This window comes from Ursus arctos, unplaced genomic scaffold (assembly GCF_023065955.2).
Source record: "Ursus arctos isolate Adak ecotype North America unplaced genomic scaffold, UrsArc2.0 scaffold_24, whole genome shotgun sequence".
NCBI classification, from domain to species: Eukaryota; Metazoa; Chordata; class Mammalia; order Carnivora; family Ursidae; genus Ursus; species Ursus arctos.
Window position 1 is genome coordinate 39,012,873 of NW_026622919.1, and position 70,519 is coordinate 39,083,391.

The 70,519-nt window shown below is 44.5% G+C and overlaps 2 protein-coding genes across 3 annotated transcripts; both read left to right on the forward strand.

The window, feature by feature from the left end:
* Window positions 1-1,782: 1,782 nt before the first annotated feature.
* UTP6 (UTP6 small subunit processome component) lies at window positions 1,783-25,362 on the forward strand. The gene is made up of 19 exons (XM_026517659.4): window positions 1,783-1,998; window positions 3,247-3,331; window positions 5,748-5,789; window positions 6,016-6,108; window positions 7,030-7,077; window positions 7,499-7,562; window positions 9,337-9,455; window positions 12,140-12,217; window positions 12,992-13,073; window positions 13,588-13,669; window positions 14,549-14,733; window positions 15,308-15,387; window positions 15,768-15,845; window positions 18,218-18,397; window positions 19,785-19,865; window positions 20,067-20,176; window positions 20,961-21,027; window positions 23,749-23,821; window positions 24,737-25,362. The coding sequence occupies exons 1-19, from the start codon at window positions 1,907-1,909 to the stop codon at window positions 24,895-24,897; spliced, it is 1,800 nt and encodes a 599-aa protein (XP_026373444.2). The 5' UTR covers window positions 1,783-1,906; the 3' UTR covers window positions 24,898-25,362.
* Window positions 25,363-29,478: 4,116 nt separating this feature from the next.
* Window positions 29,479-35,096, forward strand: COPRS (coordinator of PRMT5 and differentiation stimulator). Of its 2 annotated transcripts, none has more exons than XM_057318161.1 (4): window positions 29,479-29,629; window positions 31,786-31,856; window positions 33,978-34,195; window positions 34,641-35,096. In XM_057318161.1, the coding sequence occupies exons 1-4, from the start codon at window positions 29,531-29,533 to the stop codon at window positions 34,808-34,810; spliced, it is 558 nt and encodes a 185-aa protein (XP_057174144.1). In that variant the 5' UTR covers window positions 29,479-29,530; the 3' UTR covers window positions 34,811-35,096. The 2 variants fall into 2 exon arrangements, with proteins under 2 accessions (XP_057174144.1, XP_057174145.1); XM_057318162.1 differs by lacking the exon at window positions 29,479-29,629 and adding an exon at window positions 29,833-29,914.
* Window positions 35,097-70,519: the final 35,423 nt, after the last annotated feature.

The window sequence follows — 70,519 nt, forward strand, 5'->3', positions numbered from 1 at the left end:
AGAGTAGGTGAGTTAATATGTAAGGAACTTAGAACAGTGCACATAGTAGCTGCGTATCTAGAAGCCTAGATAAGAGATAAGTATTATACTAAGATGCAGAGGAAACAAAAGAAGCCTTTGCCATTATTGTATTTATTTATTTAAAGATTTTATTTCTTTGAGAGAGAGTGCACATGTGTGTGCTCACACACATGGCGGGGGGTGGTGGTGGTGTAGGGGGGTGCACAAGAGAGAGGGGGAGAGAGAGAAGCACACTCCCCACTGAACAGGAAGCCTAATGCCAGGCTCCATCTCAGGATCTAGAAATCATGACCTGAGATGAAGGCACAGGCATAACTGACTGAGCCACCCAGGCACCCCTGCCATTAATATTATAATAATTCTTAGAGCAAGATAAACATAGATGCAAAATTTGAAAATAAGTGAGGAGAGTATTTATAGTTGGGTTGATTTAAAAATCATAGTTATCTATCAGATTTGCCTTGAAATGAAAATATTAAAATCTCTCAGCTTGCTGAGCCCCTTGGATCTAAAGAAATTTAGCAAGTGCCTTTTGTTATTCTGTCATGCATTTATTTACTGAGTGCTTATTATTTTCTACGCATTGTTCTAAGCTCCCAGATATCTAGTGAACAAAAATATTCCCTACATATTTGGACTTACTATCTAGTGGCATCCCTACTTTTACTGTTAACACAGGCTGGGAATTTTCTTTACAAAGAAATTTCATCTTTGCTTTACATCCATGAGTTTCTTCCCCTCTCTCCTCTCTTACAGCTGAGGGATCAAGAAATGAAGCTGAAGCCAACCTGTGTCTCAATTCTGAGACCAGTGGGATAAAATGTGAAAGGGGGAAAAAAAAAGGAAAGGCACAGAGGTGGAACATGGTTAATTGCTAAACCTATTCCTCTTTCATAAATCATAAGGTGCTAATGCCAATGTTGAAATAAACAGGTCTAGCAAGAACTCCTGCTTTGGTTTTTTATCATCTTCCAGAACTTAAAAAGAATTCAGCCATGTAGTTATTATTTTAGGTTTAGTAATTATACCAACAATGTAGCTTCCAAGCTGAATTGTCTGATGGTTTCCTTAGAAATGCTAACTGGCTCGGGAATTGTTTTATGGAGAGTCTATACCTTATTGATTTATTTCGGTAACTCCCAAACTTTTCAATACCAAGCTCCCCTCTTCTTAAAAAAATATACTTTCTGATACCTACCCAGGGCCACATGTTTTAAAAGACCTTGTCTACAAAGGCAGAATAATTATTTAAATAATGAAAAGGCCTTCCCATTTAAAAATTAATCGGCCAATTACAGATTCTAAATGGCACGTGAAAAACCACAGTGTTGTCACACTGCTTTACTAAGTCTAGTCGAAAGCAAAGCCATAGTATTATGGACAGTCTGGCCAGTTTCAGCGTCCTTTACGATTTCCATTACTGACATTTTCAAATGTTTGCTATTGGAAAGCGAGGATATAGGACGGCAGCACAAAAAAAGGAGACAATATTCCGCAGAAAACGCATAGCACGTCTCTCTCAGGTAACCCCTCTAGACCCCAAGAGGTGCTTTCTCGGATCCCCGCCCACGGTTAGCCTAGCGCGCGTTTAGCCCCGCCTCCACGCCGGCCCCGCCCCTCCACTCCCGTCCACGTGAGTCCTCCAGCGTCTGTGGGGTCCTCGCGGCAACCCCACATTCGGCCACAGAGAGGTGACAGCCGCCGCGAGGGCCAGAGGGCCTTCTCCAACGACGAAGGCGGCGGAAGCGGAAAAGGAGGGACCTAGGGCGCACGTTACGTCAGCACGTGCGAGCGCTGGGGCCGAGTCTCCGGAATAGAAGGTGGGCTGTTGATGCGCGTGTTGGCGGTTCAGATGCTCGCCGGTGGGCTGTAGAGTTGTGACCTCATGGCGGAAATAATTCAGGAACGCATAGAAGATCGACTCCCCGAATTGGAACAGCTGGAGCGCATTGGACTTTTCAGTCATGCGGAGATTAAGTGAGAGAGAGCTGAGGAAGTGGAGGGGCTGGGGCGGGCTGAGGGGAGGGGAGGGAGTCTGTGGCGGGGTCAGGGATGCGGGGGGCACTTAATTGGGCTTATTTTTCTGAACCTGGCAGAAGCCCATTTTCATATTTTGTTGATGCCCAGAATTTCTCATTTGATGCAAGGTGGTCTGTGCACTCACCCACCAAACGTCTGGCAGCTCTACGTGGAGCCAATTCTTAGGGTTATCAAGGTGATAAACCTGGATCCCTACCCATCAGGACCTACCTGCCTTGCGTGTGCGGGGGGGAGACGAATTAAACATTTTGCTTACAGTGTGGCGTACTGTAAGTTGATTGTCCTAAAGTGTAGTGCTCCAGACATGCAAAGAGTGCCGTGGGAGCCCAGGAGGAGTGGATAAATCTTTCTAATAAGACTTGAAGATGGGGACCATTTAATTCATTTTCGTGTTCTACCCCAGGGCTTGGCCAGCAACGTCTGGCACATAGTTGGCATTCAGTAATTTGTTAGAATTAAGTTTAACGTTTTTTAATGGTTTTCTGTGATTGTTTCTGCATTTTAAAATGGCTGTGAGTGTAGTAATGTGACTATGGGATCCTTGAACATTTTTTAGTGAAATGGAACATAGCAATAGTTCAATAACTGTTACTGTTAACTAGAGACAGTTATTGGTCTTGCACATCTTGCATTAAATTCTCCTAATATACACATGTTGTGTTGTCTCTAGCTAAATACAGTGAACCTTTTCCTGTGAGTCCTTTGTAGTGTTAGTAAACCTTCCTGGGTAGAAACAGTAGGGACAATCTAGGTGGGGTTTTTTTGTTTGTTTTTGTTTTTCGAAGTCTGCATGTTGAAAACTCAAAAGTAAGAGGAATTTAGAAAAGGTAACTTGATTATTATTAAAACCTAAGTGACCTGAATTTGGAAGAAAATAAATCTTTACTAGTATCACATTAAATAATGTAAAGTACTTAACGTTATTTGCTTTGGTGATGGGAATGTCAGTGGTCCTGGCAGTCTATTAAGATGATTTTCAAGAAAGTTTTAAAATACATCTCAATGCCTCTAAGCACATAGAAGTAATCATGTAGAAGAATACTTGCTTACGAAGGATAATTATTTGGGAATTTCAGGTTTTGGAAAATGTGTTTTAAATATATTAAAAATAAACTTTAAAAATGCCCAAAGTTATTTAACTTATGCTTTTTTCAAGTGTTACATCTTAAATGGCTTTCTCCTCAGGGCTATCATTAAGAAGGCTTCGGATCTGGAATACAGAATACAGCGAAGAGCTCTTTTTAAGGAAGATTTTATCAATTATGTTCAAGTAAGTGAATAATTTTAATCCCCTCACAAATTTTAAATCAGTTCTAGAATGGTGAGCTTGATTCCGTTTTCTATAAAATTCTAGAATTGATGATTAAATGGTAATATTTGAACAGGAATAGAGGTGATTTAGGAGTAGCATTGCTCCACTAAGGGTTTAGTCCTTGGCAAACTGAACTTTTCTTTTTTCCTTCTATAATGTAGATCAGGCAGTGCCAAAGATACTGTGTATCAGGATGTCAACAAGAGAATTGACATCCTATTTCTTGTTGGGGGGTGGAAAGGAGAGTGGGTTTGATGACAGTAGGTGGTTGGAAAGTTAATATTTATGTGTAAGTCTGCTACCTAAGAAAGAGATATACTGCGAATTCTTCAGTATATAAATGGATGGAAGATTTGAGTGAATTTAAAGTAGACATGTTGTACCAATTTTGAGATGGAGGAGAATAGCTAATATGTTGGATAACAAAATCTAGCTTCAGAACCCAGTAGTAAGATGAAATGTTACAAGACTGAAGGTTCTGACCTTAGGTTTAAAAAAACTACAGGTGAACAAGTGAGACCTGACTTTGAATCTTATGTTTGGAAGAGGCTTGAGAGCTCATAGTAGATCGATAACTGAAAATGAGCCAAGAGCATATTACATCAAAAAATGTAATCTCTGTGTCAACTATACTTCAGTAATAAGTTTTAAAAAGGAAAAAGGAAAAAAAAATTGACTCTATTAACACAAGTAGAAAAAAAGTGTTTTGCACTCATCAGACCATGTCTGGAGCATTGTGTTAGGCTTAAAGCTACATTTTTTTTTTTTTTTAAAGATTTATTTATTTGAGAGAGAGAGAGAGCACAAGTCTGGGGAAGGCCAGAGGGAGAGAGAATCTTTTTTTTTTTTTTTTTTAAAGATTTTATTTATTTATTTGACAGAGATAGAGACAGCCAGTGAGAGAGGGAACACAAGCAGGGGGAGCGGGAGAGGAAGAAGCAGGCTCACAGCAGAGGAGCCTGATGTGGGGCTCGATCCTGTAACGCCGGGATCACGCCCTGAGCCGAAGGCAGACGCCCAACTGCTGTGCCACCCAGGCGCCCCGAGAGAGAGAATCTTAAGCAGACTACCCCTGAGTGTGGAGCCCAACACGGGGCACAATCTCATACCCCGAGATCATGACCTGAGCCGAAATCAAGAGTCAGACGCTTAACTGACTGAGCCACCCATGGGTCCTGAGACTACGTTTTAAGAACTTTTTTTTTTTTTTTAAGATTTTATTTATTTATTTGACAGAGAGAGAGCCAGTGAGAGAGCAGACACAAGCAGGGGGCGTGGGAGAGGAAGAAGCAGGCTCCCAGCAGAGGAGCCTGATGCGGGGCTCGATCCCAGAACACCGGGATCATGCCCTGAGCCATAGGCAGATGCTTAACAACTGAGCCACCCAGGCGCCCCAAGAACTTTTTTTTTTTTTAAGATTGATTTATTTATTTGAAAGAGATAGAGAGAGAGTATGGGGGTTATAGGGAGGGGCAGAGGGAGAGGGAGGGAGTCCCAAGGAGACTCTGCTGAGCCCAATGTGGGGCTCGATCCCACAACCCCGGGATCATGACCTGACCTGAAACTAAGAGGTGAATGCTTTAACCCACTGTGCTACCCAGGTGCCCCTCTTCTTTTCTTTTTTTTAAGTTTGTTTATTTAAATAATCTCTACACCCAGCCTGGGGCTGGAACTCATGACCCCGAGATCAAGAGTCGCATGCTCTTCCAACTGAACCAGCCAGGTGCCCCAAATCTTATAAGTGTTGATTTTTGATAACAGCTTTCTTTGTATCTAAAATGTTTATAACTTTGCTAATGCATGGATTTGTGAGTTTTGCTGATGTAATGTCAATTTTCGGTTACTGTTAAGACATTTACTACAAATTAGGCTTGATAGCAAATTATCTTGTTTTATATTCTTTTTTTTTTTTTTTTTTTCTTTTTTAAATTGAGCTCTCTGCCCACTGTAGGGCTTGAACTCATGACCTGGAGATCAAGAATTGAGGGCTCTGCTGACTGAGGCAGCTAGCTGCCCAATCTTGTTTTGTTTGTTTGTTTATTTATTTGTTTTTTAGAGAGAGAACAAGGGAGGGAGAGCATGCTAGTAGGGGGCGGGGGGGTAGGGGGAGAAGGAAACAGAATCTTAAGCAGGCTACATAACCCAGTGCAGAGCCTCATGTGGGGCTCCATCTCACAATCCTGAGATCATGACCAGAGCTGAAATCAAGGGTCAGACGTTTAATTGACTAAGCCACCCCGGCACTGCCACCCCCAATCTTGTTTTATAGCCTTGATTTTTATTTATTTTATGATTTTAACTAAATGTATTTCCTGTATTTAAAAGATTATAAATGTCATTGTTTTCTTTTTTTTTGTATGTTTTTCTTCCATAGTATGAAATTAATCTTTTGGAGTTGATTCAGAGAAGAAGAACTGTAAGTAGATATTCTGGAAGTTAGAAAAATTTAGAATTAAGTAGTGTGGCTCTATAGCTAGAACTTGGGTTTGGGAAGCAGTGGCACTGATAAATTGTGTGGTGATGTGCTCCTAATGGATAGTTGTAATTATTTGTTTTCTTTATCAGTACAGTTTAAGATCAAGTAGGAATGTTGCTGTGGATAAATGTGATTAAATTGAGGCTTCGTGTATGTCCCTGTTTAGCGCATTGGCTATTCATTTAAGAAGGATGAGATTGAGAATTCTATTGTACACCGGGTACAAGGAGTCTTCCGACGAGCTTCAGCAAAATGGAAAGTAAGTGATCAGAACATCCTGAATTATAAGAGATGTGAAGATACGTTTTGTATGTACTGTAATTACAATATTCAAATGTATTGTTTATTCTTGAGTGTGTGTCAATATTTAACCTAATTATGATATCATTATTTGAAACCACTTATCAAACCATTAAGAGAATTGATCTCATTACCTTATAATTATTCTTTGAGGATGGTGCTGAAAATGATAGATTTGATACATAATTAAGGACTAGAAATTTGGGATTTGTTTGGATAAATCTCTAAGTGAAGTACACCAGAGACTTGGAGGTAGAAGATGAATGGTTAGAGTGGGGCAGCACCTCACTCACTTGATAGTCTTCAAGTCGGGCTCTGGGACTGGGATATAGTATATGGGGAGTACTTTGGATCTTGAGAAGGACAAATTTTGGGTTGCTATCCCTGACTGAGACCATTTAAGAGCTGCATTGAACACATTGGGTAGATAAGACATTTTGCCTTGGAGCATGGTAGGTGGGAGTGGTGGCCAGAGGAAGTTACGATGTTTAAGAGATCTAAGGCCTCAGTGAACAAGAGCCTAATATGCTGAGCAATGTGTTACCACATTGACCTCTCTGAAATCTATCTCTGTTTCTTTTTTTTTTTTTAAAGATTTTATTTATTTATTCGACAGAGATAGAGACAGCCAGCGAGAGAGGGAACACAAGCAGGGGGAGTGGGAGAGGAAGAAGCAGGCTCATAGCGGAGGAGCCTGATGTGGGGCTCGATCCCATAACGCCGGGATCACGCCCTGAGCCGAAGGCAGACGCTTAACCGCTGTGCCACCCAGGCGCCCCTCTATCTCTGTTTCTAAAAAAAAGAAAAGAAAAGAAAAGAAAGTGCAAAGTTGTATTGTAAGTTAAAAGTAAGGCAGCTTACTACATTGCTTTTCTTGCAGGATGATGTCCAACTTTGGCTATCCTATATAGTGTTTTGTAAGAAATGGGTGAGTATTGGGCAGCTGTGTCTTGCTTCCTTATTCCTTCTTTCAGTTAGTCTGCCTTTTAAGCCCCGTACTTGGTTACTGAACTCCGTGTTTTCTCCAAAGTTGTAGGGTTAGCAAGTGGGAAAAAAATTCAAGTCTGAACTTCAGTGTAACATTTGTATATATAAATGGCTTCTAAGCCAGAAAGTGATTTTTATGTGTGTATTTGGTCAGTAAAGTTGAACATTTTTAGATACTTAGAATGTTTACATGTAGTTAGAAGAAAACCATGAATGTATCTATATTTGTTTATATGTCCCTACAACAGCAGATCTTGCCCCACTGGATTTTAAGTCGGTAAGGAAACAGTACCAGATCACTTAGAGATTAGTAACAATGATTTCACTGTATAGGTAGTAGAATTGCTTTTTCTCTTTTACAGGCTACCAAAGCTCAACTTAGCAAGGTATTTTCTGCCATGTTGGCCATTCATTCAAACAAACCAGGTATGATGAGAAACTTGTCAATTTTTCTTCTTCCTTTTATGTAGACTCAAGCTATTTTGGAATTTATTTTGCTTAATAAATCTAAAAAATTATTTTGAGAACCTGAGCATAGGTATTTGGGCTTTAACACTTTTGGTTTTCAAATAGCTGCCTCTTAGTTCATCCCTGCATGTTCTGTACCACTTATTGTGTCAGGTATTATATTTGTGGGTAAGAAGGACTAAGTTTTTTCTTACTTATTTGTTTGTTTTTAGAAGTATTTTATTTATTATTTTTTTAAAGTATCTTTTATTTTATTTTTTGTTATTTTTTAAGGGAAGCTCTATACCCAGGGCACCTGGAAGGCTCAGCCAGTTAGGCATCTGACTCTTGATCTTAGCTCAGGTCTTGATCTCAGGGTTATGAGTTTGAGCCCCGTGTTGAGTTGCACACTGTGTGTGGAACCTACTTAAGAATAAATGAATGAATGAATGAATGAATGAGTGAACCTACTTAAGAATAAATGAATGAATGAATGAATGAATAAATAAATAAATAAATAAAGTAAGCTCTACGCCCAGCGTGTGGCTTGAACTCACAACCCAGAGATCAAGAGTTGCATGCTCTGTTGACTGAGCCAGCCAGGCACCCCACTAAGTTTCTTTTTAGATGATGATAAAGTAAACTCTTTGGTCCTTTGAGGGACATTCTTTTGGATGCAGTCACGATTAAGGAGAATTTAAAGGGGAAAACTTAAAAAAGGGGAATGCGTTAATACAGATTTTGCAGGAGTGACTGGCATAGGGTAGATACTCATGTTTTCTAAGAGAAAGACTTCTTTCTCTTGTGATACTGTGTGAAATGGTTCATACTTTTATAGTGAAGGTGCTCCAATGCCTATTCTCGAGTATTAGGCTCAACCAGGTTCACACAGCACGGGCTAAAATAGGCTACATTTGGCACCAGTTAATTGAGAAGGATACAGCAGGACAGCATTCGGTGTGTATCTTTAGTAGAGTACTGTTAGCAATTGGGAGGCTGGTCTCTGGTCCCCAGGATGACAGCTCAGGGGGTGAGGGAATGAGAGCACATGCATGGGTAGAGGAGCCACTCTGACTTGGAAGACCTATGGATGGGCATAGCTTCCAGGGATCCTAGAAAGCACTGTCAATTTCAGGAGTCACATAGTTAAGAAAGCCCAGAGCAATGGTTCTTTCCCATTCACAACCCTTCTAGTCCAGATGTGGTTACCAACCATGAATCGTTTTTACGAAAAGCAATCTTGTCTGGTGACATAGCTGACTTTTATTAAGTTTATTTCGTTGGGAAATAGTTCTAGAACGTTAAGGCAAAGGTTTTTGTTTTTTAAAGCCTTTATTCCCAACAGGTGTGATAAAAAATTTATTTTTAAAATTGAGCCATTCAAAAAAAATCATGAACTATTTAAATAAAGCAAAAGAGCGAAATATTTTTTTGTCCTTGATTCTAAAATGCATATTTTTTCCCTGCATTTTAGCACTTAAAATTTGTATGTGACTTACAGTGATGTTGACCTCAGATTGGATGAGGCACATAAGTTTATCTACAGATGTTATCACTTATGTCTTTGCCTCAGAATACTCTAAATAAAGCAATAATACTTTACAGGTAACCATTAGAAATACCCTCTCTTCGTTCCCTTTCTCTTTTGGTAAAATTAAAAAAAATTCTTTAAGTATTAAAGTTGGAACATTGATCTTTTTTGGTCTGATTCGGTCAACTTCCTGAAATGAAGTCTCATGTTTTCCATTTATAGCTTTGTGGATCATGGCAGCCAAATGGGAAATGGAAGACCGCTTGTCTTCAGAATGTGCAAGACAGCTATTTCTTCGAGCTCTGCGCTTTCATCCAGAGTGCCCGAAACTTTATCAAGAAGTGAGTTGTGTACCTGTAAGATGAGAGTGTGATGTCTCAGTTTTGGTCTTCTTTGGACATACATTCTTTAATAAGTTAAACAAGACTTCGATTTATGGAGGCTAGGGATAACTAGGGATTGCTGCTGGAGAAAAAGGGTAGCAAAGATATTTTTGGCTAGTAATAGGTGTTGACCATGTGTAACTTCCATCTTGTTAGTGAGAAATGGGAACTCTGACTTGCCCATTATGGTTGGGAGGGGTAGGGAACTAGACCTTACTTAACCTTTTTTAGTTGTGGGGCCAGGGTTCAGCCATATTTATACTTTTTTTTTAATGAAGATTTTATTTATTTATTTGTCAGCAATTGTGAGAGCGCACCTAAGCAGGGAGCAGCAGGCAAAGGAGAAACAGGCTCCCCACTGAGCAGGGAGCCTGATGCAGGACTCAGCACCAGGACTCTGGGATCATGACCTGAGCAACCTAAGGCAGATGCTTAACCAACTGAGCCACCCAGGCATCCCTGCCATCTTTATACTTTTGTCCTTTTTTCCCCTTGCAAATACCTATCTTCCTTCCTTCTTTCCTTCCTTCCTTCCTCCCTCTCTCTCCCTCTCTTTTTTTCTTCCTGTTTGTTTTTGGCTTCTCTTTCTCTTTTTTTCCACTTCTCATTTTTATTGTCTCTTTCTTGAGGTAGATACTTCCTTTCCCTCTTGCTGGACTTAATCTTTCTTGGCGTGAGGCCCTAGAATAGTGATGGCCAGACTTCCAATTAAGGAAAAAACAAGTGCTAGAAATGGTGCATTGTTACTTATTAGAATGGTATGTTATTAGACATAGTGTATTGTGGTGTATTACCTTTTCTGAGGTGTTTGTCAGGATAAGGGAATTTCGTCTTAAGTTGAAAATTAAGCCTCATTTGATGAGGGGAAAAAGATACGGGTCTTTATGCTCATAAGTTTTCTAGCTGTCCCAACTACAGTGACTTTTGGTTTTGTACTGCATTTTTTTTCTTTTTTGGGAGAAGAATGGGGGGAGGGGCAGAGGGAGAGAGAGAATCTTTTTAAAAATTTAAAAAATTTTTGGGGCGCCTGGGTGGCACAGTGGTTAAGCGTCTGCCTTCGGCTCAGGGCGTGATCCCGGCGTTATGGGATCGAGCCCCACGTCAGGCTCCTCCGCTGGGAGCCTTCTTCTTCCTCTCCCACTCCCCCTGCTTGTGTTCCCTCTCTCGCTGGCTGTCTCTATCTCTGTCAAATAAATAAATAAAATCTTTAAAAAAATTTAAAAAAAAATTTAATTAATTTGACAGAAAGAGCACAAGCTGGGGAGAGAGGCAGAGAGGGAGAGAGAAGCAGGTTCCCTGCTGAGCAAGGTGCCCAATGCGGGGCTTGATCCCAGCACCCTGGGATCATGACCTGAGCCAAAGGCAGATGCTTAACTGACTGAGACACCCAGGCACCCCGAATCTTTTTGTTTTGTTTTATTTGTTTTTAAGATTTTATTTATTTTAGAGAGAGCATGCATGCGAGCATGTGAGTGGGAGGAGGGGCAGAGGGAGAGGGGAGAATCTCAAGCTGACTCTGCTGAGGGCAGAGCCATATGCGGGCCTTGATCTCATGACCCTGAGGTCATGATCTGAGCAAAGTTCCTTTCTATGACCTGAGCCGAAACCAATAGTTGGACGCCCAGCAGACTGAGCCACCCAGGTGCCCCAGGGTATAAACATTTTTTAAGAACTTGTCATTTTCATGGGGAACCTGGGTGGCTCAGTCATGACCAATCATCAGGTCATGATCCCCCCACATGGGGCTCCCTGCTCAGTGGGAGGCCTGCTTCTTCCTCTCCCACTCCCGTTGCTTGTGTTCCCTCTCTCGCTGTCTCTCTCTCTGTCAAATAAATAAATAAAATCTTAAAAAAAAAAAAAGAAAAGAAAGAACTTGTCACTTTCATATGTCTTGTAACATCAAATTCAAAGTACTAAAGGGGCGCCTGGGTGGCACAGTCGTTAAGCGTCTGCCTTCGGCTCAGGGCGTGATCCCGGCATTATGGGATCGAGCCCCACATCAGGCTCCTCTGCTGGAAGCCTGATTCTTCCTCTCCCACTCCCCCTGCTTGTGTTCCCTCTCTCGCTGACTGTCTCTATCTCTGTCAAATAAATAAAATCTTTAAAAAAGAAAGAAACAAAAAACAAAGTACTAAAAATTCTGGAGAAGTCTGAGTTTACGTAAAACATTAGTTGTGCATTAGTTTTTCTTCATATAGCTTGACAGTATGTGTTTGCTATTGATTTTTTATTTTGAAATAATTATAGATTCACAGGAAATTACAAAGATATTACAAAGATACTACAAAGAGGTCCTGAATACCACTAATCAATTTCTCGTGATGGTTCCATTTTATAAAGTTACATAATATGAAAATCAGGAAATCAGTGTTGGTATAATGTGTCTATATGGTTCTATGTCATTTTTTTTTTTTTACATGTGCAGATTTGTATAACCACTACCACAATCAATATACAGAGCTGTTCTGCCACCACAAAGATCTCCTTCCTTGTCAGTGTCTGCTAGTTTCATAACAAAATATTACACTACCCCCAGACTTTCCCAGATCTGATATTTACGGGTGAAAAATGGCTTCTTATGTATTTCTAATTAAGAAATAATTATTTCCAAAGATTTTTAGTTTATTATTTCCCTTGTGTAGTACTTTAGGATGGAGTTGATGCATGCTGAGAAACTGAGGAAAGAAAAACAAGAATTTGAAAAAGCCAAAATGGATGTGGTAAGATCCGAATGTGTTGTCACCTGTTAACAATTTATAGTGTTTTCGAGCCTGCTTAGGAGTAAGAGAAAATTTTTGGAATGTATTTTTGTTCCCAATTTAATGTCTTATTTTGAAATTTTAAGATGAGTCTAGAGTTGTAATTAAATGGGCTTAGTAATAAAAATGGAATTTTGTGCTTTAAAAATAGACATTTGGACTAATTGAAGTAGTCCTCAAAATTATTTATTACTGATGGAATGGTAAATGGTTTTCTTTAATACTTTATGGTTTCATTAAATGATATACTAATGGGTTGAAGGAGCTGGAGGAGGGTTGTGAAATGTGTAGTTCCTAGCCTTTTTTGTTTTGTACAGTTTTTTTGGTGACAATATTTTAAAGAAAGAAGTTTTAGAATGTTAGAACTGAAAAAGGAACTTTGCTATATTATCTGTTGTGGTTCCAGCTGTGAACTTTTTTATTCAAATAAAAGTTGACACAGAAGGGTAAACAAGGCGTTTAAAACCTGACCTGTTTGGGTCTAAGTAGAGAGTCAGGCCTTAAGCCGTGTGATCTTGCTATCACTCTAGGAGCCTGAGAGAACACAGTTGCAAGATCAGTGGTCTGGTTCCAGCTGCACATTTTACAGGTGAGGGAACTGGCCCAGAGAGAGACGTGATTTGCCAGAGGTCATACATATGGCACAGGTAGTCTAGGACTGTTAATTTTCATCCTAGTGCTTTTTCTAGTTACTGGCCGTATCTGTTAAGTTATGTTTAATATACTACTCTTCAGGGGAATCTTGATTATCCTGAAGAAATCCTTAAGGGCGAGTTGGCACGGATCATCTACAAAAATTCTGTAAGCATGATTAAAGGTATGCGTGTTATGAAAATTTATTTATGATGGGAGAGTGAAACATTCTGTGTATAAGACTGTTAGCTGATTTGGAAAATTTCTATTAGAAATTCTGTTAGAATGTGCATAAAAATTCTGTATGAATAGTGTCCTGTTTCTTTAAGATAAGGTTGATTGCCCCTTAGGATGTACTTGAACATTTTAGTAAGTTTATTGAGTACTTTATTCGTGTGGGGAGTTGAAAAGAAACAGGTAATTTAGAACATTTCTTTATGCCAGGAAGAAGTTTAGAAGAAAGGAAGTACTTATGAATACTCCAGAATATCAGTAATGGTTTTGCTTGTGTAGCGGATGATTTGTTTTTCTGTTTTGTCCTGTTTCTCAATTAAAAAAAAAAAACCCACAAAAACAAAACCCAAACAAAAGAACTCCAGCACACCAAGAAAGTGGTACTTTCTGTAGAAGAAAGTGATACTTTAGAGTAAAATGATACTTGAGAGTCTTACTCCCCTCCCCCGCTTTTTGAATTTTAGGTGCAGAATTTCATGTGTCACTGCTTTCAATTGCACAGCTATTCGACTTTGCCACAGATCTGCAAAAAGAAATTTATGATGAGTAAGTAAAGTCATGGAAAGGTGAATATGTCTATTTCTAGTCTTGTGGTAAAAGTTTGAGTTTGGGGGTTGAGAAAGAGGAAGAGAAAATGCCACATTAAATCCTTGGAAGAAAGCAAAGTTTTAGGATTGTTGTATCATACTAAGTTATAAAAAAAAAAAAATGGTTTCTGGAGAAGTTGTTTGACTCACTTATGGGCTTCCTTAGGGAAATAGTTTGCCTTTATTCAATAACAAATATCCTACAGCTTATATCAAAGTGTATATTCCTGCTTTGCTGGCATGTCTTTTGTCCATAAAATGAGAGTGGTCCTTGTGAATGTTTACAGTTGATTGCTGCTGGTAATTTTATTCTTTAATGTTCAAGCATATGGTTTGAGAATTATTTGCAGCCTACCTTGTGGGTACCTCACTCTTAGGTGGCACCCCAACTTTCATAGGAGATAATACAGAGCTTGGATCAGTTTGCTCTTTGGATTTTTCAGGGCTTTGGTAGGGGATTAGGTTGTGCTTTTTTCTTTGCCCCTATTACAGAAAATCAAGAGCCTGGGTATAATAAGGTTCTCCAGGGCTCGAAGAGAATTGTCTTGTCACACGTACCTGTTGATTCGACTTTGAGAGATAACTTGAAAATTAACATTTGAGAATGATACCTGAAACATTCTGAAACCTAATAAATGTGCCACAACTCTGATTGATTGACAAAATTTATACAGTGAGTGTGAAGATATCTGGAGAGCCTACTGGGGAATTGTCTCATGGTAATGGAATTGTTAAAGGGGTGTCCTGGGTACGTTTTTAGAGCATAGGGAACTGTCTGTCTTTGATACTCTAAGTTAGTCTCATGTCGCAGGGCTGATGCCAGGAAACTACTTTTCAGCCTTCAGGCTCTGCACACAGATGACCCTCTCACTTGGGATTACGTGGCACGGCGAGAATTAGAGATGGAGTCGAAGCCCGCCGGGGAGCAGCCTGCCACAAAGCAAGCCAGAGCAGTGGAGGCGGGCCGGAAGGAGGAGAGGTGCTGTGCGGTGTATGAAGAGGCAGTGAAGACTCTCCCTACAGGTGAACTTCGCCAGACCGCAGTGTGCTACAGAAGTGGTGGTAGTATTCACAAATGGGAAACTGAAGCTTCTGTGCCCATTAACCGAAATCAATTTTCAGGAATCTCTGTGGTAGTTGACAGTGTGCCTGGCTTTCCAACTTGTTCTTTGGTGGTGAAAGATGGAGATTTTAGGACCTTCCTCGCCAGTGGTGGTGTTTATGTTCATCTCTTTGAGGGAGATGATACTTAGGAAATGGTAATTCAGAAGATTGTCCTGATTATCTTTTGACACAGGTTTACTTTCAAATTTTGTAATATTTGAGTATTAAGGTAGAGGGGATATATGACACGGATGAGGTTTTTACTTTTTATACTTACACGGTTACTCAGTTGTTCTCCCTCCCCCCCCCCCCCGCCCCCCGCCCTGTATTTGATATGTTTGATTGGCCGTAATGGGAATAACTAGTTTTTTTTTTTCCACCAGACTAGTTTAAACCCTTCTTCCGGGGAATTTTCCCCTCATAGAAAAGATGTATGATGACTGTTAAACAGACTGGCGATCTGATCAGTGTGTAATCTCTCTGACTTTTCCAGAGGCCATGTGGAAGTGTTACATCAACTTCTGCTTGGAAAGGTTTGCTAAGAAGACCAGCAGTCAGTTCCTCAGAGAGGGGGTAAGGGACTTAAGTTCCACGCTTACAGTGGCTGACTAGAAAGTGATTGTTTTCTGGAAGAAGAGCAGACATGGCTCCTTTGGGGGCCTGGGAGAGCTTCCAGGAACTTCACGCTTAACCTAAGCTCTTTCTCTTTGTGGGTGACCTAGTCGTTGTGAAGGTCTGAGTCTGCTGCATCCTTATTCAGGCCACCTGGTTAGAAGGAACTCTCTTACTGGGCTGTGCTTGGTGTGGCTTTTTGGCTGGTCTAATCATAAGTGAAACCACCTCAAGTTCCTTCTCTCAGTTTTCAGAAATGTGCAAAACTGCACTTTTCCTGTCAGAGGCCAAAGACCCCTACTGGGATGTTTGTAATAACTGACGGGTTTTTCTGATTTCAGAGGCTGGAAAGAACCATGATGGCATTCAGGAAGGCACATGAACTCAAACTTCTACCAGAATTCCAGTACAAGCAGTGGGTGAGTACACATTCACTGCCAGTAACACATACTTAATTCCAGTTGGTTCGTGCTGGTGTCATGTGTTTTAATATATAGTTATATCACTAAGCCCGTTTGGAAGTTTAGAGTGGAAGATGTAGAGACATTATGTTTGTCTCTCAGTATTTGGTGTATGCCAAAAATGAAATGTGTACCGGTAAAGGGAGGAATGTTATATAGTGGAAAACACTCAAAACAAGGAGTCACAAGTTGGGTTTATTTTGTTTATCTACCCATTTATCTTTTCCTGAACATCCTTTTCCTGAATGTATGCCTAACCCAGATTGACCATTGGTATGGTAACAATAAAGACAAATTAGATGTGTTCCTATGTTTCAGAAGCTGACATTCTAGTAAGAAGCTTATTGACCCATCTGTACTCTCTGGGGTGGGTAAGGATTATTACGGAGACCAGGATAATGTGCTGAGGGACTACGTAGTCTAGATCGAGTTTTGTCACTTAAGAGCTAGGTAACTTGGGCAGGCCACTTAACCTTTCTGAGTTTGTTTGCTTGATTTTAAAATAGTGATAGTGATCTTTGTTTTTGCCAGCTCACAAAGTTCTTGACATGTACAAAAATGTTCATGATTTAACATTAAAAAATACTTTTTTTTTTTTAAAGATTTTATTTATTTATTCGACAGAGATAGAGACAGCCAGCGAGAGAGGGAACACAAGCAGGGGGAGTGGGAGAGGAAGAAGCAGGCTCATAGCAGAAGAGCCTGATGTGGGGCTCGATCCCAGATCACCGGGATCACGCCCTGAGCTGAAGGCAGATGCCTAACCGCTGTGCCACCCAGGCGCCCCTAAAAAATACTTTTTAAAACATGCAGCTAGGTAATGCATATGCTGTATACTAGTCTGCTGTATTATACCACGACTGAGGTACCCTTTTCCCATTATGGCATCTATCTGGGAAGAATCCCAGGCTTGGATGAGTTCAGCTGCTCCCAGTAGCTATTGAATACTGGCAAGACAGTCACACCCTATACATTTAGGTGGACTTTGCTTTGAGTATTGCTTTGGCAGCCCTGCTCTCTTTCTGTCATGACTGTTTGGTCATTCACCACTCTGGCTATTCAGACATCCTCTGCTCCCCAAATCTCTGATGCTGCCCTTCCTGAGCCTACTACCTCATCACTCTGGCACCTTTGCCTTTAATGAGAGCTCATCAGTGTACTGCCTCTAAACTTAAAGCACTTAGCTGATTCCTACATCCGTCATTTTTCCAGATTATTCTCCACAGAATGATCTTTTAAAATTGATGATCAGATTATTCTGTGGCTTCCCACTGTCCTTTGGATAAAGCTGGTCGTTCTCCCTAATATGGTCTTGGCCTCACCTGCCAGTATTCTGGTATACATTCTGTCCCTTCAGCCATGTTGAACTTGGATTTCCTTTTGTATGCAAGCCGTCTCTTATCTTCAGTTCAGCCTCTTGCACATGCTGGTTGGGCGAGCCTTTTCTAACTAATGCCTACTCTTCCTTAAGCCTAGTATACATGGTGCTTCCTGTCTCATCGCTGCCGTAGACCCCATTGGGTGCTCCTGCTTTGTACTCTTACAGCATATGATTCTTTTTCTGTTATGGCAAGTATCAGACTGTCTCTACTTCTAGACTAGAGGCCTTTGGGCAGCGGAGAACGTACCTAATTTCCTCATTATTGAATCTAGCGTATATAGTAGGCAATAAAAGTGCTTGCCAAATGAGCAGATTGCATATTGCCATTTATTCGCTCTTCCACGGTTTTGTAAAATTGAATTTTAGGGTTGTTTTTTTTTTTTTTTCCCTCTTCTGTTACAGTAGTGTGGATATAAGCATTTTAAACAAATACGATTTCCTTCTGTTTATTTACTTGTCAGGTCATATTTGTTAAAATAAAATTTCCAAGTTTAAGGTACGAACACTTGCGTGACTCTTGTTACATAGTGTCAAATACATTTCAGAAAAATTGTACCAGTTTATTGTGTGCCCAACTCCATTTGAATGAATAAACATGGTTCATTATCAACCCACAAATACTGGTTTTGTCTGATTTTTATATTCTGTTCGGTGGGTGTGGGTTTTATTATAGTGAACTATTTTATTAAAAACTTAACTTTCAATCTAAATTATTTAAGTCTTCTACTTTGTATGTCTTCCCTGTTTTTTGGTAGCCTTTAGGAATAAGAGCAGGCAATGGAAGAGAATTTCAGATTGTTCACTTTGTTGCTGTTTGGCAGCCGTTGTCAGACGTTAAGTGGAAGTGCTGTTGAAATGACTGCCTTCAGTGAGGTCTTTTTTGGTTCCCTCAGCGTAGATGATCCAGTCTTCCGTAGTTAATTTTCCAGTGATCCTTTGTCTTATCCAGATTGAGTTGTTGCTGCATCGTGACTTCTTAAAGGAAGCTCTGGAGGTGGCAGTAGCGGGGACTGAATTGTTCAGAGACTCTGTGATGATGTGGCAGATGAAGCTGCGGGTGCTGATTGACTCCAAGAGTCCTGACATAGCCGGGCTTTTTGAAGAAGCTTTTGTGCACCTGAAAGCCCAGGTCTGTGAGTTGAGTCTTTTGTATTTCATTCTGTTTGGGAAATCTTTTGAGACTGAGCCAAAGCTCGTTTGAAGTGTGCTTGTCTGATGAGGGCTGGCCCCAGACTGCATTTGTGCCTATAGGTCAAGGGTCAGGAGTGGAAGAATTTCCTTCCATTTAATAGCCGATTTCTAATTTGTTATTTGAAAAATGACTAAATTTAAGTGAAATTCTCTATTTTATTTTGATATCTTGTAAGTGAGAAATATTAAGAGTATTATTCTCCCTTGCTTCCAAAGCTGTACTTAAGCCTGAGTTATATATTTTATTTTTAAAAGATTTTGTTTGTTTGTTTGAGACAGAGAGCGCGTGCGCAGGGGAAGGAGCAGAGGGGAAGGGACAACCAGACTCCGTGCTGAGCACAGAGCCCAATGCAGGGCTTGATCTCACAACCCTGAGATCATGACCTGAGCTGAAAGCAAGAGTCAGACACTTAACTGACTGAGTCACCCAGGCCCCTCTTAAGCCCGAGTTTTAAACACACATATATTTCTAAATCTTAAAGCTTTGCAGCGAATCTTTTTTTAAAAAAGATACTCATTCGTTCATTCATTCATTTCATTTAGAGAGCGGGGCGGGGCGGAGAGAATCTCCAGCAGACTCCTTCCTCAGTGCAGGCCTGACTTGGGGCTTGGTCCCACTGCCCTCAGCTTATGACCTGAGCCAAAATCAAGAGTGGTCACAAAACTGACTGAGCCATCCAGATGCCTTCCAGAATCTTTTTTTTTGTTTTGTTTAAAGATTTTATTTTTAAATAACCTTTACACACAACGTGGGGCTTCAACTCAACCCCAAGATTAAGTGACATGCTCCACCGACTGAGCCAGCCAGGCACCCCCTTTTATATTAGTAGGAAAAAAGTATTCTGGAAGTTAAAGTGGGAAAAAAAATCTTAATTATTCTCATTTGTATGTACCTCTGGGGCATGAGTGAAGATCAGATAGTTGAGTTTGGATTAGGTAGTACTTGTGTGGTGGGTCCTAGACAGCAGAGATGTGACCTGGGTAGCTGTGGGTCTGACCAGCTATGGACCCTTCATTGCTTAATTCACAGATACCTGATGGTAATAACTGTAGGCAGTACTCCCAACAGAAGGGAGCTAGTTTTGACAGGAGAGTGCTGCTTTGGGGGTCTTGGTCACAAGTCTGTCTGTGCCCTGACATGCCATCCCTACTGGGCACTGAGAATTTGGTCATGGTGAGGACAGACTGGGAGTGAATCCGTATTTTACATATTGAGTATCTTAGTAGGAGCCTGTCTTTATAGTGACTAGTTTTCAGAGCATAGAGCTAAGCTGTTATTTTCTAACTTTTTTTTATTTTATTTTTTTCTTTCTCACCGTGACCAGGTCTGTCTGCCATTGTGGATTTCTTGGGCAGAGTGGAGTGAAGGTGCCAAAAGCCAAGAAGACACGGAAACCATTTTTAAGGTGTAGGCCCCATGTTCCGAGTCTTGTGGTGGGTGGGGAGTGAGCAAATAGGTTCACTAGTTGGCTAGTTTTAGGGTTATTTTTATAGCAAATGTTCCTAAAGCACTGTTAATTGAGCAGCCTGGGATGGTTCTGGAAAAATTTGTTTTGGTATTTATAAATTTCCTCATGTAGCTTGTGTCTTTTTTTTTTAAATTGTAGAAAGCTCTCTTGGCTGTCAAAGGTGCCGACTCAGTCACTCTGAAGGATAAGTACCTGGACTGGGCTTACCGAAGTGGTGGCTACAAAAAGGCCAGAGCTGTGTTTAAAAGGTGCTCGCAGACTTTCATCACTGGTACTCGTCTCCCCGCCTCAGACTCAGCCCCTCATACCCAGGTCATGTGTATGGCAAATGGTATCCGAGGAAGTAATCCAAGAGTAAAAGCAGTTCATACCCATTGGTGGAACATTTTAAAAAAGAGGGTGATAACTATTAACTCACTGTAATCAGGAGAAAAAAACATGCTTAATGTATCATTTAAAAACTTTGTTTTTGAATATTTGAGCTTATACTGTAATCACATTTTGTATACTGCTTATGTGGGTGAATATTGCACTGGCCTTTTCCGTGTCAGTATCCGTTCTTCATGAACTATTAGAAATAGCTATTAGAAATAGCTGTGTGGTACACAGCTCTGGGGATGTGCCATAATTTAGATGCTCATAGTAATACTGCCTTGGTGAACATTTCTGCACAAATAGTAGTTGTCCATATTGGAAATTACTTCCTTAGAATATATTCTTTGAAGTGAAATTATTGGTCTCTTTCAGAAAGACCTTGAGAGGTAGTAGAGGGAACTTTAAACTGTAAAAGGGAGGAAGAAGAGAACAGGGAGAAGACTGGATAGGAAGGAGTTTGGTGGGGGTGAAGAGTAAGTCACTGGACGCTGACAGCATTGAGAGGGACGGGTGGCCAAGTCCAGTGCTTGCACAGCGTTGTGGCCAGGTCTTTAGTAAGCCATGCGTTGTGGAGGCGCTGGCATAGGAGTTTAGATCCATGCAATGTAAGAGGCTTTCTGTCTCTGTGGAAGATAACTGTTTTCTCCTTTTCTCTAGTTTACAGGAAAGCCGTCCGTTTTCAGTTGACTTTTTCAGGAAAATAATCCAGTTTGAAAAGGAGCAAGTAAGTGTTCTGTCTGTGCATTTCTTGTCGGGGAAAATAAATGAGTGGTTATTCTCCTATATGGCAGCACTTTTGTCATTTAAAAAGCTCTTCATATATATAGTATACATTTCCGGTCCCTTCATCTCACCATTTTTTCATAGAGATGGTTAAGAAATGGTAATCAAGCAAAGAAGAGAAAGTCCATGTCTGGAAAATAGAAAGCTCAGATCTCCCCTCATAGTGGAAACCCTGCCTGCCAGGTTGGGCGAGGTGCTGCTTCTCTGCCTCTGGAGCACCCTCTTTGTCTTTTGTCTTTTGTATTGGGTTATGAGGTAGAGAGTAGGCGGTAACTGTTTGTGGTGTTTTGTTTTTTTTTGTAAGATTTATTTATTTATTTTAGGGAGAGAAAGCGAGTGAGCATGTGTGCACGAGTTGAGGGAGGGACAGAGGGAGAGAACCCCCAAGCAGACTCCCCGCTGATCATAGAGCCTGATGCAGGGCTTGATCTCATGACCCATGAGATCATGACCTGAGCCGAAACCAAGAGTCGGACACTCAACCAACTGAGCCACCCAGGTGACCCATGTTTCTGGTGTTTTTAACTGAACTAATGATTGAGGGAAAATACAAGAAGGTCTCTGTTTAAAAAATAATACACAAGGGGCACTTGAGTGGCTCAGTCGTTTTGAGTGTCCGACTGTTGATTTCAGCTCAGGTTATTGTCTCAGAGTTGTGAGATTGAGCTCCGTGCTGGGTGTGGAGCCTGCTTAAGATTCCTTCTCTCCCTCTCTGTGTCTCCCCACCACTCTCTCCCTCTCAAGACAAAAAAGAAAAAGATAGTATAAAATATAATACATGAAAATCCGAAGGTGTCTGTAATCCCATCGCATTAATGCAGCCAACCATATTTATTTCAATTTTCATTGTTTACTTTAAGTTTTTGTTTACATGTATACACGCAAGTTCTATTTCTGGCTTATGTGCCATGTGGAGGTTCTCTCTTACTTTTTTTTACTTAATGTTAATTTGTGAACATACTCTTGTGTTTTTCCACGGTTGGCATCTTGAACGGTTGTGGTGTTATTCTTAAACCCACAGTTTTCTTAACTAGTCCATTACATACAGCTTGTTTCCAGATTTTTGATACCGAAAACAAGAGTGCCATAAGCATTTTGTTTATACAGCATTTTTTTCTTCTTTGGAGTTCTTCCCTCGAGATAAAATTCTGGGACTGGAGAGAACAGTTCTTTCTATGGTTCTTTATATATTGTAAGATGGTCTTCCAGAAGAAGTGTACTTCTTTGTAGCGATAATCAGCAGGTATATTTCCTCGCACCCTCTCTAAATCTGCAGTTTTGCTTTTTCTCCTTTATTTTGGTATTTTGATTGGTGTTTATTATTTTTACTTGAATTTTTGAAAAATTACTAGTGAGGTTAAATTCTTACAGTTTTAATCATTGAGTGGGTCATTTATCTGTTCTTATCCTTGTAGTACAACAGGTAGTTCAGCAAAATAACAACCAGGCTTTGGATTACTGACATAATGTGTCTTGGGCAGTTCTCAGCCTTGACATCCTCCTCCATCCAGGAGGTCATACTACCTGTTTCAGGGGTGTGCAGGTTACAAGGCAGGAGGGGGTACTGTGCATAGTCCTGTGCACGTTATGAGCCCTTAGCAAACCGTGATTCTGTTCCTCATGCATGTGTATGATATGGGGTGAAATTGACTTTCTATAAAATAATACAGTCTTAGGGAAGAGAAATTTGGATGAGGAAATAGTTACTTGACTATACAAGAGTATGTTTAAACCGTAGGTATTACTCTCCTTTGAAAATGAAACAAAGGAGAATACATTTAAATGGAAGTAGAGGTAAAGGGGTGCCTGGGTGGCTCAGTCGGTTTAACGTCTGCCTTTAGCTCAGGTCATGATCTTGGGGTCCTGGGATTGAGTCCCACAGCAGACTGTCTGCTCAGCAGGGAGTCTGCTTTTCCCTCCCACTCTACCTCTGTGCACATGCTCTCTCTCTCTCTCAAATAAATAAATAAATAAACAAATAAATAAATAAATAAAATCTTTAAAAAAAAAAGGAAATAGAGGTAAAGAATGAACATTTATTGATTGTAAAGTTAGTACCAGCCACTCTGCTAGGTGCATAATTAGCATTTTAATTGAATCCTTGTAGTTGCTGTAAGAGGTATCATTATCCTTGTTTTATGGGTGAGGAAACTTTTAAGGTCAGAGGGTTTAAAACACTCGGGGAAGGTTATATAATTAGTATTTATATCTGCTTTGCCTTCATATAAAAAGTTTCAAGATGGACATAGCTAATATGTGCCAGAGCCCAGACACACAAGAGAAAGAAATCCTTAGCCACAGGGAACAAACCTTCCCCATTTATTTATTTAAATCCTAGTTTTCCCTCAGGGCTTTCAAATGTATTTTCCTGTGAAGCTGCCCATGCCCCCCCCCCCCCCCCCAGCTGAGAATCAATTAGGCTTTTTTCCATGCTACCAGAGCAGAGTGCTTTTATCACTGTTTGACTTTGACTTCACTCTGGGGACTGCTGCATTTGACTTTTCTCTGGATAAGGTGAGAGCCAGGCTGTGTTTGTCCTAAACCCTGAGCCTTCTCCCCTTCAGATACCTAATAGGTGGTAGCTGTTTGAACAATATGGTTGAAAGGAATTTGTGACATGGATTAGGCTTTTGAGGCAAGATTGTCTGATTATTTTTATTAGGAATCCTGCAAGATGGCGAACTTAAGAGAATATTATGAGAGGGCTTTGAGAGAGTTTGGATCTGTAGATGCTGGTAAGTAAACTTGAGTTAATAGATACATCTGTTTGCAGGTGTGGTCTATAACCCAGCAGTATGGTTGGAACAGTCCTTAACTCTTCTAGGTCATGGCCCTCTTTGAGAATAAAACTTGCCTCCTTTCCCTGCCTCCTCCCTTACTTTGTGCATAAATACTTGCAGACATGATTTGGCTTATAATTTCAAGTTCACAAGGTCAAGAGTTCATAGGTCTTCTATTAAGAACTCTGGAATAGAGCACAGTTTGCTTAGTTTGGTCTCTAAAAAGTGATACTTGTTAAGGGAAAGGTTAATGTAGGTCAGAGTAAAAGTGGGAGTGATGGGGTAGTAGGATGCTAATTGACACTAGTTGTCATTGTTGCCACACTGTCCTCATTTTTATAGGATTTGTGAAACATATTTCTTGGTATAGGTATCATATAAAATCTGTTTACTTATTAACTCAAAAAAAATGTTTAGTAGTTAAACTTAGATTAAAAAAAATACATTAGCTTTTACAAGGTTTTAGCAGACCTTCTGGTGAAATGAATAAAAATGGCATTTTTAATAACCCAAGCAAGTTTTATTAGGCATGGTAACAAAGTTACGGTGAACTCACTGAAACTCAGCTTCACCTTGAAAGAGACTCCGCAAAATCCTCGCTCTAAAATATTTAGTAGTTTCTGTTTATGAAATATGTACGTAGATTGTCATGATTTAAAGTGAAGTTTTCCACTTAAAAAAAGTTTGCTACGCCTTAGTGTAAAGAAGCTGAGAGAGGTGTTATTTCACACAGGGCTCTAGGGAAATAGCAGCAAGTTAAGTTTCTTAGAAATCTTACACCGAGTCAATATGAAATAGTTAAGTTTACATAATAAAGCCTTGTCAGTGATCTGATTGTATGTCTACAGTAATTTTTCGTTCCCTTTAAAGATCTTTGGATGGATTACATCAAAGAAGAATTGGGCCACCCCCATGGTAGACCTGAGAACTGCGGACAGATCTACTGGCGAGCCATGAAAATGTTACAGGGAGAGTCGGCAGAGGTTTTCGTAGCTAAACATGCCCTGCACCAAGCCAGCAGCCATTCGTGAGAAGAGGAGGAACCCAGCCACCTTTGTGAAATAGTACTGTAAGCGCTCTGGCCAGATAGCTGTTGTGAGCTCATCTGCAGTTTGCTGAGAGATGACAGACAAGGTGGCTGTGTGATTTTTGGGACATGGCTTTAGTTTTGTTAACACGTGACTCTTTCATTCCAGAAGAGAGAATTGCTGTTTAGTGGCCAGAGGCTACTTGTTAAGACTGGACTTAACTGTAGGTCCTAAATGTTTTCCAAAATAAATAGAAATCATAAATTTGAGTTTCTTCTGTTACCCCTGGTCAAGAATGGGTATCTCTCATCTGGACCTAGGGGCCAGTCAGTGAAAGTGGAGGAGAAAGTAAAATTGCATTTTTATTCTCTCCTTACTAAAAAAGTATACATGGTGTGCATCTGCTGTAGGAAATACGGAGGGAACAGAATAATGTGGAGAAGAAAATAAAAGCATCCCATAACCTCATCTGCTGGAGTTAAACTTTATTTCCTTTATGAGAATTGGATATATACTGTTAAAGATCATTTACTCATTCATTCATTCACTGATTTAGTGTTCATTATTAGCCGGAAAGAAGAGAAGGTTTTTGGGCTGGAGGTAGGGTTGGAGGAACAGAGCTGGACATCCTGAGAGAGCTTGTTGACACCACAGAAGAGGATTCTGGGTATTGGGGGCAAAAGCTGACCTTTAAGAGGATAAAGACATTATAAAAGTGTCTTCTATCTCTGGGACTGATCTTTAGAGAAGTGTCTACAGTGGGGAGGTCCAGCAACAAAAGGAGGGCAATGGGTAGGGAGTCAAAGCTGCAGAGAAGGCCTTCAGAGGCAAGGGTGGAGGATGGCTGGGAGCAGAGAGGGCATTCGGGGAGCAGGGGAGGGAACTGTTCGAATTTTACATCCTTTAACATTGATGTCACTGGAAGAAGCATTCAGTGTAGTTTTACTTAATATTGTTTCACTTCTGTTATTTTTCCATGTCATTAAAAAGCCTTAAAAAACATTTAATGAATTTTTAACATTCCATTGTACAGATGAGCCATGACTTATTTTACTAATCTCTTGTGGTTGGACCTTGTCATTTCTAATTTTTTTCTTATAAATGCTGTTGATGAAGATTCTTATAAATCTTTTTAACATTCCTGGTTATTTCTTTAGGAGATTGACATTTGATGGTAGAATTACTGAATTAAAGGATATAACTATTTTAAAGAATTGCCAGTTTGCAATGTATGAGAATATTTTGAAGCGGTGTAGGAAAGTCAACACCTTTACCTGCAGTGGGTATTATATTTAAAATTTTTTGCCATTTGAATAGGTGAGAAGTGGTATGTCATTGTTTTAATGTGCATTTTTTTATTAATGAAGGTAATGTGCTTTTCCTGGTTCTCTTGTTTTTTCATGTTGACTGTTTTTTAAACTTTTTTCTTACTAATTTGAAAGAATTTTTAAATAGTAATTTTTAGTTTCTCTCCCCTTTATTGCAAATAATTTGCCTGTAGCTTTTGTGTGTGTGTGTGTGTGTGTGTGTGTGTGTGTGTGTGTGTGTGTTTTGATTCCTAGAGGATATTTTGGTATGTGTATGATTTTTGTTGTTGAAAACTCTTCCTGTGGCTGAAGACAACTCATTTCCCCCCCCCAAGCAGTTAACTAAATTTTCTATAACACTGTGCCAAGTCATTTTTCTCTCTATTGATTTGTGGTACTTTTTTTTTTTTTTTTTAAAGATTTTATTTATTTGAGAGAGAGAGCGAGTGCACATGAGCAAGGAGAGCGGCAGAGGGAGAGAGAGAAACAGACTGCCTACCAAGTGGGGAGACTGTTGGGGGGCTCCATCCCTGGACCGTGGGATCATGACCTGAGCCGAAGGCAGATGCCCAACTGACTGAGCCACCAAGGCTCCCCTCCTCTTCTTTTTTTTTTTTTTTTTAAGATTTTATTTATTTATTTGACAGAGATAGACAGCGAGAGAGGGAACACAAGCAGGGGGAGTGGGAGAGGAAGAAGCAGGCTCATAGCGGAGGAGCCTGATGTGGGGCTTGATCCCATAACGCCGGGATCACGCCCTGAGCCAAAGGCAGACGCCCAACGACTGCGCCACCCAGGCACCCCAAGGCTCCCCCTCTTCTTAAAAAAAGATTGATTTATTTTTAGGGAGAGCATGAGTGGGAGGGGCAGAGGGAGAGGAGAGAGAATCTCAAGCAGACTCCCTGCTGAGTGGGGAGCCCGACTCGGGGCTCAGTCTCACAACCCGAGATCATGACCTGAGCGGAAGTCAAGCTGAAGTTGAGTCAGATGCTTACTGACTGTGCCACCCCTGGTGCCCCTGTGGTACTACTTTTATTACATACTAAGTTCCTATGATATTAGAATCTGTTTTTAGGACATTTTTACTTTGAGCTTTTGTACTCCAAATGTTGTTTGCTTGTCACTTGTTTTAAAATAAGAAAAATTTCCTCTTTCTCGTTTCCATGAAGGAAGTTTAACATACTAAATCCTGAATATGGCATTTTTGTTTTAGGAAGGAGATAGATACATGATTATAAGAGATGAGAGCAAAGAGGGTCATGGTTGGTGCTCTCTCTTTTTTTTTAAGATTTATTTATTAGAGAGAAAGAGAGAGAGAAAAGTGGGGGGGGGGCAGAGGGAGGCGGATTTCAAGTAGATTACCCGCTGAGCGGAGAGCCCATTGTGGGGGCTCCCAAGTCCTCACCCTGAGATCTGAGCCGAAATCAGTCTGGCGCTTAACTGAGTGAGCCACCCGGGCGCCCCCTGGTGGTTGGCTCCTTAAAGCAAGGCTGTGAAGGTGGCTCACCCTGGCGTCGTCACAACCCTGTATCTGGGCTCACCATTGCAGGCTGTGAAGATACATTTATAGCTGGTGCACCTACAGCTTCGCTGTTAGATGTGGTAGCTTCTGGCCATGTGTGTCAATTTAAATCTTTTGAAATTAAATATTTTCTCATTTAAACGACCACATTTCAAGTTCTCAACAGCCACAAGTCTATCATACTGGACATTACAGTTAATAGAGCTTTTATTTCCACCGTTAAAAGTTCTAGTGGAGTGTTGACCTCGGTCCAGATTTGGGAAACGACTCATGGGTCAGAACAGAGCAGGCATTAATTGGTCACATTCTTTTCTCTGCAGGAAAGTCTACATAGAGGAAAGAAAAGGTACTGTGTATCAACGGTTAGGCTCAAATTTTTTAATAGTAGGAAAAGTTTTTATGTGAAATTTTATTTTTTATTTTTATTTATTTATTTTTGACAGAGAGAGACAGCCAGCGAGAGAGGGAACGCAAGGGGGAGTGGGAGAGGAAGAAGCAGGCTCCCAGCGGAGGAGCCTGATGTGGGGCTCGATTCCAGAAACCCGGGATCACACCCTGAGCCGAAGGCAGACGCTCAACGACTGTGCCACCCAGGCGCCCCTTTTATGTGAAATTTTAAATTTGAGTGTAGTTGACACAATATAAACATCAGTTTCAGGTGTACAACATAGCCGATTCAACAACTCCATATGTTATGCTGTGCTCCCCACAAGTGTAGCTCCCATCTGTCACTGAACAAGTCCACTACAATATCATTGACTGTATTTCCTATACTGTACCTTTTATCCCCGTGACTTACTCATTCTATGACTGGAAGCCTGTGTCTCCCACTCCCCTTCACCTGTTTTGTCCATCCCCCCTTACACTAATTTTTTTCAAATGTCTTTTGGTTTGCATTTTTGAGGGAGATGAAGGAATAAGCTCTCCAGTGTCCCAAAGACTGTCATAAGGTGGCCTCGTGAGCAGGAATCCCAGTTTCTAGCTTTTCTGCTACTTCATTGTTAAAATGATTATCACGCCCCGAGCAGGTCTGTTAGGAAGAGTTTGGGCAGCGTGGGGAAAGGCAGGGAAGGGTGACTTTAGAGTTGGGTTTATCCCCAACTCAGGCCCTGCCTGCTGCTGCCCTCAGGCTGTAGAGGGCCAGACTCTGAGCATTAAAAAAATAGCCCAGGCCAGACTACTGCGACAGCACAGAATGTTTAGGGTTACTGTGTCATGGTGTCTGCACATTGTTATCATCATCTGTCCTGGTTTCTAACCCATTAACTTTAAGAACCATCATTAACTTAGGGTGGAGAATCACTGGCTATGTCCATTTGTGGGTGGGTTATAGTCCCATTCCAGCCTGCGTTCTACGAACACCCGTGAGGAGAGCGTGAAATGTGGTTGGAGCTCCATTGCATTCAAACTTTTGAGAGCTGAGCTTTGTCAGGTAGAGTCGGGTAATTGAATATTCTAGCAGGAATTCGAGGCTTGGGGGCCGAAGCACAACCAGCGTGGTGGGGCAGGGATAACGGTTGGCACTGCAGACTGAGCTAGTCGTCGCGCTGGGATGGGCACGGGCAGGAGCGACAAAAATCCGATCCAGGGACCCGTAGGTAGGGGGCTTGGGCAACCGCGCGCGCCCCGCCCCTCTCGCGCCGCGCCGCCCCGCCCCTGGCTTCCTCGTGACCCGTGTCCCGCCCCCCTCGGCCGGGAGCACCCCCGGCTGATTGGCCCCTCCGCGGCGTATCCTCCGGCTGGCCGCCAGGCGGGTGCGTCACGTGGCCGAGCAGCGTCCAGGGCGCCGAGCCGCGGGCCACCAGGCATGGACCGTCAGGCCGCCGGAGCCCGGGCGCTGGGGGCCGCCGAGCCGCCTCGGGGGCCGCTGCTGCCGAGCGCGCGGGAGGCGCCCCTCAGCCCGGAGGTGAGCGCGGCCGCCCGCAGCGGCCCGGGGCGGGAAGTTGCGGGGCTCGCGGGCCGGGCGGGGCGAGGCGGGGCGGGGCGGGGGCCGCGGGGCCGGGGGAGCGCCGGTTGGGCGCGCGCTCGCGCTGGAAACCGCCGGGCCGCGGCGGCCGAGGGCGTGGGGGTGCGAGCGGGGCGGGAGGGCGGGCTGGCCTCGTCGGGGGCGCCTCTGCGTACTTGCCGAATGGGAGGCGATGCTGACGACCGAGAGTTGGGGGCCACTGCCGGGGGCCTGGGCCGGGGCCAGGTGAGGGCGGCGAGGAGCGCGCTGTCCCCGAGGGACCTGTGACCACGGGTGGGGGATGCACGGCTCACCCTGAGCACCACATGATGTCTGATGCGCTCTCTCCCTTTCTGTTTACTGAAACCAAAGGCCCGGCTTGACGCAGGGTTTCCAGAAACTTGTTTTCATTTGCGCGCCAGACAGCTCCTGGTTTTTCAAAGACCGTTATTACAGTCATCACCTGCCCTTGTTTACAGTTAGTAAGTTCTGGATGGTGAGCTCGGAGAGGGTAGGAACCTCTGTTGAGAGCTGTTAACCCGGCGCCTGGCCTCGTGCCTGCCGCTGTAGGCACGGCTCTTAACGGAAGGGAGGAATGGAAAGCTTGTTTAGGCATCAAAGATGGTACTAAACCCGAGTAAGACAGGAAAAATGAAGTGATAGAATTGCCTTGGAATGCAGATGGGATGAGACTAATTGTGTCAGGACGTAGCAGGAAGGGATGTGCGCTTCCTCTCCAAGGTGACAGGGTGGTGGTGCCTGCAGAGGTGTGGAGGTGAGGAAGGACAGGGCACATGGCTGGGAGCTTGGGTGGCAGAGCCTCAGGGCCAAGGGAGAGAGCTCTGCTCAACAGGTTGAGGGGCCGTGATGGGTGGTGTGAATGCCATGGCCAATTTTATGCTCCCGTATGGAGGGCTGTTGAAGATTTTTGAGCAGAGTGGTGATTGATACTGTTAAGTTTGGACAGGGTGGGTGAGTGGGAGGGGCGGGAACTATGGCAGTGATCCATCTAAGAGATGCCACTAGCTGACCTGCAGTGGTGACCGAGGGTTGTCACTGACTACAGGAGGTGGTGTTTATTCATTAAATTTAGGGAGGACTAGGTCATGAGCTGATTGGGGCAGGTGCCAAGTGCACTTTAGGTGTAGGAGAAAAGAAGGCGGATTTAAATCAACAAATATTACATACCTGCTACGTGCCAGGTGTTTTCATAATGTTATCTCATCATAAGCCCCCTGTAAGGTCAGAGCAGTCATCTCCAATTTCCAGAGAAGGAATCCCAGGCATGGTGGTTGAAGTGATCTATCCAAGGTCACACTCTGAATGAATGGCAGAGCTGAGATTGAAACCAGGTCTTTCTTATGCAGGCTGTGGACATTTCTTGTTCCATTTACAAAGCAGTCTTGGAGGTGATAGGATTTCAGGAACTTTTGAGTGATGGGAGCAGAGAAGCATATGGTTGGCGGTAGGGGAAGAAGACTTCCCTTCATCATCACTTAGGGACTACAGCTTTGTTGCCCCCATAAATATCAGGAGACAGAATTTGCTAGAAAGTGAAGTCACTGAAAAGGTAAAAATGAACATGGCGGTAGCAACTGCAGGAAACAGCTACCAACCCTAGGGCTGAGGGGAGGAAGGAATGAGGCTGGAATGATTAAAATTTACAGGCTCAGAGGAGAGGCTTTGCAGAGCTGAAATTCCAACTTCTGAGGAGGAGGCGCTGCCCACAGCTACTGCTGGGGTCTCCGAGCTTGGAGGAGGGGGGCCTGAGGGCCTGGGACTCAGACCCCTGACGAGAGGGCCCAGCGAGGAGGTTGGCTCCACCAGTGTTGGCAAACCGTAAACTGGATTGCGAGGCTGCTGTAGGGGGGCGCTGCTGCCGCTGGGGGCGAAGTGTCGCTGGGGTGGTGTCTGCAGGAATAGGACGGAGCGAGGCCCTTCTCCCTCAGGCCTTGCTGCATCTCATAGGGCAAAACAGAAATGGGGGTTGCAAAGCCCCGGACCCACCCTCACGAAGGTGAGGATGGAAGGGTGGGTTTGGGGCTGTGAGCTGGTAGCTTAATACCGGGGATACCCCACACATCCAGGTGCTGGGTAACCGTCTCTTCTTCCTGCAGGCCAGCTTTGCCCCCACTGACCCCTCCGGGCAAGAGAGAGAGACCGAGAAGGCCATGGATCGGCTAGGCAAGTAGACGGTGGAGATGGGGGGTGGATGTGGGGAGGGACCAAGGGAGCGAGGAGAGGGACCGTCCCTACGTCTTGTTGGTCTCCTCTTTCCAGCCAGTTCTCTTGGCTGCTGAGTTGCGTTTTCTTCCCGGTGTTTCCACGGTGCCCTCGTGTGGTACTCCTGGCCTTGTGTTCAAACCTTACCCTTCTCCAGAGAAAGACAGCTTTAGGCAGCGGCAAGAGTATGGGCTTTGGAGCCATCCACCTTCAGCTCTCGCGTGGGCTCGGGTTTTGTGGCCTTAGATAAGTCACTTACCCTTTCTTCCTCTTTAAAATGGGGATAATGATGCTTACGTCACAGGGCGGTTCTGAGGCTCGGGTGGGAGGATCTCCAGCTGTACTAGCCAGCAGCTACTAGGGCTCTTTAAATCTAAGCGAATTATAGTTAAATACAATGAAAACCTCAGTTCCCTGTTCACATTAGCCGCATTTCAAGTGCTCGGCTGTCACACGTGGCTCCTGCCAGCCAGCCTGTTGGAGCGCAGATGAGAGAGTATTACCATCATCACAGAAACTTGTGTTGGATAGTGCTGGTCTGGAGGAAGCACTGTGCCGGCACGTAGACGTAGTTATAACAGCTGACACGTGCTGAGTAAGGGCCAGGTACAGTTCCAAGTGTTTCTTTTCCCATTCCCCCTTCTTCAAACAAACAAACAGCTCTCACAACAATCCTATCTTCCTCTTTACAGATGAGAAAACTGAGGCACAGAGTAAAAATTTTTTAAAAATATGGTCAGGCACCTAAAGTGTGCCATTTACCAGTTTCAAAGCATCCAGTTCAGTGGCATTTAGTAGAGTCACAGCGCCGTGTAACCACTGTGGCTGTTTAGTTCCCGAGCATTTTTAGCACCCCACCACCCTGTACCCGATAAGTAGCCACACCCCCTGCCCCCTTCCTCGAGCCCCTGGTGACCACTGATCAGCTTTCTGTCTCCGTGGATTTCCCAGTACTGGACAGGCAAATGTGAGTTGCGCGTCAGTAGAATGATAGCCCATGTGGCCTTTTATGTCTGGCTTCTTCCACTCAGCATAGTATGTCCAAGTTTCGTTCATGTAGCATGAATCAGTCCATTCCTTTTTATGGCTGAACCCTTCCATCATCTGGATACACTGCATCTTGCTTGCTTATTCATCCCGTGAATGTTTGTTTCCACCTTCTGGTGATTGTGAACAGTGCTGTCACGAACATTATTGTACACGTCTCGCTTAAATACCTGTTTTCAATTCTTTGGGCTATCTGTTTCGGAGGGGAATTGCTGGGCTGCGTGCTAGCTCTGTGTTTAAGTTCTTGAGGACTTGGTCGAGTCCATTTCCGCTCAGTCACGCAGTGACTAATTGGCACAACTGGCATACGGACTGGGATTGTCCAGCTCCAGAGCCCGTGCCCTCAACTATGGCTTTTTCGCTTATAACTGCCTTTATTATACAGTGTTAGTAGCATGGCTGTGTTGAGGCTGATTCTTTCCCCAGCTCCGACCTGGCATCACCATAGCACGATGTGCTGGGAGGTCCATTATCCTCCCCCAGACTTTCCTCCATTATTTTGAGACCTTTTGAAGATATACCTTCCAGCCCTCCCCGGTATTGGGAGGAGGAGACGTGGTGGCTGTCTGTTGTGATTGGATGGGTTCTGCTCTTCTGCCTGCTTTCCTCCCGCCACCCCTTGTCCTGTGCTCCTTGAGGATGAAGAGAGGAATAGAAGAGTAAAAATTCAATTCAAGTGTGTATTGTGAAAGCTTGTCATTTTCCAGATGCCTTTTGCCTTAGTTACCTGTAAACTACCTAAACATATAAACTCTGCTTGATTTGCTTGATTCCCTGTGTGAATTACAAGACCTCGCAATTAATGGCCTCATTTAAGGCAAACGTTTTATTGAAAAAAATGATCAACCTTCTTCGAAAAAGGTAAACAGAACAACATTTTTTTTTTTTTTAAGTGCGCAGGTGGCTAAGGAACTCTGTACCCTTGTTTTACTCTTGCCCTCTCAGTAAGGTTGCCAGACATTTTCCACGCACAGGAGTAGGTCCTGTGTCGTTGCTAGTGGTTTTAAGACCTTCTTCCTTCTGTTGATTTCTCAGCCAGTGGAGCACAGAGTGTCCCTAATGGTAGTCCTACCCATGGCGAGGGTACCCACTCGGAAGAGGAAGGCTTTGTTGTGGATGATGAGGATTCTGATGGGGACCTGAATACCTGGGAGCTGTCAGAAGGGGTGTCCGACTGTCCACCCAAGGAACAGGCTGCTGATCTTTTTAACGAGGACTGGGACTTGGAGTTGAAGGCAGATCAAGGGAATCCATATGGTAGGTGTGGCATTTCTAGGGTCCTAGACCAAGGTTCGGAGGCCCTCCTCCCGGATTACCCCGAAGGCAGACATTTTGGAAGACGGACCCAGTCCGTGAGCTTAGCCTGATACCTGTTACAGGGCTGAAGTGCCTGTGACAGCTTCTCTTTCATATTGGAAAAAATGCAAATTTTGTAGTTGACTCTCTTAAAATATCTGTGTGACTCTGGCAGCTGCAGGCAAAAGTGCTGTTGCAGCCTCTGCACTGCTAAGGGCCCTCCTCCGAGAAGCACCGCTTGGGGGGTGCCTCAGAACGCACGCGTTCAAAAGCCAAGGAGGGCTCTGTGTGTGTGCTTTTGAGCTGCAGGTGCCTGTCCCCTAGACACTTTTTGGCTATCTGTCTCTCCTCCCCTCCTCCCTTTAATTTTTTTTTTGTTGTTGTTTGTTTTTTAAACTGCTTGCAGATGCCGATGACATCCAGGGTTGCATTTCTCAAGAGGTCAAACCTTGGGTGTGCTGTGCCCCGCAAGGAGACATGATCTATGACCCCAGTTGGCACCATCCACCTCCGCTGATACCCCATTATTCCAAGATGGTCTTCGAAACAGGACAGTTTGATGATGCTGAAGATTGAGTCTGCAGCTTTTTGCCTGGTGGGTGGGCGTACCCTCCAGATGGAGGTCTCTCTTCCTTTCATTGAGGTGAGCGGTCACGTTTGAGGACACATTCCCAGCGATCCCCGAGTTGGGCACGCAGACTGGTGTTAACAGAGGTCCCGATGTCCTCCAGTTCTGTTGTTGTTGTTGTCGTTGTTGTTGTTTTTAATGAGCTCCTCCTTGGGACATGTGAGTGTTTGTGTCTGTGTCAGGAGGAGTTGTGTTCTTTATAAATAAAGGTAGAAAAAATTTGATATGCTTTTGTTTACTCCCCCCCCCCCTTTAATTGGATACTTACCAGCAAAGCTTTACTCCTTCAGTGCAAGTCCCTGGCTTACATTTTAAGGATTGGAGGTACTCGGATGCTTAAAACTACTCTATGAAAGAAAATAATGTTTTGGGCAGAGATTAGAATCCAAGAAATGTTGGCGACTTTGTGGCTGATTTCTTTTCTTTTTTTTTTTTTTTAAAGATTTTATTTATTTATTCGACAGAGATAGAGACAGCCAGCGAGAGAGGGAACACAAGCAGGGGGAGTGGGAGAGGAAGAAGCAGGCTCATAGCGGAGGAGCCTGATGTGGGGCTCGATCCCACAACGCCGGGATCACGCCCCGAGCCGAAGGCAGACGCTTAACCGCTGTGCCACCCAGGGGCCCCGTGTGGCTGATTTCTATTCCTGTTGATGAACAAGTCACCATTTACTTGGTTAACAAGGGCTTTTGGTAAGAAGGAACACGAAATGGCAAATGAGTTAAACCAGCAATTATATAGCCCTCTGTTGGTATGAAAGGATTTTAAACCTTTACTTTCCATTTAATCATTTACTCTTTACAATGATATGAAGTCACTATTTTTTTAATTGCCTTATTTTATTTTTAAAAGATTTTATTTGTAAGTAATCTCTATACCCAATGTGGAGCTTGAACTCACAACCCCGAGATCAAGAGTTGCATGCTCCCCCTGACTGAGCCAGCCAGACACCCCTAAGTTGTGTCATTTTCAAGATAAGGGAAAAAAGACTCAAAATGTTTTGACTTCTGTAAGATCCCAGGGCCAGGAAATGGCAGAGCCATGCCCGAACCCCACGTGTGACTCTGCGGTCTGCTTTCCTTGGCTGCCCACCCCCTTGTGGGTACAAGCCTAGAGGTGGGTTCTGGGGGCCATGCCTTGGCAGGTCTGTGAGGTGCCAGACTAAGTCGCCTTTGCCTCTCTGGCCGGCTCAGGGAGTCTTCTTACCTCCCTGCCTCCCTCTTGAAGCTGAATCAAGAACAAGTTTCAGGTCTGAAATCGGAATCAACTCCATAGCCGTCAAGTGAACATTTAACCATTTAAATGATTTTTCAGAGGCCCCACAAGGTGTGTGAGCAGGGCACAACCTTATGAGGGAAAGTGGTGGCTTTTGCTATGAGGGGCCTCATGACCAAAACTATCCTAGGGAGAAAAAAGTGTCCCTTCCACTATCTTTGCTAAAGGGACAGTCGTAGACCATCTCACCACACTGCTCTGTCTTTCCTCTTCCTCCCGGTGCCGGATCTGATTAGACCAGTGTGAAAATGAGCATTTCTGGTGTGAAAAGGTGAACTTGGGAAACTGAGCCAGGCAACGTCGGGGGCTTGAGGAGAATGGCAGAACGGCAAGGCTGTCCTGTTGACAGGTTGTGTTGGCCCGTGTGTAAGCTGGAGCAGTGAAACTGAATAAAAGCGAATGAAAGCACAAGCCGTGAGGTGGGCGAGTGTACGGATGTTGGAGGGAGGGAAGAAAACACGTATGAAAAGCCCATGTGCGTTAGAGGCGGAGCAAAGGAAATTCACCAGGTGCTGCTGCTGCGATCCGAGGAGCAGCTGAGAATCTAGGACACTCTTGTGTTTTAGGAGTTAATCTTTGTGGCTCCTCCTTCTGGTTGTTTCCAGCAAATTGGGTAGGAGGGCAATAGGGTCTACTGGAGGAAGGATGTAGAAAGTTGGGTATGTCGGGAGAACAAGAGGAAGAGGGAGTTGAGTCAATTGTTCTGATTTAAATAAGGCTCTGGTGCCCCCCCCCCCCCCCCCCCGGCCTGTTGAATGATCCAAGGACTGGGAAGGATGTAGAAGGTAACCCTCCAGGCCGTGAACATCGGTTATCTTGAGGGGATGAGGTGGAAGGAAAAAGTGATGAAATGATAAAATACTAATGACATAGTCCGTGAAAATACATACTATAAAACTGCTCTGATAGGGGCGCCTGGGTAGCGCAGTCGTTAAAGCGTCTGCCTTTGGCTCAGGGCGTGATCCTGGCGTTCTGGGATCGAGTCCCACATCGGGCTCCTCCACTGGGAGCCTGCTTCTTCCTCTCCCACTCCCCCTGCTGTGTTCCCTCTCTCGCTGGCTGTCTCTGTCAAATAAATAAATAAAATCTTTAAAAAAAAAAAAACTGCTCTGATAATACTATAAAGATGAAGTTGCATACGCAAGTGATAAGGGTTAACACGAGCCAATGGAAACAATGATCATGTGACGGAGTTACAGGCAGTTTGCTTTCGAAATTTTTTTTTTTTTTTTTTAGAGCATTTTATTTCAGGAAGAGACGGGGAGAGAGTGGCGGGAAGGAGCAGAAGGAAAGGGAGAGTCTCAGGTAGACTCCATGCTGAGCGCAGGGCCCTGTGTGGGGCTCAGTCTCACAACCCTGAGATCACCACCTGAGCCGAAACCCAGAGTCAGATGCGTAACCGACTGCACCACCCAGGCGCCCCTTGGAGAACTTTTAAAAAAGAGAAACTTTTTTTTTTTTTTTTAAGATTTTATTTATTTATTTAACAGAGAGAGAGACAGCAAGAGAGGGAGCACAAGCAGGGGGAGTGGGAGAGGAAGAAGCAGGCTCATCGCGGAGGAGCCCGATGCGGGGCTCGATCCCATAACGCCGGGATCACGCCCTGAGCCGAAGGCAGACGCTTAACAACTGAGCCACCCAGGCGCCCCTCCAACTGTGCTTTAATCTGGAAGCCTTCAATCAATGACCAAGTAAATTTTGTTCTCTCAAAACCAGTGTGTATGACAAATAAGTTCGTAGGATACGTTATTGGATAGACAAAATTGCGGCTATTTAAAAAATAATTGAATAAAGGGAAATACTGCAATGATTTCTAGCCAGTGTCCTATAATGAAGAATGAAAAACAAAAAACACCAACAAAACTTCTTTTCAAATCTCTGAACGCTGAGCAGAGAAGTGTCAATCTCACGGGCAGATGTGAACTTGGATGTTGCTTAGTTTGGCCTTGTACTATGCGAAGGAATCCTCTCTGCCCACTTCTAGTCGTGGGAGCTCACTACCTCAGAAGGGGCCTGTCCACTGCTGGCTAGTGCTCTGTTAGAAAATTCTCTTTTGCTTTTGAGTTGAAATCTACCCATTTGGTTCTGGTCTGCTCTGTGGTCCTGTCTTTCAAATATAGGAAATTAGCAATCTTATCCTCCCTCTCTCTGGCTTTTTGTTTTCTAGCTAAATAGTCAACAACAATTGCATATACGTGTCTGGAGTCAGAAAGGGAGAGGAAGAGGGAGGGAGGAATGGGAGGGAATGTGGTGGGGATGTTCGAGGTTTTGGTAGGTGGTATAGCACTGACAGAAGTTGAGATCGTTCTGTGAAGTCATGTAGTAAGGAGAGGACCGAGGACAGGACCTCATGGCACATTAGCAAGGAAAGGATAGATGGAAGGGTCAGATCCACGAGCCAGGCTATAGCCAGGGAGGAGGAGGAGGGAAACCAGGGGAGCATAGGCGCCACATGAGCCAAATTTAAGAAGAAGAGAGTTGTAAGGAGGGGGGCAGGTCATCTTTTATCTAGAGAGACCAAGGAAGATGAAGGCTCAAAAGGGCACTTTGGGTTGTGGGAATTAGAAAGTGTTCATGTAATGTACTGACTTGGGGCAGGTGCGGGGGGTGAGGCTTGGGCATTTCAGGCTTAAGCATTTTGGAAGATGCACGGGGCCGCTTGAGCTTCTGCTTTTGGCAGTCTTGGTTTTTTTTGACTGGGGGGTGGGTTGGGGGTTGGGCAGCAGCGCCCTCCGTCAGCTTCTCTCAGGATGTGTGAGCCAGCGTGGGAAGGGTCCACAGAAGTGCGCAGGGGCCGCTGGAGAAATGTAAGTGCTAAAGGACTGTTAGGAGGAACAAAAGAGAAGCTTTTATTCCGCAGTTCTTGTAAGCAGTATCATTTGCCAAGAAAGAATCACAACTGACCGCAGCAAAAGTTTTAAGTGAGGGAAAGGAGAGTAAATACATGTTTTTCAAGTGACCAGATGACCTTTGTGATATGCCTTTGTTTCTCTCCCGCCTTCTCTCCACGCAGGCCTGCTGTTCATTGCCTTTCTGGAGGCATGTGACAGGGTCGAAGACAACCGAGACATTTTTCTGTCTTTTACAAAAAGGCACTTATTTTCTTTTTAAATGTTTCTTTTTCTTTTCTTTTCTTCTCTTTCCTTTCCTTTCCTTTTTTCTTTTTTTCCTTGTAAAGAGGCAAGGGGATTTTGGACCAAAAGACTATGTGTCTCGAAGAAATTTGGAGGGAAAGAATAAACTTCAGCCTTCCTCCCCCAAATCCCCTGGGTTGTAGGAAGAAAAATGGGAGAAGACACAGAGATCTGGGGATGCTAAGAGCAGATGGAGCAGGAGCCCTGCTTCCTGGTGTGTCCCTGGGAGTTAGGTCCTCAGTGATAGATGTTGGTGCTTCTGTTTGTTTGTTTGTTTATTTATTTATTTATTTATTATTATTATTATTATTAAAGATTTTATTTATTCGACAGAGATAGAGACAGCCAGCGAGAGAGGGAACACAAGCAGGGGGAGTGGGAGAGGAAGAAGCAGGCTCCTAGCGGAGGAGCCTGATGTGGGGCTCGATCCCATAATGCCGGGATCATGCCCTGAGCCGAAGGCAGACGCTTAACCGCTGTGCCACCCAGGTGCCCCAGTTTTTTTTATTTTTTAAGATTTTATTTATTTATTTGACAGAGAGTGAGAGCACAATGGGCGAGGGGCAGAGGGAGAGGGAGAAGACTCCCCGCTGAGCAGGGAGCCTGATGTGGGGCTCAATCCCAGGAGCCTGGGGTCATGACCTGAGCCGAAGGCAGATGCTTAACCAACTGAGCCACCAAGGCGCCCCGACGTTGGTGCTTGTAGGCAGTCAGGACCATCTTGCAAAGGATGCCCAGGCCTTGAACAGGCAGAGAAACCAATGGACCCCAGAGGAGCCACGGGACTGGGAGAACCGTTGAAGATGGACATGGGATGACCTGATGCCCACCGCCCTCATTTGCCTTGGCACTGCATGAGGAAGTAAGGAGGACCGCAGAGGCCTTGGAAGGAAGCGCAGGGTCGGAAAGTAAGATGGTCAGAATGGCAGTTTTGCTTCTTGAACCCCCAAATGCAAGAGATGCAAAATTAACAGAAACGTAACAGATGAGAAAAAGTTACTGCTTGGGCTGGGGGACAGGTCATCAGCTAGGCAGAGATGGTGTATTTAAAGTATCATTATGGGTTGATTACCAGAGTGCTGGTAATTCTTTCTTTGTTTTTTCTTTTAAAGATTTTATTTATTTATTAGAGAGCACACGCATGAGCGTGAGTGGGGGGAAGGGCACAGGGAGAAGCAGACTCCCCACTAAGGGGGGGAGCCGGACGTGGGGCTCAATCCTAGGATGCTGGGATCATGACCTGAGCCGAAGGCAGATGCTTGACCGACTGAGCCACCCAGGCACCCCTCTTTGTTTTTATTTTTCTACCTGGATGAAAACCTTTCAGTTTTTGTACTGTAGCAGAACAAACAGAGCCATGCCGTTCACAATTTGTGTAAGCAAATTTGTGTGTTTTTGATGACTCCAGTGTATTTCTGTTACGACTTTCTTCCCTTTGGGAAATTCTGGGGGGAATGTACCCTTTCACTCCACCCGTAAATTAGTTTGGTTTCAGGTGGGGACAGTTTGGTCATCCAGAGACCCCTGGAGGGTATGATGGTGTGTGGAGCTTCCCCCAGCTTTGCCTTTTTTTTTTCCCCCTTTTTTAAAGATTTTATCTTTAAGTAATCTCTACACCCAGCATGGGGCTCGAACTCACAACCCCGAGATCAAGAGTTGCACGCTCCACCGACTGAGCCAGCCAGGCGCCCCCAAGCTTTGCTCTTAAATGCCTGAGTGGCTGGGTAGGTTGACTGTAGAAGCTGCCGGCGACCACTCTATATAGAAAAGTAACTGGCGGGACTTAGCAAAGCTCCCCTGCCCTGAGGAAATCTGAGACTGCCTTCCAGGGAGACGGAAACACTCTCATAAGCTAAGTAAATACCTTGGCGCTGCACTGCCCTTGGTTTTCCAGAGTTTGCATTCTTGGACCCAACTTTTCATAAGCTGGTTGGAATACGGAGAAAGAGAAAAAACCCCTAAACGCTGGCAATAGCCTATCTGGATTCTGCCTCCCAGTTCTCCCCATGCAGACTCCCCTCCCAAATAACTAAGAACGCGGGATCTGGAGGACTGTGTCTGTGTGCGCGTACACGTGTGTGTGAGCGTGGCAGGCCAGGGAGAAGTTGGAGGGTGTAACAGGAAGGCGAGCGGCCGGGCTGGCTCCCACTTTGTTGACTTAGTGAGTCTGGCTGCAAAGCGAAGGTCTTTGGAAAGAAAGGCCTCCCTGCTTCTGGCAGTTTCTACTGAGCTGGTTCCAGGCCTGAGCTAGATCTTGCAGGTGTTTATGGGCAAGAGGACCGTTCCTTGGGTTCCAGGGCACCAGGGTTTGCAGAATTCCACCAGGATTTGTACTTGATAGTGGCCTGTGAAGTCAAACATAGGCATGGTTTCTGAAGAAGCTGTTTCTCTCCACCTTACAGGATTTTCTGGTCCTCCCCTTTGAGTCAGAGAAATTTCCCCAGGAGGAACACTTCCCATTTCTGACCATTGCAAGGTGCGGTTGGCTTTCCTTTTTTTTTTTTTTTTTTTTTTTTAATTTCTGGTGAGATAATTTTGATTTCAAGAGCAATTTCCTCTGACCCCTTCTTAGCTGTTCAACAAATGTGGCAGATACTGTTTGTGTTTGGTAACGCCGGAATTTCTCCCGACTGCAGCCTGTGGCCCTATTTCATTTCTCCAGCAGGTGGCAGTAAAGACCCATGACGCGCTGTCTTCCGCGAGACCTGCTGGGTGACGAGCTGGCTCAGGGTTACCTTCCTGTGGGGGGGGGGGGGGGCTCCCGAGGGTTGGCAAACTTACCTGTGAATCCAGGGGCAGGATTTACTCTTGATTTTAGATGTGACGTTTCTCAGAAAAGGTTACTGTGAAATCTAGGGTAAGGGTCACTGTTCTCTGCCCCCTAACACCTACCCCAGAGGCTGGCTCATGGTAAGTGCTTAGTATATGCTTGCTAACTGCAGCCAAAGTGTGCATATGCGTGAAGGAAAGTAAAATGCATCCTCCCTCTGCCAGATGATACATTAGGTGGTTTTCCTTATGAAGTCAGGCTTATAAATCTCATTTTACAGAAGGAGAAGTTGAAGCTCAGGGAAGTGGAATAATTGGCCAGAGGTCACAAAGATAGGATCTGACCCCTCATCTGGGCTTCCGTGCTTGCTCTCCCAAGGTGGGAAACACTGAGGTTTAGCAAATGTCTAGGACAAATTTTGTTTCAGAAGAAGCAAGGGAATGCAACGCAGGTTTGATTTTACTCATCAGTTTATTTCTGAACCTGCTGTATGCTGTGTGCTGAGGCCGGAGGGGTGGGGGACCCGGTTCCTGCTCTCAGGGGGCTCAGAGCCTGGGGGAGGGTGGCGGCACACGAATATCCCATTATGGCAGCCCAGGAGGACTGCGCCAGCCCAGCATGCCATGGGAACCCAGTAGAAGGGCAGGGCGCTCCAGGTGAGCCCTCCGAGGAGAGGGCCTTGGGGCTGAGTCCTTGAGGACTTGGCCAGGCAAGTGGTGGCGGGGGTCGTCCAGGCAGAGACGCTGTGTGTGCACAGGCCCCAGCTGGGAGAGGACTTGTGTATTTGGGGAACTGATGAGGGACATGGTGAGGGTGACGGTGGATGAGCCATGGGCCCTGAAACCTAGGCCAGGGGGCTTAAGAGGTTTTCAGCAGGGATGAGACACGGGCAAACCTTCATTTTCATAAGATCCCTCTAGTTCCTGGTGGAGAGCATGGCGGTAGGGGCCAAGATGGACGGCAGGGAGGTGTCTGGGGGCCATAAGCTGGTAAGAGAGGTTGGTGACCTCAGGTAAAGTGATGGCCGTGGAGCTGGAGGAACACTAACAGATTGGAACTAGTTAGGGAAGGTAGAGCTGGCAGGAGTGGGGACAGAGTGAGGGTAGGGCGGGGGACGGGAAGGAGTCTGGAAGGACCCTGGGGTCCTGGCTTAGGCAACCGGGTGGATGCGGTGGGCTCTTCCGTGTGAATGATCTTGGCAGTTCATGAGGACTTTCCCAGCCAGTGTTTTTGGAGGAAGGTGCCCTGTGTTCCAGGTGTTCACCTTTGTTCCCAGGGCTTGGAGAATGCCTCTGGGCTGTGCAGCCCTGCACCTTGAACGTGGGACGGTCACACCTTAGGGTACCCTCCGTCTTTCCTATGCTTTTCTCTCTCTCAGAGAGCATCCCTCAGATGCTCAGGAGATGGTACTGGGGTGGACATTGTGGTTGCCTCTCCTGCATCCATTCCTCTCCTCTGGAAGACCACCCCTTTCTCGTGCAGCCCGTGGACCTTGGGGAAAGCAAACCCCACCCCTGGATGTAGGAGCGGGGCACGGGGTTCAGGCCCAAATTAACCCACATAATTGAATCTCTCATCCTCTGTATTCGTTTCCTAGGCTGCCGAACAAATTACTATGAACCTGGTGGCTTAAGGCAAAAGAAATTTATTTTCTCAGAGTTACGGAGTCCAGAAGTTCAGCATCAAGTTATCAACAGGGCTGTGCTCCCTGTAGAGGCTCTAGGGTAGATGATGTTGTTTGACTCAGCTTTTGGTGGCTGCCCGAGTTCCTTGGCTTGTGGCTGCTCACTGCAGTCATGGCCTCGTCTTCACGTGGCCGTCCTCTCCAGGTCTGTCTCCTCTTCTGTCTCGTAGAAGGATATCTGTCGTTGGATTTAGGGCCCACCCGCTAGTCCAGGATGACCTCCTCGTAAGATCCTTCGCTTCATTGCGACTACAAAGACCCTTTTTCCAAATAGGGTCACATTCACAGGTTCCAGGGGTTAGAAGAGAGGAAATATCTTTTTTGGGGGGCTGCCATTCAAGCCAGTTCAGCCTCTGTGGATGGCAAGACAGAATGAAATTGGGACCATGATGACGTCTTCGGGCCCCTATCAAGCAGCCCAGCAGCCTGCCTACTTAAGGACCTGTGGTTATGTTATTCAATAAAACCTCCTTACTGCTCTAAGCCAATCCGATGGACCTTGTCCCCCGTCACTTGTTGCTGAATGGGCCCCCCTGGTGTCCCGCGTATGGGCAGTTGGACAGTTGTGAGGGAGACATCACAGTGATTGGAATTTTCTGCCGGGCTCTATCATTGACTCTGTGTGACCTCAGGCAAGCTGCAGCCCCACGGACCCCTGGTTTGAATATATCAATGGGGCCCTTGTCCCTGGAAAAGGCCCTTCAAAATGGAAGCCACTGTGGTTTCTGTTGTTACGGCTTCTGCATTCCAAGGAGGACGTACTAGAACTGGAAAGGGGCCAGACAATGGAGTGACGAAGGGCTTTTCCCGTCATTGCATGCTGCACGGTTAGAATTCTTCAGCCTGGGAAGATGGAGGCTGAGGGGGAGGCGTAATCCCAGTCCTCTAGATGGTAAGGCTCATGGACAAGGTGGAACAGACTTGTTCATTACGTCCCAGAATCCTTAGCAGCCAAGGGCGTCACTCCTAACAGTTTGAGAAGCTGTTTCAGGGCAGACGAGAGAAAGTGCTCCTTTTCACGGAAGGAGGTGAACTTGAGGCCCTCTGGCAGCCTGGTGCAGTGCCCCTGCAGTCAGGCAGGCCTGGCTTCCACTCCCGGCTCCAGCGGTGTGTGTGTGAGCACGCTGCTTTTCTCCCCGAGTCTCAGATTGCTCACTGGTAAGCTGGGGCACTAACCGCTGTTTTACAGCTCTCCAGCTCTGACACACGTGCCATCAGCTTCCTGCTTGTTCCCGCAGGTGGCCTGACTGCAGACCCCCCACGCACGCGTGAGACCTCAGCTCCTCTGCCTCGCTCAGGGGCCACCTACACGGTTCTCTTCCACCTTCCCTCGTTGTCTGTTTCCCCCTCCCTTCCTAGATTATTCCTGCGTGCACAAAAACCCTGATTGTCTCTCCCATCTGAAAACAACCGTCCCTCCATCCCACTTCCCCTCGAGCTCCTGCCCACTTTGTCAGCCCCGCTTGGCAGCAAAACTCCTTGGGAGACTTGTCTATACTTGTCTCTCTTGCTCAAGGAATCTTTGCAAGATGGATACACTCATGTAACTACCATAAAGTTTAAAGAAAAGGAATATTACCAGCACCCCAAGCCCCCTGTCCTCCTCCCAGTTACTCAGCCCTCTCTACACTCTAAGGAAACCACTATCTGGATTTATAACCCCATAGATTACTTTTATCTTTTTTAGTTTTTTGTGGTAAAGTACATATACAATTTACCATTTTAACCATTAAAAAAAAAAGTCATCTCTATATGCCCCACATGGGGCTTGAACTCATGACCCTGAGATCAAGATCAAGATCAAGATCTTCTGACCGAGCCAGCCAGCCAGGTGCCCTCCCTCCCCATTTTAACCATTTTAAAGCATACAATTCAGTGGCATTCGGTACACTCACAGTGTGGTACAACCATCCCCATTACCTAGGTCCAGAACATCTTTAGCACTTCAGAAGGAAACCCCACAGCCATCAGTCGTCACTCCCCATCCCCCATTCTCCGTTTTCCTCAGCCGCTGGCAACCACGAATCTGCTTCCTGTCTCTGTGGACTTGGCTGTTGTGGACATTTCATATAGCTGGGATCATATGTATATGGCATGATGTTGTCAGGGTTAATCCAGCTAGTAGCAGGTGCCAGAATGTAATCCTTTATTACGGCTAAATATTATTCTGTGATATCACTGTACCACATTTCTTCATCCACTCATCAGTGGATGGCCCTTTGGGTCATTTCTACCTGTCGGCCATCACGAGTAGTGCCGCCACGAGCATTCGTGTGCAAGTTTTTGTGTGAACACGTTTCTCTGTTGTTGAATAAATTGGCCACATGCTTTATCTTCGCTTTCTGACTTTGTACTCTGCAAAGATGGTGTTCTGTGACCCGAGATTCATCCACATTTTTGCAGAGCAGTGGCTTGCTTATTTGTATTCCTGGGTAATATATCATTATGTGAAGATATCTGTCCTCTGTTTATCGAAGCTACCGCTGATGGATTTTGTCCAGTTTGGGGTTGTTCTGAGGACTGTGGCTGTGAGCGTTCTCGGTCGTGTGCCGATTGCTGTCAGACGTGCGCAGGGATGGAGGGGCTGTGTCACAGCGCACGTGTGAGCTCGGGTAGATACCTGACAAAGGGTTTTCCAGGGTGGCTCCAATTTTTTAAATTATTTTTTTATTTTTCAAATATTTTATTTATTTGAGAGAGGGAGAGAGAGAGAGAGAGAGCGCACAAGCAGGGGGAGGGGCAGAGGCAGAGGGAGAAGCACACTCCCTGCTGAGCGGGGAGCCCGATGCGGGGCTCGATCCCAGGACCCTGAGATCATGACCTGAGCCCAAGACAGACGCTTCATCGACTGAGCCACCCAGGTGTCCCTCCCCTTCCCTAGGAGTGTTTGAAAGTTGCACTTGCTCTGACATTTTCACCAACACTTGATATTTCCACTTGAATTTTTGGTGGCTATGTCAAATCCAGCAAGTCCCAAATGTAACTTTTTATTGTGTCCTATAAACCTGCCGTCTAATCAGCTGACGGCAATGTTGTCCTTCTGGAAAGCTTGGAGTCATTGTGATCTTTCCTATTTTTGATACCTTACGTCCAATGTCAGGGACCTATTTTGGCTTCCAGACACATTTGAACTATGACCTTATCTCCCATCTTGCTATCGGCCCTGGTGGAGCCACCACCATTTTTCATCTAGATTACTGGGAATACCTTTCCATGTGGGTCTCCAGGCTTCTGTGCCACATATTCTGAGCACAGCAGCCAGGGTGATCATTATTTTTCAAAATCGTGGTAAACTACACAGAGCATAAAATTTACCATTTGAGGGGCGCCTGGGTGGCGCAGTTGTTAAGCGGCTGCCTTTGGCTCAGGGCGTGATCCCAGCGTTCTGGGATCGAGCCCCACATCAGGCTCCTCCGCTATGAGCCCGCTTCTTCCTCTCCCACTCCCCCTGCTTGTGTTCCCTCTCTTGCTGGCTGTCTCTGTCAAATAAATAAATAAAATCTTTAAAAAAAAAATTTACCATTTGAAACGCACGTGGTGCAGTGGGATTAAATACACCTGCAATGCTGCGTGGCCACCACCGCACAGCGATCCTTTTATTCTGTAAGTTAGATCACCTTACTCCTCTGCTCCAGCTGTTCCGGGGCTCCGCACGGCAGAGAAAGTCCACGGTTGGACAGTTTTACAGTGGCCCCCAGGCCTTGGCCATCCTGGTCTCCTGTTTCTTCTGTGCCTTCATCTCGCTCTCCTTGGCTCTCTCCACGCCAGGCCCTGAGGCCTACTGGCGTTCCTGGAACAAGCCGGGCATGGGCCTGCCTTAGGACCTTTGAGTTGGGGACTGCCTCTGCCTGCCCGGAACGCTCTGCCCCTAGATATTCCTACGACCGACTCTCCTGCCCCCTTAAAGCTTTGCTCACTTGACTCGAGGACTTTTGCCCACTATGTGAATTTAAATATGAGGGCTGGCTTGTGGTTCGAGAATTCTCCGGGTAAAAGTTTTTTTTTTTCTTTTCTTTTTCTTTCCAGCCACTTCCAATGTTTATTTAACATGGGCGGTTTTCCTTGCTGCTCTGTGGGGAGTTTTATTTCACGAGCCCACTCCTGTCCTGGAGATGTGGCCCAGCTTGACAGGAGGCTCTCGGTCAGATTCTCCACCTTGACTGGGCGCGAGGCTCTGTCTCCCCTTTCCTGCGCTCTCCCGCTTTCCCGGGGCCTTGAAAAGCGAAGCTCAAGGTTGCTTGGCTTTAGCATGTTTCCTTGGGGAGAAAGCCAGTTTCCACATCCTGTCCGGGTTCCTGCTTTCCCTTCTTTTTTTGGCCTCTGACCCTTTTTGCCAGCTCACTTGGTGCCTTTAAAGGAGAGAAACGTTTCACCCAGCACTTTTAATGTTTCTGCAGGAAGTAGTTCAGAGAGTCTAGTCTGCGCTGTTGCCAGAACCAGAAGTGCATTAAATGTCAGATTCAGGAAGGCAGCACGTTCTAGGGGAAAAGACCGGGGTTTGGGAATCCTTGGTCCCGAGCCCAGCCCCACCCCCGCCTTCAACTGGCTGTGATTTTAGACAAGTCACACGGACCCTCTGGGCCTCAGCTCCTTCCTCAGAAACATAAGGGTTGAGGGGTGGGTGGCCTTCTAGATTCTCTGACTCTGGGACACCGAGAGACGGTCTCTGTTTTGAGGGAGTGCATGACTGAGGGATCAGCTAGCCTCTCTGTGTCCTCTCAGTGGTCCGCCAGGCCCTGGGTCTGGTTTCGAAGAAGAGATGATGAACGTAGAGTGTTGGTGGTAAGAAACATGAAACGAAGAGTGGTAATCAATTCCTCACAGATCAGGGGAGGAGGATTTGGGAGAGCAGGGGGAGATCAGCTGATAGGGCCACCATATCTGGGCAGGTGGGCAGGACAGGGACGACAAGCGTATGGACTCAGGAAGTCAGTGGGTGAGGATCTGCCGTTGTGCTGGTAACTTGGCCCCCCACTGAGAGGAAGGTCCTGAAAACAGACGCTTAGGACCCGGCCCACATCCCCTCCTTCCCCCTTCCCTTCCGATACAGGAAACTTCCTTCCCTCAATCCCGGAGTCCCTCTTATCCTTTGTCTTAAATATATGTGTATATCTATAAAATTTTATATTTTGTAATTTTATATGTAATTATATGGATTTACATAAATACCCTTATTTACATATAACTTCAATTAATAGACTTTATTCTTAGATTTTCGGAAAAACTGAGAAGACAGTTCAGAGTTCCCCTATACCCCACGCCTGGTTTCCCCCTTCACTGACATCTTATGTTAATGTGATATCTTTGTTACAATGAATGAAGCGATGTCGACGCATTGTGATTAACTAAAGTCTATAGTTTATTTAGGTTTTATACTAGATTTTCCTAGTTTTTGCCTAATGTCGTCTTCTGTTCCAGGATCGATCTGGGAAACCACATTACATTTACTTGTCAGGTCTTTTTAGGCTCAGCCTGGCCGCTGTCGTGGCAGTGTCTCATTTTTTTATTTGGTCTACTTATTTTTTTTTAAATTACGGCGGAACACACAAAACATACAATTTAACCCTTTTTCAGCATACAACTTAAGTCCATTCGCACTGTCGAACAGTCATCACACTGTCCAGCTTCAGAACTTTGTCATCGCCGCGGATGAAACTCCGTACCCATTAAACAACTCCCCCTTTCCCCCTCCTCCCAGCCCTTGGTAACCTCTATACTACTTTCTGTCCTTCTATTTTAAAGAAGTTTATTTATTTATTTTTCCAGTAATCTTTACACCTGACGTGGGGCTTGAACTCACGACCCCAAGTTCAAGCAACACAGGGTCTTCCAGCTCAGCCAGCCAGGCACCCCCTGCACTATTTTCTCTATGAATCTGACTATTCTAAGTACCTCACATAAGCAGCAGCCTACAGCACTTGTCCTGCGACTTCCTGTTTTTGTTGACCTTGACGGTTTTCACGGAGAACTGGTCAGGTATTTTTCAGGATGGCCCACTATTGGGATTGGTCGGATGATTTTCTCATGATGAGTCTGGGTGTTTGAAGCATGTTTATTACTCTATGTCACACAAGATGCTATTGTACCAAAGATTCAGAGACAAAAGCCTCGGGTCTTAGCTTATGCTCCTTTTACAAGTGACACCGACTCTCAGAGAATTTTACTTACTTGTCAGAGTCGCGCAGTCCATCAATGGCCAGGATGGCATTTGAACTCATCCTTCTGACTTCAGAGCTGCACTTCCTCCCCCACACTCGCTTTCCCTAGGCCGGCCAGTGCCTGCGCCCCTCCCTCTCCTTGGGGCATTCACAAGCAGCAGGACAGGGGGACAGGGCGGGTCAGAGCTGGGCAGGCTGCCAGGTGTGTGTGTGGGGGCACCTCCACTTAACCAACAGCAGCTCACCAATGAGATTTTTCTGGAGATTTCTTTTTAAATTTGAAATACTTTATAAACACATGAGTGTATATAACACATGGGGTCAGTTTAAAGGAAAATAATAAAAAATAAATACCCAGGTGCCCAGCACCTAACTTAGCAAAGTAGTTCCGGTACTTTCTAAATGCCCTGTGTGCTCCAAATTCCACCCTTTCTACTCAGTACCCCTGGCAGGTGATCACCACCCTGAATTTTGTGTTTGTCACTCTCTCACTTGTCTGACTTTGCCACATGAGCCTGTGTCCCTAATCAATATGTTGTTTAGTCTGGAGAGTTTTTGGACTTGTATTAAATGAAATCACACTGGATATATTATATTATGATTTGCTTTATTGTACAATGTTTTTTTAAAATTATGTATGGGGTGCCTGGACAGCTCAGTCTTGGCCGACTCAGGTTGGGCGACTGACTCTTGATTTTGGCTTGGGTCGTGGTCTTGGGGGGCATGGGATGGAACCCCACATCCGACTCCACCCCCACAGGGGGTCTGCTTGAGATTCTCTCTTTCCTTCTCCCTCTGCCCCTCCCCCGGGGGTGTGTGCACACGAATTCTCTCTCTCTCAATAGATAAATGAATCTTAAAAAACCCCCGATGTGTTTACAGTGTGATGTTTAACATTGTGTTTATGGCAATCACGAAGTTGTGGCTTAATGCATTTTCATGGCTGTGTACTATTTCAGTATACTAATAGAGTATATATATTTTTAATATATTCTCATGTCCGTGGGGGTTTGGGCCCTTGGCAGTTTTTGTTTGTTTGTTTTTTAAAGATTTTATTTATTTATTCGACAGAGATAGAGACAGCCAGTGAAAGAGGGAACACAAGCAGGGGGAGTGGGAGAGGAAGAAGCAGGCTCATAGCGGAAGAGCCTGATGTGGGGCTCAATCCCATAGCGCCGGGATCACGCCCTGAGCCGAAGGCAGACGCTTTACCGCTGTGCCACCCAGGCGCCCCGGCAGTTTTTGTTTTTGTTTTTTTTTTAAGATTTTTTTTTATTTATTTATGTGACAGAGAGACAGCCAGTGAGAGAGGGAACACAGCAGGGGGAGTGGGAGAGGAAGAAGCAGGCTCCCAGCGGAGGAGCCCGATGTGGGACTCGATCCCAGATCGCCAGGATCACGCCCTGAGCCGAAGGCAGACGCTTTAACGACTGCGCTACCCAGGCGCCCCCGGCAGTTTTTGTTTTTATGAACAGTGCTGCTATGAACATTCTGGGGCCCATGTGGTGGGAGAGTTTCTCTAGGTATATTATGATGAGCGGAGTTACTGTGTCATAAATATGTACCAGATCACGGCAAACTGTCTTCCAAAGGCTTGGGTCCATCGTCCCTCCTACCAGCAGCGTATGACGGTTCCCTGTATCCTATATCCTCGGAGTTCTCTTTGCTGCTGGTCTGTCTCCTCAGCTATGCCCCCAACTCAGATGCCCTTTGACCATAGTCAGGCCTCCCTCTGGTTTGGTCACCCCAAGGCTGACCTGGACTTCCTGTTTCCCCTAAGAGTTCGAGTCCTTTCACATTTTGTTTGTTCGGCCTCTGGGTCCAGGCACAGAGCCCCTGGATTCTGGGTCCCAGCAGAGCCCTATGGCTCCTGGCCGGGGTGGGGGGGTCAAGGAGGTGAGACCTGACTTTCTCTTGCCAAGCCAGGTGGCACTGGAATTTTCCGCCAGTGTTGTCCCTCCACACACCCGGGAACCAAGAATCTTGAAAGAGAGCTCTAACGGCTTTTCTGGAGGCCTTTTTGGCACGGGAGCGAGAGCAGTATCAGCACTGGGAGGAGGAAGTGACGTCTGTGCTGGCCCCAGGCCTGGCCACACGGATGTCTCCGTGCCCTGCACCAGCTCCTCCAGCCTTGGGCCTAAGGTGGGTGAGTGTGCACAGAGCTGGCCCCGCCCGGCCCGCACAGCCCCGGGGCCCGCCTCCCGCGGCATTCACCTTCCCACCAGATTCTTCTTTTTGACGGTGGCTGTGCCAGGCTCAGAGTGTCTGAGAGTTCCTTGTCGTGGGAAAGGCACAACAGGTGCCTCATGGTTACCGACATAGGCCAACTTGGGTTAGGATCCTGGTTCTACCTCTTACCAGCTGTGGTATCGTGTGCTGGTGACTTAACCTCCCTTAGCTGCTCTTTCCTCGTTTCTAAACTGAGAACGCCATCCGTGTCTACAGGGTCATTAAATGAGAAAGAGTACATTAAGCATCAGTATTCTCCCTGGCACACTCTGGACCCTAAGAGCTGTTTTGGGTAGTTACTGTGACATCGTGGGAAGAACTGGGTTTGAAGCTAGAAGGACCTGGGTTCGGTCCTGATGCTGTCACCTCTGTGTTGTATCATTTAGCCTGTCTGAGCCTCAGTTTTCCCCATCTGCAAAATGGTAATAAGAATTTCTACTTCATTGGATTAATTGAACTAAAATATGTAACCACCACTTGGCAGAAGGCAATGGCTTAGTAACTATCAGTGGCGTCATTACCTGAGATGGAGGCCCTTTGTTTTCACTAACGGGACCTAGAGACTCAGTGACACAGAGATTATCATTTCCTGTGCAGTGCCCCAGACGTCAGATTCTTAAATATTTATAAATATATTATTGAAAAAAGAATATAAACATTTTGGAAGAGAGAAAAGGAGAACCCCCCCCCCCAGAACGCCCCCAAGATCCCACTACTTGAACGCGAGTATTGTGAGCATGTGGTGTCCTTCTTTCCAGGGCTTTTTCCTGTGCATTGAAGTGGTTGTAATTGTCACATGTATGCACGTCTGTATCTCCTTTTTCCTTTCACGTGCAAATACTGTATCATAAACATTTTCCCATGTTGCTACATGCTATTCGTAATCATAATTTTTTTTTATGGTTGCATGCCACTCTTAAGATCTTTTAGCATAAACTTCTCCGGTGTTTCAGGTTTTTTCCTAAGGACTCCAGAAGTCAAAATCCCTGGGTCACCTTTTATGGCTTCAGACTCATATAGCCAAATTGCTTTCCAAAAAGGTGGTATCAATTTGCAGTGCAGTCATGTCTGGTAGAGCTCATCCAACGTCAGAGTCACTGGTATTGGGCATTATAAACCCAGTTTTCTTTTGGCTGATTTATGAACTATGTCTTGTCCTTATTGGCAGCAGTTGCCAAGCTGGAGAAAGTAAAAAGGACTTAAGAAATCACAGCAGACTTCATTAATGCAGAATCATGGAGTCAAAAAGAGCTTGAGTGGTATATTAACTTCTTGTCTCTCTGATTTTACCCTCTGCATTTAGACTACAGAGATAGATGGATAACATATTTTAACTTAACACTTTTTAAAAGTTTATTTTTTCTATTGTAAGAGTAAAATGTGATTTTAAAAAAAATTTATTAGAGAGAGAGAGAGCAAGAGCATGAGCAGGAGGGGCAGAGGGAGAGGGAGAGAATCTCAAGCAGACTCCGCACTAAGTGTGGAGCCCGACACGGGGCTCGATCTCACGACCCTGAGATCAAGACCCGAGCTGAAATCAAGAGCTGGATGCTTAACCAGCTGAGCCACCCAGGCACCCGGAGTAAAACATGATTATTAAAGACACTTCAGGGACTACAGGAAAAGTTGAAAGATAAATCATTCTTAGTCCCAAGGTTAACATTTTCTTCCAGTCTTTTTTCTCCATTTTTTTTCCTTTTACATAACTGAATATACTATATGTACAATTTTTTAACTTACCGTTCTCACTTAACAGTATAATATGGTATTTATCTATGTAACTATAAACATATATAGACATCCTTTTTTAGCTCATGTATTTTATTTTTGTCTTTATTTTATTTTTATTTTATTTTATTTTTTTTAAAGATTTTATGTATTTATTTGACAGAGATAGAGACAGCCAGCGAGAGACGGAACACAAGCAGGGGGAGTGGGAGAGGAAGAAGCAGGCTCATAGCGGAGGAGCCTGATGTGGGGCTCGATCCCATAACGCCAGGATCGCGCCCTGAGCCGAAGGCAGACGCTTAACCGCTGTGCCACCCAGGCGCCCCTATTTTTGTCTTTATTTTTAATTATTTTTATTTTTTAAAAGATTTTATTTATTTGAGAGAGAGAGAGGGAGAGAGAGAGAGAGAGCATGAGCAGAGGAAGTAGCAGAGGGAAAGGGAGAGGGAGCCAGTTTCCAGCAGACTTTGTGCAGAGCATGGAGCCTCACGTGGGACTCGATCTCACCACCGTAACCAAGAGTCAGAAGCTTACCTGACTGTACCGCCCAGGTGCCCCTTGTCTTTTTTTTTTTTTTTAAAGGAAATACATACTCACGTTTTTAAAAATTTGCACGGTGCCAGGTGTACAATGAAAAGTCCCTTTGCCACCTTGACCTCAGTCACCCTTCCCAGAGTAATCATTGTCTTTGCTTGCTTGTGTATCCTGAGAAAGTCTATGCATATTCAAAAAAATGAGCTTTTTTCCTACACAAATAGTAGAATACCAGACATATTGTTTTGCAGCTTGCTTTCTTGATTTTTTCCACCGAATCTTGGCAATCATCCCACAAAAACACATGGTTTTGACATGGTCTTTCTGCTTAACAGCTACTGGTACAGAGTGTGTGGATGTACCATAATGTATTATCCAGTCTCCCACTGAGAATTAGTCCTTTCTTTTGTTCTTATAGACAATGTTTCAAGCAACAGACTTACTCTTCATGCACGTGTGTCAGTAATATCTGTAGGGTGAATTCCTGGCAGTGAAATTTTGCTAGGTCAGCGGATTTGTCTTAAAATGTATAATTTAGGGGCTCTTGGCTGGCTTAGTCAGTTGGAGCACGCCACTCATTTTTTTTTAAAGATTTTATTTATTTGAGAGAGAAAGAATGAGAGAGAGAGAGCACGAGATGGGGGAGGGTTAGAGGGAGAAGCAGACTCCCTGCTCAGCAGGGAGCCTGATGTGGGACTCAATCCTGGGACTTCAGGATCATGACCTGAGCCAAAAGCAGTCGCTGAACCAACTGAGCCACTCAGGCACCCCGGAGCATGCCACTCTTGATGTCGGGGTTGTGAGTTCAAGCCCCATGTTGGGTGTAGAGATTACGGAAAGATAAAGTCTTAAAAAAAAATAAAATGTACTCTTTAATTTTTTTAAAGATTTTATTTATTTATTTGACAGAGAGAGAGAGACAGCCAGCGAGAGAGGGAACACAAGCAGGGGGAGTGGGAGAGGAAGAAGCAGGCTCCCAGTGGAGCAGGGAGCCCGATGCGGGGCTCCATCCCAGGACCCTGGGATTGCACCCTGAGCCGAAGGCAGATGCTTAATGACTGAGCCACCCAGGTGCCCCATACACTTTAATTTTTGATAGATACCATCAGGTTACCTCTCATAGGAGTTGTACTGATTTAAATTCCACCCAATAACATATAAAAGTACGTGTTTCCCCATACCGGCGCCAACCCAGTATTAACAATGCCTTTGATCTTCGACAAACTGAAAGTCATAAACAGTATGCCAATTTTACTTTAATATACATTTTTTCTTATAAGAAAGGCTGAATCACCTTTCGAAGCTGCTTATCTTTTGTTTTCTGAACTGACTAGACACCATTTTTAGTTGCTGAAAAATATCCCATGGAGAGGATTCATTGTCATGCATCTAACCATTCCTTCATGTTCCTAAATTTTCAGTTATAAATAATACCATGGTGAACAGCTTTTCTTGCATGAAGTTTCTTTAGCATTCTGTATTGTTTTCTTAGGATGAATTCCTGGAAATGAAATTTGTGGGTCAAAGGGTATTGGCATTTAAAGACATTGCTCCTGGAAAGGCTCTTGCTAGTTTGCAACCCCCCCCCCCCCAAACAGTGGACACGTGTGCCAACTCACTTTCCCATCGGCAGCATCGGCTTACCATATTTAAAGGATCTCTCAGGACACAGCTTCTGAAGACGTATTTTGTGCTCTAACCCAGTGTTAGCCTAACTTTAAAGCCAGGAGGCTTTTTCCCCCTTTGTATCACAAACCAAATCCTTCCTTGTCAAACCGGGGCCCAGCTTTGTTCTGGAAGAACTCAGAGTTCTGCATCAGAGATGTCAGTGTCTATTTTCCTTAATGTGAAACCCCACGGCCAGGCTCGTATGAATCACTGTGGAAGAAAAACATTGCCATTGTTCCAAGACGTGCTCAAATGCTTCTGTACTGGCTTACCAATTGGAATAGATTGCCTATGGCCCAGGAGGCGTGGGGGCGGCGCAGGCCGTCGGGCTCTGCCCAGGGAGGTGCTGTTTGATTCCCCCTCTTGCTGGGTGTGGCAGAGCCAGTGAGGGTGACCCGGGGCCAGGTGTCCTGTGTGCTGGGCTGCATCAAAGCAGGTGTCGCTGGGAAGAATAGACGTTTGCTTTCATCTGCTCAACATCTTTTCCCTCTTTTGGTAACAGGGGCTTCTCTCACTCTTGCAAACTGGCCCTGGCCTGTTAGAATCCCCCTTCCTCTTGCCCTGGACCCAAGAAGGACCAGTCACAGCCCCTCTGGGATTTTGACACGAATGGATGCGAGGAGAAAGAAACTTTGTTTTCCCATGAAGTTTGGTAATCTGGGATGCTTTAGGCTTAAGGCTGCTGCTGATGGTCCTCTTTCCCTCCATGTGGAAAATGCCGTCTGCTGCTGAAGCCTGGGAGTACAGAGCTAAGGAAAGACACACAGAGGTGAGGGCAAGGGGCGGAAAGAGACCGTCCTCACACCTGCTATTTGAGTGCATGTCTGAACTGGATTTCATTCCCCACACACCGTGGAAAAACTGCAGTTCACCTGCAGAGGCCAGAGAACCTGCATCGGAGAGGTGAGCAGAGAGTTCTAGAAGAGGGAGCCGAGGGTTGGTACTCGAGGAAGATATCAGTTGTCAGATTCAAACATCTCAGCTGTGTGAGATGATAGTCGGGAGGGGGCAAGGTAAGAATGGGTGGCCAGGAGTCTGAGAAGCAAGTCAGGAAGTACAAAGCCAGAAAGGTGAAAGAGTCGGTTGCATTCATCTGGGCACAAGACGACCTTGAGCCATGTCTGCAGTGGGAATGACGAGGAAGGAAGCCGAGATGGTAAGGAGAATTGCAAAGAGAGAATCCGCAGGACTGGGTGACTGATTGGCAGCCTGTATTAGTCAGCTTGGGCTGCCGTAACAAAATACCACAGACGGGGCTGCTTACACAACAGAAACCCAATGGCGGAAGTCCAAGCTCAAGGAGCCAGCTGTGGTGGCTCCTGGTGAGGCCTCTCTCCTCAGCTTGAAGATGGCGCCTTCTTGCTATGTGCTCCCTTGACCTTTTCTTTGGACATATGTGGAGAAAGGGAAAGAGAGCCCTGGTGCCTCTTCTTCTTCTCAGAAGGGCACCAGTCCTGTCAGATCAGGACCCCACCCTTGTTAACTTGACCTCCGTAAAGCTCCTGTCTCCAAATACAGTTACCCTGGGGGTTGGGGCTTCAACATATGAATTTGAGGGGGGCGCAACTCAGTGCAAGACACTAACAAAGTAGAAATAAGTTTTTGGAGCAGGATGAGTGATTCATTTGGTTTATTCTTTCTTGTGCTTTGAAAAGATATTTGTAATCACAGGTACATGTGATTTTAAAAATTCTGTTCTTGGGGCACCTGGATGGCTCAGTTGGTGAAGTGGCCGACAATTGATTTCAGCTCAGGTCATGATCTCAGGGTCCTGGGATGGAGCCCGCATCAGGCTCTGTGCTCAGTAGGGAGCCCGCCTGAGCACTCTCTCTCCCTCTGCCCCTCCCCCTGCCTGCATTCTCTCTTTCTCTCAAATAAATAAATAAATCTTTAAAAAAATTCTGTTCTGGGGCGCCTGGGTGGCACAGCGGTTGAGCGTCTGCCTTCGGCTCAGGGCGTGATCCCGGCGTTATGGGATCGAGCCCCACGTCAGGCTCCTCTGCTGTGAGCCTGCTTCTTCCTCTCCCACTCCCCCTGCTTGTGTTCCCTCGCTCGCTGGCTGTCTCTCTCTCTGTCGAATAAATAAATAAAATCTTAAAAAAAAAAATTCTGTTCTTTTCACTTATCATAATATCATAAGCATTTTCTGGTATTGCTGTGCAGTGTTCATGACCGTCGTTTTTGAAGGCTACATTGCATTCCTGGTGGTACCCTGTTCCTCGTCTTTATCTTAACTAGTTTTCCTTGGCTAGCCAGCCAACGGCAAGCCCTGTCTCTTCTTCCTTTATCAAGCTCCTTGTCTCCATTGCTTTCTCCCTGATGGCCAATACCCTGCCTTAAGGGTGGATCATTGGTACCAGGGGCTTCCTCACTGGTCCAGGGCTCATTCTGTCCTTCATTGTGCCCACTGCACCCACCCAACACAGAGGACACAAACGAATCTTCACGCTATGTGTTTCACGTCCCTCCTCTACCTTAACGTTAACTGGATGATAAAGCCCAAACTCTTTCGCTAGCCATTAGAAGTCTTGTACCATCTAATATTAACCTAACTTGGTTACCGCTCACCCTCTCTGTTTCTGTATGAACCTTTTCTAGAGTCAGATAGTCCCCTGACTGTCGGTCCAACATATCCTGTCGTTCCTGGCTCATTCACTCTGTTTTATCTAGCTGTCCTTGTTTATCTAGCTCTATTCAGGTTGGTTTATCCAAACATATCTACCTGCATATTTGACTTTCCCACTAGACCATGACATACTTGCAGGTAAGGACTATGACTGACTCATTTCTATAATTTAGGTGCTGGCACACCGCCCAGACTCAAATCCTCGCTCTGTCATGTACAAACTGTATGACCCTGGACAAATCACTTAAAATCAAGCATCAGTTTCCTCATCTTTAAAACTGGGAGCATAACAGCACCTAATTCATACAGCTATTATGTATAACATGCATTGTGTGTGGTTATATATAAAAGTTACCTCCCAGGGGCACCTGGGTGGCTCAGTCGTTAAGCATCTGCCTTCAGCTCGGGTCATGATCCCAGGGTCCTGGGATCGAGCCCCTCATCGGGCTCCCTGCTCAGCGGGAAGCCTGCTTCTCCCTCTCCCACTCCCCCTGCTTGTGTGCCCTCTCTATCTGTCTCTCTCCATCAAATAAATAAAATCTTTAAAAAGAAAAAAGTTACTTCCCAGGGACCCAGGACAGCAATGCTTAATAAATCTTACTGGTTTTCATGCTAATGCTGATTAGCACTCTGGAAATGTTTGTTGAATGAATTTCAGACTTGACTCTTGCACAGACAGAGAGGAGCCATCTCTTCTCTTTCTCGCGATCCCTGACCTCCTCTCTAGAACCTCCTGGCAGATGTGCCCATCATCCAGCCCTGACTCAGCAGAGCAAGAAGCCCCAAATGCTAAGGATCCTCTCCTGGCAGCTTGAGTTGGTTTGCCTTCAAGGCCCCCCAGCTTCTTCTCAGGAACCAGCTTCATGGGGTTTGACTGACCCTTCCAAGTAGGACACCCCGACTCACCTGGGCTGGTGCCCTCCATGAGAGTTTGCAGGAGCCCAAGATGGGTTCCCTGCCCACAGCCAGGACCCCTGCAGCGCCTCTGATCAGGCCTGCCCCTAATGTCCGAGGGGCCCACGACGAGGACACGGAAGGGGGCCCACAGATGGTAATCCGTCCGAATATTTAGAAGTTATGCATCAAATGAACAAAGTGTTAAATGTGTTCCATCCTCCTACCTTGACAAATGTACCCTTACAATGATAAGATTAAAAAATATGTGTAAATATGTGTAAAAATATGTGTACAACTATGTCATTCCATTACTGAAAGTGGTAGAACAGTGACTGTGACCGAATTTAACCATAATTGTTTCTGTCTGGGTGCTCTGTAGATGGGCCAGCAATGTTTGAATGAATATAATAAAAACATGAAACATGAAAATTGTTATTATGTATGTTTTCAAAGAGTCAATTTTGAACATTTTAGAGGAAAAATATATTAAAATTAAAAGATATCCATGGGGCGCTTGGGTGGTGCAGTCAGTTAAGCCTCCAACTCTTGGTTTTCGGCTCAGGTCGTGATCTCAGGGTCCTGGGGTTGGCCCCATGTCAAGCTGTGCGCTCAGCAGGGAGTCTGCTTGAGATTCTATCTCTCTCACCCTCTGTCCCTCCCCACACTGTATGCGCACTCTCTCTCTAAAATAAATAAATCTTTAAAAAAAAGATATTCATGAAACTCCCCATTTTTAAGATTTTCTTTAATGTGTTTTAAAAGCGTTTATAATTTTCTTCATAAAGCACTTATATAGTTTTTGTTAGATTTATTCATTTCAGTTTATATTTTTGGCATGATTGTCTTTTCAAAAATTACTTTTTTTATTTGTTGCTGATTGTAGAAACTCATTGACTTTCTATATTGATTTTTTAATTCAGCAACCTTGCTAAACTCTCTTACTGAAGCTAGTAATTTCTCGATAGATTTTGTGTTTTCTACGTAGCAGATAATATATACAAATAATGAATGTTTTATTTCTTTTTTATACTCTTATGCCTTTATTTCTCTTCTCGTCCTCCAATACAATGTTGAATGAAAATATAAGCAGTTACTCTATTTTTGGTCTCAAAGGGAAAACATTCAATGTTTCACTTACATGGAATTTTTGCTGTCAGTTTTCTGTAGATACATGGTAGGAGGCTAAGGAAATTCTGCTTCTAGCTTTGTAAGGATTTATTTTTACATTTATTTTGTCATGAATGGATATTTAAATTTATCAAAGGTGTCTTAATTTACTGAGATGATCATGTGATTTTTCTACTTTAATCTGTGTGAATTATAGGAATTTTCTTTTCTTTTTAAAGATTTTATTTATTTATTTGACAGAGAAAGACACAGTGAGAGAGGGAGCACAAGCAGTGGAAGTGGGAGAGGGAGAAGCAGGCTCCTCGCTGAGCAAGGAGCCTGATGCGGGGCTCGATTCCAGGACCCTGGGATCATGACCTGAGCAGAAGGCAGATGCTTAATGCCTGAGCCACCCAGGCTCCCCAAGGATTTGGTTTTCTAAGATTAAAACAATTTTGTATTCCTGCAACAAGTACAACTTGGTCACCATTGTTTTATGCATTGCTGGAATTAGTTTGCTAATTTTTATGTTTATTTACTTATTCTTTCAAGCTTTTATTTAAATTCTAGTTAGTTGACATACAGTGTAATATTAGTTTCAGTTGTAGGATTTAGTGATTTATGGCTTACATGTTGCGCCCTGTGCTTATCACAAGTGCCCTCATAATCCCCATCACCCCGCTAGCCCATCCCCCACCCACCTCCCCTGCAGCAACCCCCAGTTTGTTCTCTAGAGTTAAGAGTCTGTTTCATGGTTTGTCCCTTCCCTCCCCCCAAGTTCATCTGTTTTGTTTCTTAAATTTCATGTATGAGTGAAATCATATGGTATTTGTCTTTTTCTGACTTATTTTGCTTAACATGATACACTCTAGCTCCATCCACGTCCTTACCAATGGCAAGATTTCATTCTTTCTTTTGGCTGAGTAATATTGGATATATAAACCACATCTTTATCCATTCATCAATCTGTGGACATTTGGGCTCTTTTCATAATTTGGCTATTGTTGATAACACTGCTATAAACATCAGGGTGCACGTATCCCTTTGAATCTGTATTTTTGTATCCTCTGGGTAAATACCTAGAGTGCGATTGCTGGCTTGTAGAATAGTTCTATTTTTAACTTTTTGAGGAACTTCCATACTGTTTTCCTCGGTGGCTACACAAGTTTGCATTTCCACCAACAGTGCACAAGGGTTCCCCTTTCTCTGCACCCTCACCAACACCTGTTGTCTCCTGTGTTGTTAATTTTAGCCATTCTGACAGGTGTGAGCTGGTATCTCATTATAGTTTTGATTTGTATTTCCCTGATGACGAGTGATGTTGAGCATCTTTTCATGTGTCTGTTGGCCATCTGGACGTCTGTTTTGGAAATATGTCTATTCATGTCTTCTGTCCATTTTTTAACTGGATTATTTGGTTTTTGGGCATTGAGTTTTTATTTTAAGAATTTTATTGATTTATTTAGAGAGAGGAAGAGTGCATGAAGAGGGGAAGGGGCAGAAGGAGAGGGAGAGAAACAATCTCAAGCAGACTCCCCACTCAGCGTGGAGCCTGATGTGGAGCTTGACCTTAGGACCCTGAGAGCATGACCTGAGCCAAAATCAAGAGTTGGACGCTTAACTGACTGAGCCATCCAGGTACCCCTGGGTGTTGTTTTATAAGTTCTTTATGTATTTTGGATACTAACCCTTTATCAGATATGTCATCTGCAAATATCTTTTCCCATTCCGAAGGTTGCCTTTTAGTTTTGTTGATTGTTGCTTTTGCTGTGCAGAGGCTTTTTATCTTGATATAGTCCCAATAGTTTGTTTTTGGCTTTGTTTCCCTTGCCCCAGGAGACATATCTAGTAAGAAGTTGCCATGGACGATGTCAAAGAGGTTACTGCCTGTGTTCTCTTCTAGGATTTTGATTTCCTGTCTCACGTTTAGGTCTTTCATACATTTTGAATTTATTTTTGTGTATGGTGTAAGAAAGTGGTCCAGTTTCATTCTTTTGCACGTTGCTGTCTAGTTTTCCCAACATTGTTTATTGAAGAGAATGTCTTTTTTCCATTGGCTATTCTTTCCCACTCTGTCGAAGATTAGTTGACCATAGAGTTGTGGGTCCTGCTAATTTTTAAAAAAGTGTTTTGGATCTATGTTCATCAGTGAAATTGTCTCATAATTTTTCTTTTGTGCTCTGTCCTTGTCAGTTTTGGTATTAATTTTATGCTAACCTCATAACATGAATTGGGGAGTGTTTCTTCCTTTGCTATAATTTGAAAGGATCTGTGTGATATTGGAATTATTTGTTCCTTAAATGATTGGTAGAAGTTACTAGTAAACTGGTGTTTTCCTTGTGGCAAAATTTTTAACTGTTCAATTTCTTTAATGATTATAGGACTACTCAGTTTTTAATTTCTTCCTGAGCCAGCTTATTTTTCTAGGAATTTATCCATGTTTTCTAAGTTTTCAAATTTATTAACATAAAGTGGTTTATAATATTCTCTATTTTTTCAATCTATATTATGCCTTCTGTTATTTTTTTCTTGGTCAATATTGCCAAAGGTTTGTTAGTATTATTAATGTGTTAAAAGAATCAAATATTGGTTTCATGTATGTGCATTTCTTTTCTATTTCATTATTCTGTGCTCTTATTTTTATTATTTTCTTCTTTACAATTTTCTTTGGGTTTGTTCTATTAGTTTTTCTAGTGTGTTTTTTCCTTAATATGTAATAAAAGCATATAAAAGTATACATTTCCCACTAGCACAGTAATGATTTAGGTAAACTCATATGTTTTAACATATAGGACCGTTGTTATTTAAAAATATAATAAACATTATAAAATGTCCACTGATTTATTATTTAACCTATGACTTTAAAGAATGTGATTTATTTCCAAACACATTTCCCCCCTAGTTTTCTATTTGTAATTGACTTCAAATTTAATCGTATTGTGACCAGAAAAAGTGGTCTATGGGACACTTGGGTGGCTTAGTCAGTTAAGTGTCTGCCTTCGGCTCAGGTCATGATCTTGTGGTCCTGGGATTGAGCCCTGGGTCAGGCTCCCTGCTCAGTGGGGAGTCTGCTTCTCCCTCTCCCTCTGCTGCTCCCCGCCCCCGCTTGTGCTCTCTCTCTCTCTGAAATAAATAAATAAAATCTTAAAAAAAAACCCCATAAACATCTTATATAAAAGATTTCCAAACTGTTTTCTAAGGAGGTTACCATTTTACATTCTCACCTCCATTGTGTGCGAGTCTCAGTTACCCCACATCACTGTTAACACTTGGGACACTTTAATCTTAGCCATTCTAGGGCTGTGTAGTGGCATCTAATTGTGGTTGTAATTTGAACTTCCCTAATGACCAATGATGTTTAGTATCTTTTGGTGTGTTCATTTGCCATCTATATATTTTCTGTCGTGAGGTATCTTCAAATCTTTTGCCAATCTTCCAACTGAATTTTTTGTGTCCTTATTATTGAGTTTAAGAGTTCTTTATATATTCTGTATATAAGCTGTAGATAATATTCTGCATATAATATATTCTTATATGTACATTACTTATATATTCTGGACACAAGAACTTTGTCAAACTTTGTCAAATATATATATATTTTTTTTTATTAAAAATCTTTTTTTTAAAAAGATTTTATTTTTAAGTAATCTCCACACCCAACTGGGGCCCGAACCCATAACCCTGAGATCAAGAGTCACACGCTCCACTGACTGAGCCAGCCAGGCGCCCCTCAAATACATTTTTTTTGCAAATATTTTCTGCCAGCCTTGCTGCCATTGTGGCGATGTGACTAGTTCTCATCAATGCCATGTGAGTGGAAATGATGTGTGCTGCTCGTGGGTCAACTCTTAAGAAGCAGCGGGACTTCTCTCGTTTTCCGTTATCTTTCTGTTGGCTGTAAAGAGACCGCAGGGGACGGTAGAGCCACAAGGTGGAAGAAGCTTGGGTCCCTGAGTCACCACATGGAGAAGACGCTGCCTGTCCACTAGAACATTGCAGTGAACTGTAGTGAGAAATAACTTTCTATCCTGTTTAGCCACTGACATTCTGAAGTTCATATGTAACGTAAGTGGTGTTCCCCTCACTCATAGGATACACCTGCCTTCTTTGGAATTGGTTGGAGACTAAAAGGGAACTTGTTATCGGAATGACATAGGAGACTTCTCTTCAACAATTTTTTTGTGTGAAGAGGCCATCCGAAGCTATTTCCAGAATCTGTTCTTTTCACTAGGTCCGTTTATTTGTTAAGGAACGACAGATAATCTGGCTTGGGAAAATACTTACGTCAACCTTTTTATGCAGTCTTTCAAGTGTTTCTTCCTAACGGTGAGGTAATTTGGTGAGTTTTTTGCCAGAGTGCACAACCAGGTCCGCCAGCGGAAGGGTTTGCAGTATTTGCTCGTGGGGCAGATCAGTGGAGTTGCTTGTGGGGCATCAGGAGGGCGGGTCTGATACGGCTGCCGTTTAGTGCGCCAGCCACTTTACATGGATTCTTTCTCAGTCCGCAAAACACCATCACGACTTCGGGAATATCATTCCCATTTGAAAGCTAAGGGAATTGAAGCTCAGAGGAAGGCAGTCACTTGCTTAAGGCGGCATGAAGGCTCCGCTCTGGGTGTGTCCAGCCCCAGACTTGCACTCTGCTGTCCTGGCGGGAGTCCAGCTGAATAGGAGGCCCTAGTCCACTCATTTTCCCCAGAGTACTGGTCCTGATTCCCTGCAATGGGTCTCAACCATCAGCCAGATTGTTCTCACGTCCATGGCCTGGGCTGCCTCAACAACAAGTTCCTCTTTTTTTTTTTTCCTTCAGACTTTGGCCTGAAACAGAGCCATCAGTGAGAGAACTCAGCATGGGAGGACCTGTGTGCCCATGTGTGTGCCAGTGACCGTACTGGCATAAATGAGACATTCACAGCCATGAGTCTTCTTTCTTCCTGCTCCCCTTCCCCTCTACCAACCATCCCGTGGCCCCACCTTTCCCATACATCAGAAGTACGGATGCTTCCCACCCTGGAGGAAGCAAGGCTGGGTGTCCCAAGAAAATTCACAGTGTCCATCTTGAGCCTGTGTATTACCAAGGGGGTTTCTGCAAGTCATTTTTGGGGCCTGTCTTCAGAGCCCATGGTGTCCAAATACTATGGTTACAATTAAGTTTTTAAAAAATGCTGTAAAAAAGAAGAAATGGAAGTATGAGATTTTTTATTTGCTTTAAAAAATTTTTTTTTTTTTAATTTGACACAGAGAGAGAGAGAGGGCGCAAGCAGGGGCAGTGGTAGGCAGAAGGAGAGGAGGAAGCAGGCTCCCTGATGAGCTGGGAGCCCGATGCCAAACTTGATCCCAGGACCCTGGGATCATGACCTGAGCCGAAGGCAGATGCTTCACCGACTGAGCCACCCAGCCGTCCCCGAGATTTTTTTTTTTAATTTTCAAAATTTGTAATGTGGTTTTCTTATTTCTATAATTAAAAGTGATTTAAAAATGCAATGAATTGCACAAGCTGTATGTTTCTTCTCTATTTGAGAAATAACCTGCCAGTAGCTCAGCCTTGCTTCCTGCAAAGTAGTAATACATTTGTGCCAAGGAGGCTTTTAACCATCATTTAATTTTTTTTTTATTGTGGTGAAATATACGAAATATAAAATTTACCATTTTAACATTTTTAAGTATACATTTTGGTGGCACTTAGAGTGTTCACGTTGTTGTGCAATTATCCTCACCATCCACCTTCAGGAATTTATTATCCCAAATGGAAGTTCTGTACCCATTAAACACTAAGTCCCCTTCCCTTCCTCCCCCTGCCCTTGGTAACCTTTGTTCTATGTTCTGTCTCTATGGATTTGACTACTCTAGGTACTTCATATAAATGGAATCATACAACATGTGTCCTTTTGTGTCTGGTTTATTTCAGTTAGCTTAATGTCCTCAAGGTTCTTCTGTGGTGTGGTGTGTTGGAATTTCCTTCCTTTTTAATGCTGAGTAATATTCCATCTAGGTATGTACCACATTTTGTTTATTCATTCATCTGTTGAGGGACATGTGGGCATGTCCACTTTTGGGTACTGTGAATAGTGCTGTTCTGAGCATCGATGTGAGATAACTGTTTGAGTCTCTACTTTCACTCCTCTTGGGTATACGCCGAGAAGTGGACTTACTTGCTGTCAAGGAGGTTTTCAGAACTCATTTTTGGGACTTTCCTAGGACATGATTTGGAATTTCCTCAGCTGTAGCCAATCTTTGTCCTTTGTGGATTTTTAGAAACTTCCAGCAGTTTTGGGGAGGCATCAAAATCGATTGGTTTCTTGGTCTATGTAGGCACGGTGCTAGAGGGCTTACCTATGTTACATCATCTAATAAAGCGATGCTGAGAAGTAAGGACGCATGTCTTCCTTTCTGGATCACAAAGCTGGAACAGAGAGGGGACCAGGGCCTGCCCAGGGTGAAGAGTAGTAGTCACAGGGCCAGGGGTCAGACTCAGATCTGTCTGAACTCAAAGCCTGAACTTGGTCTCTTATCACATTCTCTGACTTTGAAGCTATTGTTGGGTTACCAAATTGGGGAATAGCATTTTGGATCAAAAAGGTGTCATCATGAAATTGATTTAAAAATATTTATTATAAACATTTTCCAATCAAAAACACAATCAATTATCACTAATAGTTGGAATGTAGAGAAAAACAGAAAGAAAAAGCTTGTCTATGGCTCTACCACTGATTGTCAATAAATTGTGTCTCCCTATTACGTGTTTAATTGCAATTCCCCTACGGTTCAGCTGGGCATGGTGTTCACTTGATCACCCTGGGCCAAGAAGAGACTAGCAGTCTCTTAAAGAGGCTGTATCTTTTTCATTTAGAAAGGTTTACATCGGGGGCACCTGGCTGGCTCAGTCTTGCGACTCTTGATCTCGGGGTTGTGACTTCTGGCCCCATGTTGGGTGTAAAGATTACTTAAAAATAAAATCTTGAGGGGCCCCTGGGTGGCTCAGTCGGTTAAGCGTCTGACTCTTGATTTCAGCTCAGGTCACGATCTCGGGGTTGTGAGATGGAGCCCTACGTCGAGCTGCTCCCTGGACGTGGAGACTGCTAGGGATTCTCTCTCCCTCTAAAAATAAATAAATACATAAATAAAATCTTAAAAAAAAAAGGTTATACATCATCAGGAGCTGGGAGGGGGCATGGCAGCCATGGAGGATCATTGATCCCATCCCCCGAATCAAGAAAAAATTTGCCAAGAAGAATAGGATTAGCAGATAGCCTCCAGCAGCAGCCTTTGAGGCCGCTCCCAAGCCAATGACAGCAGGGCAGAGGCAGCAACACCCACTATTCCCCAGCAGGAGAGTCCTCTAATGGGCAATTTTGCTCCCCTGCTCACCAATTGCCAAGACTTCCCATGATCTGCACAGTGGCCTGAGATTCTCCTTGTCCTCTTTTTCTCTCTCCTCTCTTTCCTTTCACAAGATCGGGTCTGCATGGCACTCTGAAGGCTTTTCCTGCCCAGTCCCACCTCCTCCCCCTCCATAGCTATTTCTCTCCCACAGTCTATCACCCCTCACTCCTTCCTGGAGGACCCAGACCAGTGCAGGTGGTGACCATTGAGGGGAATCTCTGTGCATGTTTCTCAGCCTTTATTTAGTCCTTGAAAAGCTAAGCTTAGAATTTCTCTAGCGAGAAATGTTCAACATCCCACCAAATCTCGGAGCTAGTACAGAACATTAAAGTATTTATAAGAATTGCATTTTTGGGGGCACCTGGGTGGCTCAGTCGGTTAAGCGTCTGCCTTCAGCTCAGGGCAAGATCCTGGGCTCCTGGGATAGAGTTCCGTATCAGGCTCCCTGCTCAGTGGGGAGTCTGCTTCTCCCTCTCCCTCTACCTCTCCCTCTGCTCCTCCCCCGCCCTCGAGTGCTTGCTCTCTCTCTCAAATAAATACATAAAATCTTAAAAAAGAATTGTGTTTTCTGAGTATTTTCCCAAAACAAATAACCTTCTGTCTTAACATTTTAAAAAGTACAAAATGGTAGGATAGCTTATAAGAACTCTGAGAAGCCATAGAAGAAAAACGAACGCAAGACTGGAGACAGCTCAGAATGCAATGTGGAAGCCAAACCCCACAGCAGCAACGCTGGACAGATAACACCGAACACAGAGGTGAATCATTGGAAATGAGACGCCTGCTCTCTAAAAGTACTGGTTGTGCGTAAGCAACGAAGGCTGATTAATGTGGAGGGACATAACAGTAAAAATGTGTTACGGCAGGGTGTCTCGCAAGGCAAGCTACAGTGAATTAAGTGCTAAACACATAAAATAAATATATGAATCTAGGTGTGTCTGCTGTAACTCACAGCACTGCAGGAGCTTTTAAGGGGCGCTAATAAAACAATAACGCATTTTATTTATCTGACTTCGCGTTTGGAAATGCGGCCATGCGTCTCACCTCCCACGGTCAGGAAGGCCAGTTCTCGGCTGTTGTCAGACCTTCCCTTCCATGCAGCCTAGTGGGCAGCTCTTGCCATGAAGTCGATGTCTCAGGCTGATGGATGCAGTCCCTCCTGACTGCATGTCTGAGGTCTTGCCTGGGGCTTCTGCGGCTGCCTGTGGGGAGGCAGGGACTCCGTCCCGACCCTGTCATGAGTGCCCAGGTCTTGCATCTAGGACCATAAAGACCACAGTCCTGAGTAATCGCCTTGTTGGTCATTCACTTCCACCATGCAAAATCCCCCACTTCCCCACTCATGCTCCCTCCCCCTCCCCCCGCACTCCAGCTGGCCCTAGAACTTCCTCTTTGCCACCTCGGGGGTTCCCAACCTGGCTGCCGGTTCACTAATATCGAGGCTGTAGCACCCCCAGGGGTGGGACCAGGGAGCAACTTTTCCAAAGCTTCCCAGGGGATGACAATGGGCAGCCAAGGCTGAGGATCACTGGCTTAGCTAAACCCATTTCCCTGATGGAAGGAGAAAGGAAAGGTGCTCTTGGTACAAATTTTGCACCAGGTCCATTTCACCAGCCACATTGCTGCCCTTGAGGACAGAGCTGGGTCATCCGCACTGTGTCCTATTCTGCAGTGCCCCCCATAGTCCGTTACATGGAATAGATGAATAGTCTTGTCCTCAGTGAAATAAAATGGAATTTCTTAGGATGGGCCCTTAGATTTTTAGTCTCCCCACATTCTCATCTAATGCTCAAGTGGGCCAGATGCACGGAATTTGGAATGAAAATCCCAGGATCAAGATCTGTTGGTTTTGTTTTGTTTTGTTTTTAATATTTTTGAGAGAGAGCGAGTGAGCCTTGGGGAGGGGCAGAGGGAGAGAGAGAAAGAGTCCCAAGCAGACTCCAGCTGAGCACCAAACCCGATGCAGGGCTTGAACTCATGACCATGAGCTCATGACCTGAGCCAAAACCAAGAGTCAGATGTACAACCGACTGCGCCACCCAGGCACCCCTGAGATCTGTTCTGATAGCAAACGGGCGCATAAGCCTGGCCATGTTCCTTAACTCCAGTGATGCTATTCTCCGTCTGAAAATGGGACTACTACTCTTGTTCATTGATCTTCCTTGGTTGGGAGCCTTGTGCCAAGTGAGGACTCACTTCCAATCCTCTCATCAGCCCTGCTAGGTAGATCTTTTTGTTAACTTTTTGCTGATGGGAAAATATACTCAGTGAACTGAACTCACTTGCTAGGATCACATAGGTGAGTTTCTGTCTGAACAGGGTTCTGCCTCTGCTCTTGGTGATTAAGGGGCGGGACTTTGAAAATAGACTAGGTTCAAATCCCCGGGCCACCTCTTGCTAGCTAGGCAACTTGGGCATGGTATTTACCCTCTCCAGTCTTCAATTTCAATGATAACCCGAAGAA

What these genes read in the sequence shown, in the direction of transcription:
- COPRS (XM_057318161.1), top strand. Translation starts at nt 29,531, where the DNA reads ATGGACCGTCAGGCCGCCGGAGCCCGGGCGCTGGGGGCCGCCGAGCCG. An exon ending in GCCATGGATCGGCTAGGCAA is followed by an intron (nt 31,857 to 33,977) that starts GTAGACGGTGGA and finishes TTTCTCAGCCAG; the next exon opens with TGGAGCACAGAGTGTCCCTA. An exon ending in AGATCAAGGGAATCCATATG is followed by an intron (nt 34,196 to 34,640) that starts GTAGGTGTGGCA and finishes AACTGCTTGCAG; the next exon opens with ATGCCGATGACATCCAGGGT.
- UTP6 (XM_026517659.4), top strand. Translation starts at nt 1,907, where the DNA reads ATGGCGGAAATAATTCAGGAACGCATAGAAGATCGACTCCCCGAATTG. An exon ending in TTCTGTAAGCATGATTAAAG is followed by an intron (nt 13,074 to 13,587) that starts GTATGCGTGTTA and finishes TTTGAATTTTAG; the next exon opens with GTGCAGAATTTCATGTGTCA. An exon ending in AGTGAAGACTCTCCCTACAG is followed by an intron (nt 14,734 to 15,307) that starts GTGAACTTCGCC and finishes TGACTTTTCCAG; the next exon opens with AGGCCATGTGGAAGTGTTAC.